The sequence below is a fragment of the Nelumbo nucifera genome, chromosome 4 (assembly GCF_055504915.1).
Source record: "Nelumbo nucifera cultivar China Antique chromosome 4, China Antique-T2T, whole genome shotgun sequence".
Taxonomy (NCBI): Eukaryota; Viridiplantae; Streptophyta; class Magnoliopsida; order Proteales; family Nelumbonaceae; genus Nelumbo; species Nelumbo nucifera.
The window spans coordinates 66,352,988-66,425,076 of record NC_142652.1 but is presented as its reverse complement, the minus strand read 5'-3'; the positions used below and the strand labels follow the sequence as shown (position 1 = coordinate 66,425,076).

Genomic DNA, 72,089 nt, shown 5'->3' with positions numbered 1-72,089 from the left:
ACGCCTAACGTTAGAGCTCACATTTTCTCCATTTCTTAATTCTCTATTCATGCGGCAGATTTCAGCTAGGAATGTTAGGTGTGTAGACTTTGATGCTAAAATAGATTCATTTGTTCAAGAATTCTATTTTTTTTTTTTGAAATTTATGTGGAAATCAGGAAAAGTTTATTTTTCTGTGTATCATTTACCACCCATCTCCTAGGTGAGTAAATGTCTTTCCCACCTAAGGGAAAATTGTTAATACTTGAATGGGACAAAAATGCCCCTTTTAATAATAAAATTTTATGACTAAAATGATCATTGCCTTATTTACATTGGAAATAAAAGAACATGGGTAAATGCACTTACCCGGGTAAGTCTTTCCTGGGAAACACTTACCCGTGTAAGTAACTTTCCGAAAAGCAAATGGGGCCTTAATACTTTTAGGGGGTTTGTTTTTTTGGATTTTGAGAGGGGGGAAAGTTGTTCAATGGGATTTTGGTTTTCATTGACCAAGAATTCCATGTTCTTTTTTTAAATTTATGTGGAGATCAGGAAAAATTTGTTTTCTTGAGTATCACTTACCCTCCTAGGTGGGTAAATAACTTTCCCACTTAGAGGAAAAGTTGTTAACATTTGAATGGGACAAAAATGCCCCTTTTAATAATAGATTTTTATGGTTAAAATGGTCATTGCCTTATTTACGTAGAAAATAAAAAAAATATGGGTAAATGCACTTGCTTGGATAAATTTGTGCCAGGAAAAACTTACCAAAATAATTGCACTTACCAACATCAAATGGGCCAATTAATGATGGCCTGAAAAAAAAAAGAAAAAATTGAGGGGAAAAACATTTCTTAGTTGGTAAATTATATTGATACCTCCCTTTTCTAAAAGGTTGAAGTCGGAAATTAAGAGACTCAAATTTCTTATATGTGTTGTTATTTGTGGATTGTGAAAAACAACATAAACATACATAATACCATCAAATGGAAGATCCAAAATTCTTCAGAAAATGGTAAAGCTGCAATTGTAGGTACGTGGGGTTGCATTGCTTCTGTTTGGGCATCAAACCAGATAGAAGGATAAAAGATGAAACACATTTTTTTTTACGGGAAAAACTTCTAACCAATTAATCAGTATAAAGCAAAGTTCGTTGATAGACACCCATATAATGCAAACTGAATAGAAAGTTTCAGCCAAAATCAAAGCATAAAAGTTTCTAGTCCTAAAGACCCCTACAACATAAACATGCGAATATCCTCTCTATCAAAAAAATTTAGGGGGTGTTCTTTTTTTGGATTTTGAGAGGTGGGAAAGTTGGTCAATGGGATTTTGGTTCCCACTGACCAAGAATACCATATTCATTTTTCAGATTAATGTGGGGAGCAGGGAAAGTTTATTTTCCTGGGTAGTAGGTGGGTAAATAACTTTTCCACCTGGGAGGAAAGTAGCTAGCACTTGAATGGGACAAAAATGTCCCTTTTAATAATGGATTTTTATTACTAAAATGGTCATTACTTTTTTTACCTGAGAAATAAAAGAACATAGGTAAAATGCACTTACCTAGGCAAGTGTTTCTTAAGAAAAACTTATCCAAATAATTATATTTATCCAGATAAATAACTTACCAAAAAACGAATTGGGCCTTAAAAGAATGTATCAAAATCTCCAACCAAACTGTCATTGCATGCAAATCAATAACTCACTCCACTAAGCATTTAGAAAACAAGGTTATCATTCAGAGAAAAAGAAGCCAATTGATCAATTGGGCTGTTGGAAAGGTTATCATGCAAATCAACCAAACTGTCATTGCTGTTGCAAAGCAACATTCCTCAGAACTTCCATGGCTTCAGTCACCTTTGCTTACAAGTCTTAAGGTGACTCAATTAGGTGAAGTGGCCATGTGGCAACAAATCTGCTAAAGCCTCATTAATTGCTCTAGAGAAACAAAACAACAAGTGATGAAGTGAAGAAGGAAGGAAAGATTTTGCTTTTTATAAAGAGCTAGCTTTAGCCTTAGCATTGCCTTGAGGGAATAAAATGAAGTTTATATATTTATACAAACTTATAAACACTAGTAAACATGTACTTATATTTGCAAGTGATAATATCTCTAAGATAAAACTATTTAGAATTTATGAACATTTTCTGAATAGTTATAAGTGGGTCATGAGTAGTGGACGGAACGCAGGTACGTGCACAAAGGCACAAACTTTATTAAAGCAATTCATGTCATCAATATCTTTTTTCTTTTTTTATTCTTTTCAAGTTGGAAATATCTCTACTTTCCCAATAATAATTCAACATACATACAACCATATCAAAGCACCGTATATTAGGTATGCACGTAATTACTTTGATCTCTCTCGTTTTCTCTGTATCCTCATTCCATTCAATTTTATCTCTTATTTAAGCTTTTGGCACGATACATATCTCCGTCTTCAACAGAACCCAATTCCCTCCACAGCACCCACCACCTAGTAAACAGCTTTTTGATCAACGAAATGAAGTTAAAATGCGCTTTCCTTTTGTTTTCTTCTGTCCAAGATGCAAGAACAACCGTCCTTTTTTTCTAATCTCAGTAGTAAGTAGTACATTTATTGTTTATACTTCATATATGCAGTGCAATGGTCAAATTACAAACTCCGGCGAAAGAAACATCACAAAGCAATATCATATCAAACGGACGGAGAGAGAGAGAAGTAGCCGGGCTAAATAAAAAAACAAGAATTTGAAGGAGATGATGATCGATGAGAACGCTATCGAGCCAAGCAGTTGAAGGCTTCACTAGTACGTAATTAAGCTTGCTGGGAACTATGAAACCTGGTAATGAAATCGGAGGCTCTCTGGTCAATGTTAGGTTCCCATATCCAACCCAAAGTTCCAACATCATCGTAATGTCTTACCCTTCGCACGTACACTGCTTCGTCCTCTGATGATATTTCTCCTATATTTTTCCCATTGCATGGATAACAAACACCCACCCTTCTTCTCAGCTGCCATTATATTAACCCTAACAAATTCCCAATCTTCTCTCTCTCTCTCTCAGACCCTTTAAAGCTCAATTAAAGCCTTTAAAGCTCAATAAGGAAATAGATAGACACACACACAGAGAAAGCGCAAATGTCGCATTGGCATGAAGCCTCCCGACTCTCTACTGATGAATTTATAGCTAGGACTGGTCAGGAAGGAAGCAAAACCATTGGGCGGATCAAATAGTGGAGGATCTTTTGCCTTTGACAGGTTGTAATCTGTGTAGATTAAAGTAAGAACTAAGAAGCCCCAGTATCGCTATAATCCTCTACTTTTCAACCTCACCCCAACATTTTCTTTCTTCCTTCTCTGCTCTTCACCGTCGCTTCCAGTTTTCACGACCAACTTTTTATTAAATAGTAAAAAGTTAAGCAAAGTGGTGCGTACCCACTTCCCTACCCTACCGACACTACTTCTGAAATTGACTCCAACCAGCTTCCATTTTTATTTTATTTAATTTACCTGTTTTTTTTTTTCTTTTTGTCTTTCCGCCCATTATCAATATCAATACAATATCTAACATTGTGGTGAAGGTGCCAACTGAGTCAGCTGCTACGCTCTCTGCCTAAGTGCCTGTTGTAGCGGAGAGTCAGAGGCTCAGGATCCGATCCTGCCTTCACCTGAGTAAGGGTGTCAGTGGATCGATTTTAGATCGGAACCCATCCAAAACAAAATCAAAATTAATTTGGATGGATTGGATGAACCAATAAGACATATTGAATTAAATCAGTTCTGATTTAATAGTTCAAAGTATTTATTGGATTGAATTGAACTTGATCCATCCATAATAGATTTATATTGGATTGGATTGGATTGAGCCAATTAATATCTAACCTATTGATAAATTATAAAAATATAAGTGTCTGAACCATATTTAAATTAGAATGAATTTAAATTAAAACAGATTAAACAGTCCAAATATTGAATTAGACCGATCTAATGATCCAAATTATCATTGGATTGGACTGGAATATAATCTATTTATAATAGACTCACATTCGACAAAATTGAATTAGACGGAATCCAATCCAATTCACATCTCTAACCTGAATTCGTCTTGGGAATTTGGGATGGGGTTATATGCATATGGGAAATTGGGGATTGACTACCCAATTACCCATAACGGCCCACAATTAAAAAATGAGTTAACCTATCAGGTACATGGGTCACCTGAAACAGTAAGTTAATTTAAAACTATGTCTGGTAAAATTCTTAAATTATCCTTACTAGTAAGTTAATTTACTAATTATGCCCTTATGTTTAATTATTGTCTTGCATTATCTTTATTGTTTCTAACAATTGACTAGTTTTATATCTATCGTTAGCATTTATTAATGTTCCATTAAAATTAGTATATATGTAACACATGCATAATATTTTTTTAAACCCAATATTTTTTATTTGTGAATTCAAAATTCATTCAAGTAGAATAGTTGAATATGCTAAATACTGGTATATCATTCTGTTCCATCTATTCTTTCTAGTTTATTCAACCTGTATTTGTAATCACAGCTATGCTTAAGCTGTGTGCAGCATATGTTTATGCTTGATCCATAATGCTTATTTCAACATTAGATTCTGTTATGAAGATTTGGACTGAATAGCTGTTGTGTTGGGTTTTCCCTCATTTCTTAGATAGAAGAAATCAGAATTGTGTTGTTTAATGGCATAGAATTATGCAGATTAGGACGAGGGAGAGTGAATGGTGGGGGATAAATCAAATATGAAAATGTAAGGAATTAAAAGGAATAAAAAATATAATAAAGAAATGTAGCAAGAAATGCAAATGCGTTAACATGTGTTCAGGAATAACTAAATGGATTTAGGGATACATATATATGCTTTTTGACAGACAAAAAAAGGGAAATAAGCTTTTGAAACAGAAACAACACTAAAAAAGTGATGAAATGAAAAAAATATATAAAAATAAAAATATAAAAGATTCAAAAATAAGTTAATTAGAAAATAAAAACAAAAATATAAATAAATAAAAAATAAGAGAAATAGAAAAAAGAAGTAAGGTTCCATAAGAAAATAAGTTAATTAGGGAAATATTTTGTGTTTTATCTTTTTTATTTGCTTCATTATTCTCATAGTCAATTGAATAATTATTATTTGTATTTGTGCTTGCTAATATCTAATGTGGGCCCCACTTATTGGACCCGGGAGAGGGGTGCCTAGCCCCTTCCCTCTCCCATTCGAGTCATACCCGGACTGGTTAATCGAACAAAGGTGTTTTTAAAAGTCATTCTCGGCGGTCCCATCACCTTTATTTCCTCAACTGATGGGTGGTGACTCCAACTCAGCCCAAGTGAGCCGTTTTCTGACGCTCAAACTGGTAACTCCACTGGGGAGTTCTTGGACCATAGGTGGGGCCCATTTGGCTTGATTGCCTTTTCTTGTATATATGCATGCTTCTCTATCTCATTTTGTTAGAACAATAATTGCTTATTTTTCGATGATTATTAGATAGTTCTTTATTGCTTTATTATTGTTAATTCTCTATCTACTTATGCACATTCTCAACATATTTTCTGCATTAGATCTAGCATCCTATCATCCTATAGGAGAGGGTTAGAAGCCTAAGCCATGGGATCTAAGTACCTATTGATCGAGCTGAAGGTTCTCGACCAGCCACCAACTTGAGAAGCCCATTTGTCCAATGGGAGGAGGTTTAAAGGCTGGCAACTTTGTTGGATCTATTTGAGTTTAGGCGTCAACCTTCCCCTCATGTATCACACTACACGTGTTAGCCTAGTCAGTTAGGATGTTAGCCACCCAACTTGGTTTGTTTTACTATCCCCTTGTGGGGCCCACATAAAATAAATTACATAAAGTCAAAAAATATAAAAAAACAAAAATAGACAAAACTTTAAGAATCCAATAAAAACTAAAATAAAAAAAAGGACAATAGGATAAAATGTATATAAATTCAAAGAAAAAATATAAAATCAAAAATTTTAAAAATCATAAAAAAGAAAAAAAAATTGAGATAAAAGGGTAGGAAGAGTTAGTTAAGCATAAATAAAGATAAATAAAATTAAAAATTTAAAAATCCAAAAAAATGGATAATAGAAAAATAAAAAAAATAGAAAAAGAGAAAAAAGAAGAAAAAATGTAAAAAAATGTAAAAAAAATATAAGATAATCAAAATTTCCAAAAAAATAAAAATAAAAGAAAAAGTCAGAGACAGTAATAAATCCAAAAAATAAAGAGAGAGAAAAAATTAAAGGGGAAGTCTTTAAAGAGGAAAAAGAAAAACAAAACAAGAGAAAAAATATATACTAACAAGGAAGTAAAGAAAAAACGTAAGTAAAAAAATAAATAATAATAAAATAGAAAATATTTGAAAAATCCAAAAAACAAAACAAAAATTTTCTTGTAATATAACAACGTAAAATTAAAAATTAAAAAAAAATAAAATATCAGAAAAATCAAAATAAAAAAAATAACATAAGAAATTAAAAATCAACAAAAATAGAGAAAAAGAAAAATGAAGGAAGAAAAAGAAATGAGAAAAAAATTGCAATATTTCTTTTGGATAAAATTAAGGAAAATAAAACCAAAGCACAAAAAATGAAAAAATAGATAAATGAAGTACAAATTCATAATAAATAAAAAAAATCTAAAAATCTTAAAGGAATAAAAAAGAGTAAAGAAATTAAAACACAAAAATCAAAGGAGAACTAAAAAAGAAAAATATAAAAGAGAAAAAAGGAAAACTATTTAAATGGAAAAATTAACTAATTTTCTTTTGGGTAATTAATAAAAAATCAAAAATAGAAAAATCAAATAAAATCAATCATGAATTAAAATCCAAAAATGATGATAAAGAAATAACGATAAAAATAAAAATTAATAAAAATAAGAAAAAATTAAAAATATATATAGGATAAAAAATGAATGATAAAAAAAAAAAAGAAAAAGCAAGGTGCAGGACCCACATATTGTGATAGCATAGAAAAATTAAAATCCCAAAAATAATAATAATAAATAAAATCAAAAAAAAATTCAAGGATATAAAAAATAAATAACCAAATAAAAATTAATATATATATAAGTAAATGGAATAATTATAATAAAAACATGAAGATTCAAAAAACAAAGAAAATAGTTATAAAATAAAAATCAAACAAAATAAGTAATCAATCAAAGGGGAGAGAAAGATAGGAAAAGGAGAAAAAAGAATGAATAAGAGAGTACAAAAGATTCTCCATAATATAATAAAGAACAATGACTTTTAAACATTTTGGAATTGATACTAATTGGAAATCTCATAAAAAACTTAAAAATTTAATAAAAAATAAAAATATAACAAATGAAAAAATAGTAAAAATAATAAAAAATCAAATACAAATGGAGATAAGGACAAGAAAATGAAAAGTAACAAAAAGAAAGGAAAAGTAAAAAAGAGAAAGAACAAAAAGAAAATGTAAATAAAAAGAATAAAAGTGAGAAAATAACAAAGAAAGGTAATATAAATGGGTTAAACAAAAGAATAAATAAATAATACAAATTTCCTTTGGTATGCTTTGATTGTAGTTGTAAGTTTCGTAGCGAGTGAAATCTTTTTAGGTTCTTGAATAAAACATGTGTGTTGGTTGTCAATGATTAAATATATTCTTTCTTAAAGTGAGAATTGAAAAAGCATAATTTGAGATTTGTTTCAAATTTATGATAACCCAAATAAGCTGCTTAATACAAGTGTTTCAATCTAAATCAAGTTTTTTCTTCAGTTTGTGGTGTATTTTGAAAATATTCCTTGATTTCTTTGTTTTTCATGATAGATATCCACTTTCTTTGCATCATACTACATTTTGCATTTCCTTCAGCCTAATGCAACTAGAGCATAATAAACCAACATCCATCACACTCAGCTCCTTAACTTCCATATTTCCATTAATACCCTCGGACTCATTGATTAGATAGCCAACTCATAACGGCCTACCCTCTTCATAGATGGCCAGTCCATTCCCAGTTCCATGCATATTTCTTTATCTGCCGAGGTTTTTACCCCATCTGGTTTCAAACTAGGGGCAGACTGGTTTTACTATTGCTTTCTTGATGTTGTGTCGACATTAGGTGGTTTTAACATAAATGTTGCATTATGCATCATCCCATCTAAGATGCCTTAAAGCAAACCTCCCATTTACATAGCTTTTAGTTGATTTCTCATTCCCTTCAGTTGTCCAGGTAATGTAATAAAAACCAAAAGAGCAAATAAAGCAAATGCGACATTAATTCATCACTAAAAGGAGAAAAAACAAATAAAAAAAGGATGTTGCCAACCACTTTTCTAAATTAGAGGAGTTTCTTTAGGACAACGGCTACCAGTTCCAAAAGGGTTAGATAGTAGACTCAGAGAACCACATGTCATCAAGATCAAAAGGCTCCAGGGAGCCATATGTTGGGATAGGAATCAACATCAGTCCTTAATAAACTCAACATTGCCACTAAGTGTAATGCCCATTTGGGAAGATATAGCTAGGTTAAAGCAAAATCTAGAGAAATTAAAGCATTTTTAGTCCTCTCCTATGCCAAATTTCAACAAGTTGTGCATATACCCAGGGTTGGAGCTGCCAAAAGGAGTTAAAATTCCATAGTTTGAGAAGTACAATGGAAAATGTTATCTGTGGGTGCATTTGAGCACATACTATGGAGAGATGCTTCCACTTTGAGTAGATGAGAAGATTCTCGTTTAGCTTTTCCATTGGAGTTTTAAGGGTGAAGTACTAGCATGGTTTGCATCACTTGAAGTAGATAAGAAGAAAACTTGGAATCAAATGGCCACAACTTTTCTAGAACAGTTTGACTACAACATAGACTTGGCTTTGAAAAGAGAGACAGTAAAAGGCATACAAAAAGTGTCCGAGGAAAGTTTTGCTGAATACGCATACCGATAGAAATCCATTGTTGCTCAATTGAAGATTATCATCCCTTTGGAAGAAATGACCGAGTTGTTTTTGAGGACCTTAGAGACACCATTCTCTACATTCATGAAGTATTAGGATTTCAAGAGCATAGTCACTGTTGGAAAGAGAATTGAACATGACTTTCGATCTGGAATTCGCAGTCCGAGTGCAACCATCTCATGAAGTGAATGAAGTACAAGTTGTTGTTGATAATTATCTTGGAGTTGAGTCTTCAAGTCAGAAGCATCTTGCTTCTTCGCAATCAAATAAAAGGGTTAAGAGAAAGCTTACTCCTCTCTCAATTCCACTTTCTCAGTTACTTCCTCGGCTAGTACAAGAAGAACGTTTGGTTACACTTCAGCCAAAACTAGTTCCAAATCCACTCCCTCAACGGTTCAGATTGAATACATTCTATGATTATCATCAGATGGCTAGACATCCTACTAATCAATGTATACCTCTCCAGCTTGCAATACAAAATCTTACTAATAGTGGAATCGACATACTACAGGTTTTTATCATGTGGTTTTGTGATCATTTTTTATCTTGCTTATAATCGAAATTGCAAATAAGCTGAACTACGCTCGGCCTGCTCCCTCATGAGGGGTACGTAGGTAGCATGGGTAGTGGCGCTTGGGTTCAACCAGGATAATAAAACAAAAATAAGATCTCTTAATCAAGTAAAATGGAAATTAATCATCTTTTCATTTATCTAACTTTTCAATTCTATACTTCTTCATACCTACTAAACAACCCTAGGTTGCCCCCTGATAGGTCCTACCCTACCTCAACCATGTCATTCATAGCATGTTTTCTTTCATTCACTTTACTAATGCACACAAACACAGACTCAAGTTTTCCCTTTGTGATGCTTCATGCATATGTTATCCATTGTTTGAGGACTAATGCTACTTTAAGATGAAAAAAAAGGAGAAATCTAGAACAAGATGAGATTAACTTGAAGATTTTGGACATGTTGCCAATTCTCTATAATCAAAATAGAAGTGACCATTTATTAGATTACTCAATTGTGCTTAAAAAATCCTTTGTTACGAAATCATCTTTTCATCCTTTATTTACCGTTTTGCATAATAAGTTTAACTTCTTTGGTTTGGTGTTTTTCTCAAAAAAATGTCTGCTCCTATTGACAACTAGATCAATAACCTGCCAAGAGTTTGATGAGCTTAAAGAGATGGTGGTTGCCTTGGGCTCCAAGCTGGATTAGTTGATATCTCAAATCAGAGCAAACCCATTTCTCATATCCCCATCTAGCATGCCTTTGTCCTTGCCAGCCTTCATAGCATCCATGCCCACTTTCACAACCTTTAGGCCACTACCTCAACCAGCAACCTTATCTTCCAAACCAGCCATTCAAGGATGTTCACCTAGTGGATCTACATTTTCCAAGAAACCATTAGTCATATCGATCTCACCTTCAACAACTTCACCTCATGCATCTTCATTACCTAAGTTGTCACCACAAGCTCCACTAGTTGCTCCAGCCCAAACAAACCAACATGACCAACCACCCAGAAGAAGGAAAGAAGGGCACTCACCCAATTACTATGCTCTCATGCTCAATTGTTACCTTTTCTTATTTCAAAGGGATATCTCCAACTAATGAAATAAAACCACTTTCAACAACTCATCATTGTTGGCCACTGAAATTTGTTATTCAAGATCTCATCGATGGGGGTGTATTTGATCAAACCAGGGAAATCCTAGACATGGCACCACCAATGCCTAAGAAACCGATTCATTAGAAAATCTTATTAGTTTTGTTGCATTAGAAACTTCTTTTCAGTTATTCCTTTCTATTTCGCTTTCACTCTTTGGTAGTTTGGAAATGATCTTGATTATTGTACAACTCATATTTCAAATTAATGAAAGTTTTTACTTAGTTGTTTCATTTTATTGTTCTACTTTTTTGCTTTGAATAAAACAATGAGATTTAATAAGGGGGCTTTCTAATCTAGGAAAGAGATGAAGTTGCCACTTCCCTCAAGAAGAGTGTACGAGCATAGTTTTCTTCAATCATATGCTCAAAATAATCCTCAAGGACATAACTTTATGAAAAAATGATTGTTAATTGAAGGTCCATCACTGAAAATGTCTAAGGAGGGAGGGCAATCCTATTAGACCAAAATAGTAAAATCCATTCCCAAGCACGTCCATAGATAAACCCACCATTGATAGCTCAAATTGGGGCAATTATAAGGTTGAAGACATTGTGATGGGATATGTGCTCCTTTGTGTCGTTCCTTGAGCCATTATTGAATGAGCATTATATTAACTTACTGCATTGCTAATTATTTAGGGAAAGGACTGGAGGCCACTATTGGTCATTTTTATTACCTCAAATCTCTTACCATTGTTAGCACCACTAGTTAGGCCATTGAGCTAATTTATTGGACTTTCTTCTTTATTAAACCAATCAAATTCCTAGGATGCTTCTTTCCAAAGGGTTAAAAAAAAAGTTTAGAAAAGAGAAAAAAGAGAGAAAATGGAAAAAGGAAAGAGAAAAAAGAAAAGAAGAGGGGAGATGGAATAGAATCAATCTCATTCGGGTAGCCTCAAAGTTTCCAAGTGTTAAAGTTGTTAAATGACATAAATACCCTTAAGTCACTTAAAAGTGAGTTGTGCTTAACATGTATTTATTCCCAATGTATTATGCATTTAATGGAGAAATTATAAGAGGCCCTCTTTTATTCGATTGCTCTATCCCTTTTTGTTAAACCATATTTATTATTCATTTCACTAGTTATCCCTTTGAGCCTTTGTAGGAATCATTCCTTAAAAAATAAACCCTCCTAAGAGGTGAATGTCAAATGTTCAATTCTACATGTGAATCTCAATCAATTGAGAAGAAACAAAAGGAAAGAAATGAATTTGAAAATTTAGGGCATGTGCACAAATTAGGATAATAAAAAAATAGCACAAAGGAAAGGGGGTTACAAAGATAAACTAGGGTATCCAACTATTGTGAAAAGGAGAAGAAAAGAGAATGTGAGAGCAACTGGGGAAATTTGATAATCAAATCAATAAGATATTGTCCAGTAGTGACATCCATTCTCAATTTTTTATTTTAACCGTATCTATTTACATTTCATTTTATAATAAAGTCCTCCTTGATCACTCGGGTGCATAATCCATAATATTGAAAGACATGAAGAGAAATTTGTTTCATTTATGATTACGAGAGTGTTTGATTAAGGAAAAATAAGAATACAAAATTTTGAATAAATCCCTAAATAAGGATTCAAGCATCTGATACCCATTATAGTTCAAGTTTCTTAAGCCTTTTTATCCCTTGTTTCAGAACCTTTGTCCTAGGCCATGTTTTGTCCTAATTGGAAGTCCTCCTCGATCCTTGAAAAATTGATAAAATTGGCACTAGATAGACTTGAATGGGTTGAAGAAGAAACAAAATGAAGAAGAAAAGAAAGAAAGAAAAAAGAGGGAAAGAAGAAATCAAGCCTGATTCTTTAAAGCTAGGGGCAAAATGGTAAAAAAAGAGAACATTCTTATTAAAGGTGCAATGCATCAGGGAATTGGATGTCAAAACAATGAAGTGACGAATTATTGGGAGCATGACAGAATTACCTCTTAATCAAGTTTGTGCAAATCTAGCTTCATCCCTCATTTGAGCTTGCCATCAACACCCATTTCGTTAAATCATTAGTTTTTCAATGCTAAATTAAGCAGTCATCCTCTTTAGGAGTGATCCTTCTTAATTGATCCAGACTAGGGCAACCCCCCTTTTGATGGGTGTTTCTCGATTTGAACCTTTGATCGGAAAATCATTGCATATCCAATGTTTATGTCCTTGATATTTGAAATATGCTGATTTCTTACTCAAGTCTAAGAAAGTCCCCAATTCAACTATCTTTGAGTATCCATTGCTTTGAATCATTTGAATGTGTCATTTTGCATATCATCTCTATTGTATTTAATTTTTAATCATACCTCATTTTGTTTACAAAAAAAATGCATTGTGTTTTTTTTTTTAATTAATTGATTAGTTAAAAATTCCATTTGAAAGTGACATTCATCATATGAAGAATTGTGTTTTTCATTTAATCATATTATGTTTTTTTTTTTTTTTAAATCACCTAGCTTCAAGATAGTTATATCATTTTCCTACCTTATGGCATAGAAATCATTGTTTAATCATAATAATCGTATTCTATTTTAAAGTCCGTTATGGCATTAAAGTCCTTCATGGCACTGAAGTCCATCACTGTAAAATATCAATGTTTTGTGGATAATTGCATTATGGCATAACATTTGCTTTACAACATAACACATTATAGATATAGAAATCACTACTATTTCAGCTGAAGATTTTTACTTCCTCATCTAATTTCAGTTAAAAGTCACTCATATGAATTTAATATGTTTCAAAGTCCCTCATGACATTAAAGTCTCTTGTGGTAGTAAAGTCCGTTATGGCATTAAAGTCCTTCATGACAGTAAACTCCCTTGCAGCAAAATATCAATATTGTTTTAAAAGATTCATCTATATCTTACTTTAATTAGTGCTTCAATTAAAAGAGAACCATCAAAAGTTATTGATCTCTTGTATGAATTATATTTGTCTCAAAGTCCGTTACGGCATTAAAGTCCCTTGTGGTAATAAAAGGCCCTTTATGACATCAAAGTCCTTTGTAGCATTAAAGTCCCTTGCAACCAAGATATTAACGTTTCATTGTTCATTTCCTAGCATATTGTGAATTGTTATTTGCATCACAGCATAACACACATTAGACATGAAAATTATTTGTTTATATCATTAACTTCTCATTTGAATTGTATATATTTTAAAGTTCATTGCGACATAAAAGTCCCTTGTGGTAGCAAAGTCCATTATGGCGTCAAAGTCCTTCATGGCACCAAAGTCCCTTGTGGCAGAATATCAATGTTTTGTGGATAATCACATTGCAACTGTGAGTATTGGGAAATACCTCACTTGGGCTAAAATGGAGTTGCCACCCATCAGATAAGCGAAATGGAGGTGATGAGACCCCGAGGATTTACATTGGAAAACATTTTGATTTATTAGTGACTCTAAAGCTCGAAGAATTAGCTGAACCAGTCTAGGTAAGACCCAAGTGGGAAAGGGAAGGGGTTAGGCACCCCTCTCCTGGGTCCAAAAGGTGGGGCCCACATGATGATCCTATAAAGAATAACTACAAAAAAGAAAACATTTAATCCATCAAAAACAAACAAATATCAAACAAAGAAAGAAAACATAAAAGAAATTCCTCTTATTTTTGTTTCTTTATTTTATATTTGCTTATTATTATTATTATTTATTTTATTTCACTCCTTTTTGTTTCTTTTATTATTATATTTTATTTTTATCTTTTTTCTTATTTTTATTGTTATATTTACATTTTGTATTTATATTTACTATATATATATATTTATTATTCATGTTATATTTATTATTTCATTTTTACCTATTTTTATGAAACCTTATTTATACAGTTATGCACTAATTATGGAACCCTATTTATACAGCTAGCAACTAATCTACCTATAATTCCAGATTTTTTATGATATATTTTTATTATTGTTTTTAGGGTAAAATACAAAAATCTCCCTTCAAGTTTCTAACAATCATAAAAACTTCCCTTATAGTTTCATATTACCAAAAACCTCCCCTGAACTTTTAAAAAAATTAACAAAAACCTCCCTTATGTTACTAACTTAGACAAAAAACGTTTATCGATCTATAATTTTTTTCCAAATACCCATTTTACCCTTTTGTAAAATAGCTCGTGTTCAAGGTATTCAAATGCAAAATTTTGCCATGTCAGTCACAATGAGTTGTGCGTGAATTTCGCCACTTTAGTATCAAACTCCGTTTAGATTTTAGAAGCAGCTTTCTTCTCTAGTTCCTGAAAATCTCTTGCTTTTACGAAAACATGGAAAGCATTTCCCTATCCTTGTTGGCTTCGTTACGAAAACCTCCCTGTAGTTAATGAAATTTATATGAAGTTTTCATTTAAGATATGGGCTCTAATCAATTTGAAAGTTTACTATTCATCTTCTTTGTTGAGAGAGCGGCAGCGAGTAGACTTTCCAACACCAAGTAACAGTGGCAACCCCCTCCAATTCTCTCTTATCTTCTCTCTCCCTCTCCCTCTCTTCCTCTACTTTTTTTTCTCTTTCTTCTTCTTCGTCCCACTCCCCACCACTGTCACCACCCTTGTTTTGTCGCACTCTCCACCATTCCCTTTTTTTTAGCCCCAAAATTTACTCCCGGTGGAGGGCTGGCCACCGAAATTTTATTGATATGCAGAAAACCTTGGAGGGGGGATGTGATGCCTTACCCCTCGCTCTATACAAAGGAATCTTGGATCATATAAACATAAAGTGTCCAAGCAACCTAGAATCAATGAATTCTCAAAAATGAAAGACCTAGACCATCTGTTGTAATCAAGTTCTGTACGTGTGAAGGAAGAGTATCTATGCAATCATAAATAGTTTTCTGAGACGCTAAGCAACCAAGCTTTGCAAGAGCATCCGCCGGTTGGTTAGCCTCTCTGTAAATATGAACACACGAGAAATCCAATCTATTTCTAAGCTCCTGTACCTGAGACAACCAAAACCAAAGCTTCAAAGGGGTTGTACAAGTACCATTGAGTATATCAATCAAAAGTTTGGAATCTGATTCCACCATAATCTTATCTAAGTTAAGGGCAACCGCCAGGTGTAAGCCATCCAGCAAATCCATAGCCTCTGCAACTAAATTGGAGTCCAAACCATAAGTGTTAGAGAAAGCACTAATAAAATCATTTCTTCCATCTCTAATGATACCACATGGGCCAGGATTTCCTCTGAAAGCACCATCAACATTCAATTTAATGTAACCCCCGGAACCGCCAATAAATGCACCACCTTGATGTATCTACTCTTAATTGGGTGAATCCGCAACCCCAAACCCTGTAAAGAGAGTTGTTGATTAAAACTTACCTTGTGGGTGAGATTTAGAGGAGAGGAGAACTCATGAATCCATCGCACTATCACCCAAATCACCATATTAGAGCATCTAAATTTATTTTCCATTTTGTGCCTGTTTCTTTCTTCCATATTTCATAGACTATAAAACAAGCAATCAACCCTACTGTAACAGCCCATTGATTCTTTTCCGAGGCTGCTAAAAACTAAACAGAGAGAAGCTCCTTAATACTCTCATTACCCCTTGAAAGGGAGCCTAAACAATCTGCTAAAGAAAAGCCAAACTTTTCGTGCAAGACATCTATGCACCAACAAATGGTTGATATTTTCCTCTGAGTGATCATGATAGCAAACACATTTGGAGACAAAAGGGACTCCCAATTCCTTTATATCAGAATCCACCCCTACCTTCCCAATCATAAGTTTCCAAACAAAGAAGCTTATCTTGGTGGGTACTAAAGCATTCCAAACTACCTTGTACCAGTCCATCGTAGGTTGAGTAGTTCTATAGAAGGACCAAGCTGATTTTACAGAGAAATCCCCTTTTGCCTCAAGAAGCCAAACTATCTTGTCTTGGTTGTTAGAGAGCTTCTCACCTAACCCTTGAATACTGTTGACAGCCTCCTCCTCAAGAAAACCCCTAACCCGATCCAGGTGCCAAATTCTTGCCTCATCAACAAATCACACACTCTCAACTACAAATTTAGACCATCTAGCTGAATGGCTTTCTCAATTAAAGGATCATCCATGGTCCAATTATCAAACCAGAAGCTGATTTCTCCCCTTCCCACTAGCCACCTCGAGAGAAGGGCTAAGTAACCTCTTAGTTCCATGTTAACTTTCCAAGTACGAGAACTGTAGCAAGGAGGGATGGCTGTATAGAAATGATCATGCTTCAGCACCTTGGCTTTGAAGAATTCAGCCCACAAAGAGTTTTGAAAAAGCACTTGCCACAGATCTTTCAACCTGAGGGCTTTTTGGACATCTGATAAACTTTTAATTTGTAGCCCACCTTCAGAAAAAGGTCTCACAATTTTTCTCCTAGTGATCCAATGACGATGGATATGAATTAGACCAAAGGAATCCTTTCATCAACTGCTCTAGGTGCTTGATAACCATTTTGGGAGTTGCAACTACCGACATCAAGTATATAGGAATACTACTCAAGACATGTCTAATTAGGACTAGCTTACCTCCATCGGATATCACTTTCCCTTTCTAGCCCAAAATTTTTGTTGCCACTTTCTACACAACCCCATTAAAGGCTTCTGCTTTCACACAGCCCTTACCAATTGAGATACCAAGGTAGGTGAAGGGAAGAGGCTTACGCAGGTAACCCATGGTTGAAGTTATAATTTGGATTCTACTGTGAGAGGTTTTTGTTGAAGTGAAAAAGTAGCTCTTTGCCTTGTTCACCAGTTGACCCGAACATTGCTCGTACCTTCGGATTATTAACATGACTTTCTCTAACACTTGCTTGGACCCTCTTGTGAAGATGATGGTGTCATCAGCATAGAGACTGTAGGTGATAGGAGGGTATCCCCTGTGGGTCACATAAACACCTATAGGATACTTTTCACCCAGCTTGGACAAGTTTCTACTGAGTACCTCTTCTGTAATGATAAACAAATAAGGCAAGAGTGGATCCCCTTACTGTAAACCTCTGGTGGACTAAAAATACTTGTGACTCCTCCATTCCAAAGAACTGAGAACCAACAATTCACAACCACTTTTCTAATTAGCTCAATCCAGGCTTCACTGAAACCAAACTGTCTTAGGACATTGAAGAGAAAGTCCCAATTCACCTGATCGTAAGCTTTAGCCATATCCAGTTTAAGCACTACATTTCCCCCCACTACCTTCCTTTCAATAACTGTAACCAATTCCTGCACCAAAGCTACATTATCCATGATGTTTCACCCCTAAATGAAAGCACCCTGCTATTGTGAAACTAACTTAGGTAAAATGTCGACCAATCTCTTAGTAAAAATTTTAGCAATAATTTTGTAGCAAAAATTACCTAAGTTGATGGGACAGAAATCTGTGAAACTTTCAGGAACCTTGCATTTTAGAATCAAAGTAATAAAGGAGGAAGTGCAACTCACCGAAAGCTGGCCACCATTAAAGAAGAATTGGACAAACCCTACCACATCCGCTCCAACAATATCCCAACATAAGACAAAAAAAAATGTCCTATGAATCCATCTGGCCCTAGTGCACTGTCTCTGTCCATAGCATGAAGCACCTCTTAAATTTTTGTCTCAGAAGGAACAACCAAAAGAAAGTCATTGTCTTCCTGATTTGCCGCACATGGAATGACTTCTAGCAAATCCTCATCACCAATAGCCCCTTCCTTTGAAAGAACACTACAAAAATGGTTTACTGCGCCTTGTTTCATTTCCTCTGGATTAGCAATCCAGTCATCTGTAGAATTTTTTATTTTGCAGATTTTGCTTCACATTCGGTTCAGCTTAATAGAGAGATGAAAAAATTTTGAGTTTCTATCCCCCTCTTTCAACCATTTAATTCTAGATTTCTGCCTCCAAAAAATTTCCTCCTGTTTGTGAACTTCATGAAGTTTCTTCCTCTCCTCTCTTAACTCCATGAAGCTAGTAGCAAAATTCATCTATAAATGATTCGTTTCAGCACGTTGAACCCTATCTTCTGCCTCCTTGATAGTTTGATGAACATTCCCAAAAACCTCCCAATTCCATTGCTTGAGTTTACTCCTTAATTTATGTAGTTTGAGAAATAACCTCACCAATGGATTGGCGTGAACCTCCTCAATCCAGCAATCCCTAACAAACGCGTGAAAAGAGTGATGAGAGAGCCACATCTGCTGAAACCTAAAAGGCTTGGGACCTGCCTATCTTTCCTCCTCAACAGAAAAAACTAGAGGGCAGTGGTCTGAACAGGTGCGATTAAGATGAATCACATGCTTCAAAGGGAAGGATTGAGCCCAGCTGTAATTAACTAGAACTCGATCTAAACAAGCCCAAACACAGTCCAAGCCTTCTCTGTTATTGCACTAGGTGAATCTGCTTCTAGAGAAACCTAAATCTACCAGGCCTGCGACATTTATCAGATCAACAAAATCCTCCATTGCGAAGACATCAAGATTTCTTCCCCCCACTTTTTCCTCTCTACAAGTGATCACATTAAAATCTCCAGCTAGCAACCAGGGCTCAGAAATACTAGAGGCTAAGTTCTGAAATTAAAATCTCCAGCTAGCAACCAGGGTTCAGAAATACTAGAGGCTAAGTTCTGAATTCTGTCACAAAGAGACATTCTTTCTATCCGATCACATTTGGCATAAACAACAGAAAGAAAAAATATCTCATTGGCAGCGATGGTGACTTTCATAGTTAGGATTTGGTCACAATCCTCAATCAACTGTATAGAAAAAAAGATATTCCAAAATAGAACAATTTTACTATTGATATTAACCATAAAACCAGTCATGTTGAGTCTCCTGGAAATCTGAGAGAGTCTATCATCCCCAATCATGTGTTCAGATATTGCTACTACACCTAACTTATGCAGTTTGCAAAGTTTTTTCAAACAAGTGATAGAGGGATCATTTGCAATCCCTCTAATATTTCTGAATAGACCATTCATTGAGAAATTCTAGAGGTAGTCATACCTTGGCTAGTTTGCGATTTGGTAACTGGTCTGTTCTCACTCTGTACATATTTTTTACGAGGCCTTTTCTTACAAACCACCTGTGTCCAGTTCGCTTCCACCTCTAACCCAGCTTTGTCATCAGGTAATGCAAAGGATGAACCTTGAGCTCTTTTAGTAATTTTATCGAGCAACTCGGCATCAAAATTGATGACGTGTTGTACCCCCTACGAGAAAGCCTCTCATCCAATTCCAGCTTGGATTTTTGCAGATCCTCAAGACTCCAGATCCATTCAGGTTTCCTAGACGAATAGGAGATTGTCTCCAGATTGATTAGCCAAACAGGCTTCAAACTAATGTCGTCTTTGGAAACAAAGGATTTTTGCACCCCCTCTGTAGGTAATATCATCTGTTTTGGGAATTTAGTTTGTTGAGTCTGGATCTCTTTTGCATTTGGATTTTCTATCACTTCAATTTTTTGGACAGTTGTTAGGGTTCTTTGAACTTCCTGGTAAACCTGCTTCACAATTTTTTTTCCTAAGTGCTTGTTCAGGTTCTATAGGCTTTGGAGCTGAAGTGGATTTAGACTTGGCGACTTCTCCCTCAGATTTCGAATTTCTCTTCAGTTTCAGTTTGTATTCCCCCTCACCATGACCATGTTTGAAGCAGAAGGTGCAGTATTTGGGGAGGTTCTCATATACTATTTTCTGCCAGAAACCCTCCTTGCCAAGCCCAACCCAAACACGACTAGGGTTTTCTTTCAACAGATCAACCTCCACGCAAACCCTAGCCACGGTTGTTCTGGTTAAATAAGCAGTTGCCGGATCTACTTTTAGCACTCTTCCTGCTACATGCGTAATTGATCACAGGTGTCTGTCATTGTACAGGTTAATCGACAACATTGGCAGAGAAATCCAAAGAGGAACCATTGAAGGTTCCCATCCTAACTCCAACCCAGGCATCCATTTCAGAAATCTTAGAAGAAAATCCTTGATAAAAACAACCACTCGCAGCCAAACCCCAAGGTAAGGTATTCCTCCTCACTTTCAAATTTGGGAAGCACATGCCTTAGATCTAATGCAGTTATAACAATAGATTTTTGGAGTCTAAACGTACCTACCAAAAATTCCCTGATCTCCGCAAAGGAAGGGTGACCATATGAGCAATTTCCAACCAGTGCGAATTGGAGAGGGGAGAGAGATTTCTCAATATCTTCTTCTGAGAAAAGCACTGCCGGTTCTCCCCACCTGATCGAAGGTACCTTCAAAGGAATATCAACTGCTGGTGGATCAAGAACAGTAGGAAAAGGATTCATGGAGGTAGCAACCACCGAAACAAAGGAAGGAGCACCTCGAGAATCCCTAGGCGGCTCCCTCATTTCATTCCCCACCATTCCCTTTTTATTTTGTATAATTTTACTAATTAATAGGACACAAGAATGGAATCAAGTTAATGTTATTTTCCCAAGAAACATAATATTATTCTCTGTGCTTGTAGCAAATAAACCCCTTCAAATATAATTTTGCACATCTTAACGATATTTTCTCCAACGCCTCTCTACTTGGACTTGCATTATGTTGAACTCCATAATCGGATTGGTGGAGGAAAAACAAAGATAATTATAATCAAGTATAAAAGTTGTTGCAACTCCATTAATGGATTCTTCAAAGATACTCTATTGTAAAAAGCCCCTTCAACGCCATGGTTCCACAAGAACCCTCTTCCTTGTCATAGGTTTTTCGAAGATTTATTTATTTGGATGTTTATTTTCCAAGTCAGTCAACTGGTTCCACAAGAACACTCAGACTTTTGCAACTTCAAATCTCCTCTCCATGCCATGCCAGGCATCTCTTCCTCTTCTCTCTCCAACTTTAATAGCTAAAATCACAAAACCCCAAGACCAAAACCAAGAAGATTAAATCCTATTTCCTGTTTTGTTTCAGGTTCAAAGGTCGAGTCTTTGACCCCAACTGACATGAAACAAACAAAAACAAACAATGGTGATGGCGGTCAGAGAAGAAAGTGCTGGCTCTCCTGGTCAAGTTGGTCATTAGCTTCAACTTTCTTCTGACATTATTATTGTTTGATCTCTCCATTATCTAATCTAACCATCTTACCCTGAATCTGAAAAAGGCAAGCAGCCAGGATGAGAGCAGTGTCGATTCTCTTTAATGGCAGCCTCGCATTGGTGGTGAATTAGTTGCTTAACTCCCCCGAGACCAGCATAGAGAAGCTTATTTTCCTTTCGTTCGCCCGCTTGTCCAAACTATCAACAACTAAAGGAGGTGCATCAAGCATCCCCACCGACATCCTCGACATCCAGGTTACAGTGGAGGACGGCTTTATGATGGTGATATGAAGCACCAACAAGAGAAGGGGGAAGAGGGCGGAGATGAGGGAGGGTGCAAATACAGGTATGGTTGGAGCCCAGAGATGAGGGAGGGCACTTCACTAAAGACCACGTTATGTTTTTTGTGAGGAGCATCGACGTGAAAGATTTTGGTGGCGCTGGGTTTCTTCATTCGGAACACATGAAATGGTAAAAAGGATAAAATGGGTATTAAAAAAATAATGTATCAACCAACCATTTTCCGTTTAACATATTAACGGAAGGGAGGTTTGTGTTTAGTTTTTAAAAAATTCAGGGAAGGTTTTTATTAAAGTAAATCTTGAGGGGAGTTTTTTATGATTGTCAGAAACTTGAAGGGAGGTTTTTATATTTTACCTTGTTTTTATTTCATTCACTTTTTAGGTCTGTACTATTTTCTTCAACTGACCTTCCCCTGTCCACTATGCTTCAATTCTGTTATCTCCTCACATCCATCATTCCCTCCCTTTCTTTTCCCCCTTTTTTATTTATTTTAAATCAACATTTATTGAATTGCAACCTTTTACTAAATCCTCTACCAAAGACTCCAAATCACTGGTTAGTAATCCCCTCTGAATTAGACGTTAGGCATAACAAGCAACTAAAACAATATCTCTGCCTACAAGTTCAATAAACTGAGCAATTATTCAGTTGAATAAGCATTAACACAGTATAGTATTGGAGTGACGAAAACATACAACTAAAAGGAAAAAGATAGTCAATCTGAATGAGTAGAGATATTAGCAATAACAACTAGAGGATTGATTTAATAATGAAACCAGCTACAAAAATAAAGAGGAGAAAAGAGATCACTATAGAAGAAAATAACAAAGTAGAGAAAATACAAAAAAATAAAAAATAACAAATAAAAGATAAATATGGTTAGGTAAACATTGAGAGCTTACAGGAATTGGTTCGGCTGAACCAACACCATCGGCTCCCTTCATCTTGCTCAGACCCCAAACTCTAATAGAAAAACGAGGAATAAAATCAGAAATCAAGGAAAAAAAAAAACAGAGAGTTGTGACAGAGATTACCTGTTGAGATTTCAGCCTATGAACAAGTGGTGAACAGAGGGGTTTTGGGAAGTCGTGGGTCTAATGGTTAAGTCTAATATAATGGTGGGTGTAAGTGGAGGTCGATCAAAGCCATATCATAGGTATTAGGCAGATTTAATGATGGATCTGAGGGATTTCGGATGAAATTCGAGTTTTTTGGGCTTTTAGGTGTTTTGGAAAGGTCAGAAGGGTTTAATAGAGAATTTGGGGTGAATTAGGGTTCAGGTGGTGAATCGAGTAAAAATCAGGTGCTGACAACAGCTTAATACACATTACACATGAAAATCATTTGTTTCAATCATTAAATTCTCATTTAAATTATGTTAGTATTAAAGTCCCTCCTGGTAGCAAAGTCTGTTACAACATTAAAGTCCTTCATGACACCAAAGTCCCTTACGGTAGAATATTAATGTTTTGTGGATAATTGAATCACAACCTAGGGCACATTAAACATGGAAATCATTTGTTTCAATAATCAACTTCTCATTTGAATTATGTTAGTATCAAAGTCCCTCGTAGCAAAGTCTGTTATGACATTAAAGTCCTTCATGGCAATAGAGTTTCTTATGGCAAAATATCAATGCTTTATGCATAATTACATCATGACCAAATGCATATGAGACATGGAAATCATCTGTTTCAATTATTAATTTCTCATTTGAATCGTATCTATTTTCAAGCCCCTTATGGCAAAAAAGTCTCATGCAGCACCAAAAGTCCCTTGTAGCATCAAAGTCCTTCATGGCATTAAATTCCTTCTCAACTAAGATATTACCATTTCATTACTCATTTTGTAATATATTGTGGACTGTTATTTGCATCGTTGCTTAACACACATTAGACATGAAAATCATCTATTTCAATCATTAACTTTTCATTTGAATTATGTTAGTATCAAAGTCCCTTGTGGCATTAAAGTCCATTACGACATTAAAGTCTTTCATGGAACCAAACTCCCTCATGACAGAATATAAATGTTTAGTGGATAATTGCATCATGGCATTGCATGACCTTTGTTGATTTACATTGCGACCTAACAAACATCAGGCATAAAAATATCGACATTTCAATTGAAAGTCATTAACCTCTTATTTAAATTATGTTAATATCAAAGTCCCTCTTAGTAGCAAAGTCCATTATGCTATTAAAGCCCTTATGGCACTAAAGTCTTTCATGTCATCAAATTCCCTCGTGGCATCAAACTCCTTTAGGCATCAAAGTCTGTCGTGGCAAAAAAATCGATATCAATTTTTAGCCTTTAAACATAAGAATATCATCATTGCAATTATAAATCATTAACTTCTCATTTGAATTGTATATATTTTAAAGTCTATTACAGCATCAAAGTCCCTTGTGGTAATAAAATCCCTTACGACATTAAAAGTCCCTTGTGGCATCAAAGTCATTCATAGCAATAAAGCTCCACGTGGCCAAGATATTAGCATTTCATTGCTCATTCTTTTAGCATACTGTGGATTGTTATTTGTATAGCAGCATAATGCACATTAGACATAGAAATCATTTGTTTCAATTAGAAAACATTAATTGCTCATTTGAATTATATTTGCTTCAAAGTTCATTCCAGCACTAAAGTTCCTTGTGGCAACAAGGTCCATTGTGGCATTAAAGTCCCTTGTAGCAACAAAGTCCCTTACAACATTATCTTGTGGCGAAGAAATTAATATTGTAACATACTTCTCGTTGATTTTCTGACATACAATAGATTTTTGATTGCACTATAGCATAATGCACATTTTATCATCATCAGCATTTTTATTTTCTAATTGCAATATATATCAGGATTAAAAAATCATGAAAATGAAAATGAAAAATAAAAATGACGATAATGAAAACTTAGTAACAGGTCCTTCACCACCTTCTAAGTGTGTGGCAGCATGCCCATAATCATGACAACCTTCGACCATCCATTATTATGTTTCATTTGCAAATTCCCCCATCACTACCAAGGAGCACAAAGGAAAATAATAGCTTAGGACATCATATTAATCATGCATTATTATCTTAATGAAAACTGTCATGTACTTGAAAGCACAACACTTTGCACATCACTAGATTTATCGAGTGTTTCACCAGAGTTTTCGAGCGTAGACTGCTCTTGCATGAAAGGATGCCTCTTGCCTAACAAAAGAGTAGTGACACTATATTAACCATAGGACCTCTGTCAAGTTTTCAAAATGTTTTGTGAAGGCTTTTAAAGAAAAGGTTTTCTAAAGAATATATGTTTGTGTTTGTGATTGTGATTTGTAATGAGCTTATATATCCTATTTTAAGTTACTTTTCATGTGTTTTGCTTGGATTTTAATGCTAGGAGGGTCACTTTTCCAAAAGTAATTGGTTCTCACATGGTAAGTTGCTTTCTTTGTTTTCTACGTGTTTGTTTTTCTTTATGCCAAATGTGCCTTGGTTCCGAAAGGTTTCTGATATATAAGAGGGGTCACTTTGCCAAAAGTAATTAGTTCTCACATGAAAAGTTATTTTCAATGCTGTTTTTTACGTGTTTATTTTTCTTTATGACAAATGCGCCTTAATTCTATAAGGCTTTACCTAGAAGGGGTCACTTTGCCAAAAGTAATTGGTTTTCACATAAGTTGCTTTTATCACTATTTTTTATTTGTTTTCTTTCTTTTACGATAGTTGTAAGATGATTTCGAAGGTTCTTGATACCTAGGAGGAGTCACTTTACCAAAAATAAAATGGCCTATACATGATGAAACGATACATAGGAACTTTTTTCCTTCACATCAATCCTCTTTCCTTTTCCTTCCTCACATTGCCCCTCTTCCAATCCTTCTCTTCGCAAAAACCTTTGTATACTTCTTTTGGACTTTGTTGTTATGTAGTCTCCTACCTCACAATAAAGAAGGGCATCTGTCAACACTCGATTTTTGCTTGGTCCACTACTTAAGCCTCCAATTTACCCCAAACACCCGATCAAACCATTCCGATCTCTCCAAGACACCCCAAAACCCAAATATCCCGAATTCTAGCCCAAAAAACCCTTAAATCCATCGTTAAATATACCCAATAGCAATCTAATGGCCATGATCAATCCTTGTCTACACTTTGACTCTTAGATTAGACACTACCATTACACCCTATACATCCTAAAATACATACCCAGCAAGTCTCAACTCAAAATTCCTCTATTTACCATCTCATCAAACAAAGATTCCATTTTGACCCCTCTCTTTAATTGAAAACACCCACAACCAAGATTTCCATGATCCAAACACATCTGAGCCAATCATACAATATGTTTGAGCACCAAACACACCAAAACAAGTTTCAGCCTAAGATCCTAGGAATGGCAGCGAAGCGGGTTTGGGGTGGGGCACCCCTTCCCCGTCTCCACCTCGAAGTCACGATACCTTGCCCCGTACCTGCCTCATCCCCGATGGCGGGGCGGGGCATCCATTCCTTATTGGGGATGGGGAATCCCCAAATTTTCTCCGCTACAAGGCAATTACTTAAAAAATATCTATTTTATGGACAATTTATACATAGGATATAGGAATTTGGAGGTATTTTAGAATTGAATTATAATACTTTAGGGATAATTCAAAAATAAAATTATGGGATCCTAGGATTTTAAAAATTTAGGGAAAACTTAGAGATATTTTAAATATCAATATTAAACCTAGATATATTTTACTAATTTACCTTCGGGTTCGGGGAATTATATATAAAACCCGCTCCCTCTCCATACCTGGTTCGGGAAAAAATTATTTTCCCCATCCTTGCTCCGTCCTTGTTTAGGGTTGGGGAAAACCCACCCCATTCGGGGCAGGGCTGGGCGGGCCCCCAGTTTTACGGGGGAAATTGCCATCCCTATAAGATCTGCATGTTCCCCCCTCCATCAAACCAAGATTCCAGTCTGGATCCCCTTATTGACCCAAATTCCTATGATCATGACCCCCTTGAACCAATCAAAAATCACCATCAAATCCCAAACATTCCTAAATATCCACCAATAAAATTTCAGCATAGAATACCCTTGTTTACCCCTTGATTATACACATATTCCATTTTGAGGCTCCAAATTGACCAAATCAAGTCCTTTCTAGATCTACCCAATTTGGGACCAATTGGCTCAATCTAACACCACCGTTCAACTCAGAATGCCCAAAAATCCTACTTTGCCAAATTTCAATCGAAAATACCCCCGTTTTATCATTCATCCAAAAAGATTCTGTTTTGACTAATCTCATTGGCTTGCACATGTAAAACCCTCTCTTTGCCCATAACAGATCTTAACCCCGTGATCATAGAACGAAAACCCCCACCTAGAACCCCGGTTTTACCCAAATTTCCTAAAATTATAAATATACACTTCAAAACCCCCAAAAGTACAAAAATTCCATTAAACCTATTATAAATCCAATCCAATGTTTTCATTCGCCCGATTTCCCTGTTATACTATTCGTCCTCTTCTTCAAACCAAACATAGGCAACGACAGCGGTGAAGAATCCGACCTCCTCTTTGATTTTCAATCTCTTCCTCTCTTTCCTCTCTCTTTTTCTCTTTCCCTTTATCTATTTTTCTTCCTTTTCTTCCCCTTATTCCTCTACCCTCTTTACCCTATTCTTGGTCAATTGAGATCACCGCCGCCGTTGTGGCTTCCAGCAGCGATGGTGGATCTCCTTTCTTCTTTCCCACTCTTCTCTCTCTCTCTCTTTCTCTCTCCCTCTCTCTATCTATTTATCTATCTCTCATTTCTTCTTCTTCTGATTTGGGGATACACTAATTCTCTCCCTCTTTTGATCCAAAACCCGATGGCAATCTCCCATTCCCCAATCTCTTATCTTTATCCTCCAATCTTTTCCCCCTTCATTCCATCTCTCATTTTCCCTTTCGCCTTTTTTCCTACCCATCCCTCTCATCCCTTTCTCTCTTAGTGATCCGAACTGTGACGTTCCATTACTGTTATCTTCTTGATGAGAACAGAGGAGTTGTAGTGGCGGCACCCTTCCTTCATTTTCATCCATTTCCAACACACCCCTCATCGTTCATCATTTCGCCCCCCATGTTCTCAATTTTCACTAGTGAAGAAGAAACCACAGTAGCAACCATCATTTGGATCCGTTCCCTTCTTGGTCTCCAGTGTAAATCCCCACCCAGACAATCATTTCTTCTTACCAAGCTTCCGGTCTCTAGCGTAAACCACAGTAACAACCGACAAACCCTCGGATCTCTTGTAGCAACGTTAATCCTAGGATAAATCCATCCAAGTGCCATTAATCTCTTCATCTGAGAGCAGAGTGGGTATAGACCCCTCTGACGCATTCGTTGTTTGAAGGTTAGTAATTTATGATGGAATTCAATTGAAGTTCCTCTATGTATCCGTCATTCGTTCTCAGGCCACATCCTCCATCAGGTAACACACATTTTATTTTTCTCTGTCGACGACTAATTTTCACTTATTTTCTTTCATTGTGCTCGACCTTTTTTCTCCGTACCCGTGGCTGGGAAGGGAGACATCAGGTTGATTCAACCCCAGTAACTCTCGGTACCAACCCGGATTGGCTTCTTCGATTGCTCTCTGTTTTTCTTTTTTATTTTTTTAGATATGCAGATTTCATTTGAACCCCTTTTGTTTGTTCTGGCTTCCTGATTCCTAATCCTTTCTTATTCTCTTGGTTCTAGTATGTTTCTATTTTTTATTTGTGAACTTCAAAATTCTTTCAATTAGAATAGTTGAATATGCTAAATACTAATAAATCATTTTGTTCCATCTATTCTTTGTAGTTTATTCAACCTGTATCTATAATCACTGCTATGCTTAAGGTGTGTGCAACATATGTTTATGTTTGATCGATAATGCTTAGTGCAACATTAGATTCTGTTATGATGATTTGGACTGAATAGCTGTTGTCTTCGGTTTTCCTCCATTTCTTATATAGAAGAAATTTGAATTATGTTGTTTAATGGAAAAGAATTATGCAGATTAGGACGAGGGAGAGTGAATGGTAGGGGTAAATCAAATCTGAAAATGTAAGGAATAAAAAGGAGTAAAAAATATAATAAAGAAAGGTGGCAAGAGATGCGAGAGTGTTAACATGTGTTTAGGAATAAGTAAATAGGTTTAGGGATAAAATAGATGCTTTTTTATAGACAAAAAAGGGAAATAAGCTTTTGAAACGGAAACAATACTAAAAAATGATGAAATGAAAAATATATAAAAAATAAAAATATAAAATATTAAAAAATAAGTTAATTAGAAAATAAAAGCAAAAATATAAATAAATAAAAATGTAATTAGGGGAAACCTTTTGTGTTTTTTTTTTTCTTTTATATATGCTTCATTATTCTCATAGTCAATTCAATAATTGTTATTTGTGTTTGTGCTTGCTGATATCTCATGTGGGCTCCACTTATTGGACCTAGGAGAGGGGTGCCTAACTCCTTCACTCTCCCATCTAAGTCTTACTTGGACTGGTTAGCTGGTGCCTCGGTCTTTGGGGTCACTATCGAACAAAGGTTTTTGAAAGTCATTCTCGGAGGTCCCATCAGCTCTATTTCCTCAACTAATGGGTGAAGACTCCAACTCAACCCAAGTGAGTTGTTTTCTGATGCTCACAGTACTCTTGAATAAAACTACTGTACAATAGTGCAATAGTTAGGGGAGATTATGGGTCGGGCCGGGTCGGTTCCGAGTTGGGCTTTGCACTTATGATAAGGGTTATAGCTTAGGCCCGGGCCCAGCCCAACCCAGGGTTCTGGGCCTGAAACATAAGCCCTAACCCAGATTTACATGGGCCCGGGCTGGGCCTGGCCTGATTTTGGGCCAATGTCTTTCATATATAAAACATTACATATCTATAATATTTTATATTAAATGACATAACATGCATATAAACTGATTTTATACATTTTATAATATAAAATATTACATATAATATAAATTGTACATATCATGTTATAATATTTATATATAAAATATATAATCTATTATAAAATAACATGTATACATATGTATACATTATATGCAAAATATGTAAGTTTAAATACATGCGGACCGGGCTGGGCTTGAAGTATTAAGCCCAAGCCCAGCCATAACATTTGCGGGCCTGATGTGGGCCCGACCCTAGGCTGGGCCTAAACACAAAACTCAGGCCTAAGCCTGGAATTTCCAAGCCGGGCTGAAATGATCACCCCTAGCAATAGTGGCAATTCAGTGACCTCTTGGTGGAGCTTCTCCTGATCGGGCATCAACTTGGAGCTATAGCCAATTGTGTTGATGGAACCGAGGGGGTTTTTATTGTTTCAAGCATTTCAGTGACCTGATTTGGGTTATAGTGACAATGATAGGCATGGAACCGAGAAGGTTGTGCATATGAGGAAAGATGGACAAGATTTAACAAAATGGTAAAACTAACTTTTCATCCTTTCTGTTAGAATTTAACGCTGACAAAAATAGTAAGGGTGATGCAAGACAATAGTTAAACAGTAAAGGTATAGTTAGTCAGTTAGCTAAACCATAAGGGTAGTTTAAGAAATTTACCAATTTTTTAATCAACTCAATTATGCAACAATACATTTTTACTTTAAATTAATATAGTTATATTCAACAAAAAATAAAAGTAAATTGATGTACGTTAGAAAACACAATCTGTATGGATATTGGGTATTGAAAGGTACGTAGTTGGTAGTGAGGATCAATTTTGTGTTTATATAAGCTAAATGTTGCAACAAAAATATAAAAGTAGTTACCTTACATGGCATATGAGACCTGTTTGGGTTATGGTTGAGCTGGTCCCAAGTGCCACGTGTCACCCCGCGGCTGCCTTATCACTTTGCCCATATTGGCACCATGTAAGATGGATAAGCACAACCGACATAGGAGAACCCCGTACAGATAAGGAGGACAGCTTTGCCAGGGACTAGGATTTATCCCAAAGACCTCGGCGGACAACCTTATCCCAACAACCCTAGAAGCCTCATCTGAATAGGACATAGATCATCGGCTATAAATATGCAACCCTGCTCAAGGTAAGGGACTTTTTTGACTCTCCAGCACCCATATTGCTATTCTACTTCCGCTTGGACCAGCACGTTTCTCTCGACTGCTCGACCCGACCACCTACCGTTCTTGACTAACTTAAGCATCGGAGTGCCTACCCGAGGAACAACTCCTCAAGCCACTGATTATTTTCTTGTTTCAGTTCTTGGTGTGCGGCTTCATCCTTCCACCTCGGCTTCGCCAATTGGCAAGATCATCTGATTGCGATCTTGGTTCGGGACACCTCGGATTGGACAACATTAAATTGGCGCCATCTATAGGAATCACAAAAAAAGTCATTCCCGTTTTTCCTTCCGCGCAATCAAGAAACATGCCAAGAAACACATCCGACTGCTCTACAAGTTGATCCCCATCTTGGGGATCCCACTTTCACCGTAGCCCTCCACCTCCTCATAAGTCCCAATAGCAGCCTCTACTGCAGATCACGGTTTACCCTGCCCTGTTCCAAGTAGTGTAGCTAAAGGTCAACCAAATGCTCACGATAATGTAGACGCTGGGACAAACAACACAACCACCTCAAACTGTCCTCCCTCCTATCTAGATGCTTAACACGGCTGATCCTTGCCTTGAGGACCCCAAAAAGAGCCACCTAGATAGTTATAGGGTGCAGTCTGCCAAGTAAGGTAGCAGTCATCAAGAAAATCGGATTCCTCAGCCTGATCCCGTGCATGCGACGACTGCAGAAAGACACACCACGAAGAAGACCACTCTGCCCGAATTCCAGGGAAAGAAAGGCTTAACCAACGAACAGAACAACAACCAGTCTCTATTGCCGAGTCCAACTTAGTTAGAGACCACCCGATGATGCCCAAGAAAGAATGAACCATGTACACGGTCCCAGGCGATAGGGATGCAGAGATTGGGGAGCTCAGACAACACCTGATCGAATTGGAATGCAGCCAAGCTAATTGAAGCGTGACTCCTCCCACAGTCTGGCCCGTGGAACCTAACAATCAATCACCAAAGAACCAGGCTTCACCCAAGACATCATTGACGTGCTCCCCCCAACCAGTTGGCGACCCCTACAGTTTGAGAAGTACGACAGAGCCACATACCCCAACAATCATATTGAAGGTTTCAAGGCCCTAATGTGTTAGACAGTGTATGCCCTTAGCTCCAATCAGAATGATGTACCTTATGACATCTATTGTAAATGAATAAAGTACATATTTGATTCATGTTATTGTGGTGTGTTTCTGTGTAATACCCTTAAACTGGACACATATGAGACTCGTGTTAGTTTAGAATGTTCACAGCCGTTGGATAAGTCTGGGGAGATTTATCCTGTCAAGGCTGACACTGATGTGCCGCCAAGTTGGTTGGGGTAGCCTGTCTCAGCTGCTAGGGTGAGACCCGAGGTACAAGCAGTGTAGGTTTACTTGAAACCCTAAAACGGACAAGATTTCTAGTATTGCCTTGGACCTTGGAGATTGATGGGCAAAACTAGAAAATTACAACTAACCCCTAGACTCGATTATGATACTGCACTAGGTGTCGGATTGGGCTGTATTTGATATACCAATCAGTGAGATCCTTAGAGGGGGTCAAAACCTGTGTATGTTGGGACAGTTTGAGAATTCATCTGAGTGGGTGATCATAGTGATAGGATCAGCCCCTTTGTCGGACAAAGGTAATGATCGGGGATGCACTCTCTCTGATGGAAACCAAGACTGCCAGCAGCCGATTTCAATCGTTGAAATTTGTTTTGCAAAATATTTATATACGGATATACATATATATATATATATATTATGGTTTCAAAATGTTTGCAAAATGTTTTAATTCCCGGGATCCATGTGAGTAGAGAGTGCAACACTGTTCCTTGTAGCCGAGGGAGAAGTCCTCTCTTGTCAGGCAGTGTTTGATCATTATGGGCTGAGAGGTTAAGTGTAAGATCATTGAGGGTAATACCTGATGGGCTAATCTTGCATCTGCCCACAGTCCATGGGTTTTTATAAGGTGGCTTGGCCCAAGGACCACTTAGTGTAAATGTTGGGCCCCTTAATAGCCCATGGTGATGGGCTCAGGGGTTCACTGCCCATAACAATGAATTTGGCCAGGCCTTGTAACAGAGGCTAGGCTGAACCCATGTGGCTGATGTGTAGATCAATGTTTGGGTCCCACGCCATACAAAGAAACCCAACTGGGCAGCAGTTTGGAAGGTTAATGAGCACATAGACTTATTGGGCCTAAAGCCCATTTTGAACTGGTCTAATTTGATTAGTTAAAGAAGGGGCGGATCTGGGATTTGGATCAGCAGATAGGATAGTGAGTTATCCATATCCACTTAGAGAGTCTATATCAAAATAGAGATTTGGATCTGGAAAGTTTTAATGAGATTAGGAGGGCTAATCTAATCTGTAGATAAGATAAGGGCTTATTCTTATCTCTTAAAGAGAACTCCTGATCCCAATACAGATTTGGATTAGGAAACTCCTAATGAGATTAGGAGCTCTCTCTAAGGCTATAAAAGGAGGGGGCGAACCATTCTACATAACAACATCAGATCAGATTTCAGATCATAGAAAGAGAGAAGACAAACACAGTGAAACTGCACCATCTTCTGCTCTTGCGCCCTCCTCTTGCTGCCGCCTTTGCCAATTCGATCTCCACCATAGGAGCGATCAAGAACGGTTCTTGATATTAGTCTTTGGAGAAAGGCTGATCTGAAGTCGTGCTCACAACCTCCATCGAATTCTTGCTGAAGGATTCGATTCTTGGGAAGAACACTGCTGATTCTGCTCCACCCTACACTGTGTCATCTTCAGTGGGAGCAGTCTTTGGAGATTTCTTTGGGTGTGAATACCTTCATTGGGAGTTACTGCTACTCTGTATCAGGTATATCCCTCTTCGACCTTTTGGTTTCAGATCTGGTTCGGTTCTTGGTTCAAGTTTGATCCTTGAAAATGTAGATTTTATAAAATAGGGAATGTGATTCCCAAATGGGGAGAGAGAAATTTTTGAAATTTTGCCCAATCTACTTGCAGGTTCAAATCTTGAACCAAAATAGACTAGATCTGAACCTCCACAAATTGGCAGAAGGCGTTCTACCCGATTTGCGCAAATTGTGTTTTTTTTGGGAAATCGGTTGCCAGATCAAGGGCGAATGATCTTAATTTAATTTTTTATAAATCTAAATTTTATTTAGAATTGTTCTTTATATTTTTCTTGATTTATGGGTTGTTCGTACAAAGGAGATCGAATTCTTTATTTGCGTAGGATATCTGCGATTTGCAGATTTTTTCATTCTGGTCTGTAATTAATTCTTTTTTTTTAATTTTTAGACTGAATGTATAGGAATTCGATCTGATGTAATATTAATAGAAAAATTAGGGTTTTCTACTTATTTTATTTCATGATCGAAGATGGCTGCACAAGAGGAGAATTCATAGATAAGGAAATCGCTATCTGCGATTTGTAGTTTATGAAATTGCAAACTGTGATATAACATCTGTTTTGTAGGTTGGTAGATGTGCGAACAACCCTGTTACTGATTTATGATTGTCTTTGATCTGTAATTAATTTCAGATCAATTTCTTGAATTAATTCTTGAATTGAAAATCAAACCCTAGACCCATTCGAACCAGATTGGACCAAACTGGTTGGACCAAATCTGTGGTTTGATGGGGGATGTTCTTAGCCCTAATTTCCCACTTTTGGGTCGAGGGGTTGATGTTTAATTGTGAGAATTAATTCGGCCCACACCTATAAGGCCCAGTTTTAAGGAGTTAAAACTACTAAAGCCCACTAACTACAGAAAAGCTATATGGGTCGAACTGCTTAATGCTATTCATCCCATATACCTAGATAATATTAATTAGTAATATTATAGATTAAATTGGGCTTTAATAATGGACTTTATAGATATTAATTGATTGGATCAATTCTATCATTGCATGTGATGTATGGATGTGTGATGTGCAACGTACATGGGCCATAAGTACTTGGCCCATGCAGATACGATAGTGGCTCTTACGCACACCATAGCTGAATGCACATCATTGCCATGGTGTCCCTAAAGATCATTGGATGATCTCCCTTGTGGTGGGCCCCATACCTCCTTGAATAGGATCTGTATGGAACCCTAGCCGTTTAGGGCCTACCGAAATCTGGCTTTATGAAAGTCAGTGGGAGCCACTTTGGTTTTACCTAAATTAAACTAGGGCATAATAACTTTGTTCCCTCTTGAAATATGAGTGCATGTGATAGGGAAATTCATATGATGAACTCTTTAAATGCCTTCCATCATTAGCATGAAGATGGGTCCTTCAGTAATGAGGAAACACACCATAAAATTGGGCTATCCATTTGCCGCTAGATCTGTTGGGAGGGGCTTATTCTAAAATCAAAGACTCTCTCATGGTACCTTGGCGTTCACGAATATGATGGGTAAGCACTCACTGGACAGAAAGGTTTAACCTAAAATGGCAATGAACCTTGTCTGACAGAGGCCGAAAGGAAAGCCCATAAGATGAGTGGATATGATCCTTCACAGAAAGGTGGTGGGATTATGCAGCTAAAACAGTTGGCTCCATGCACCTTATGTGATTTCCCACATTTTCAGAGACATAAGTCGCTGTCTCCGTCACTGAGATGGGAGGAAAATCTCAAAGATGAATAAATGAGAATGGAATAGATTAAAAGCCATATCTATGTAACTAACATGAATCAAATTAGGTTGTAGACTAATGTTTGCTTTTTAACAGAAATGACAAACAAACAATTTGCAAAGCTGTTGGATGACAACAAACTTAAGGGCCCAAACTATGCTGACTGATACCGTAACCTTATGCTGGTCCTAACTTCTGAGAAGTTGGATAAGGTGGCTAAAAACCCTGCCCTAGAGCGTCTGGGTGATAGGGCTTTTGAGGCCCGTAGAAGGGAATACCTTGAGTGGGAAGAGAAAAATTCCCTGGCCCGTTGCTATATCATTGCCTCTCTGGACAATCCGATACAAAGGCAGTTTGATGAGGTCGAACTTGCCAAGACATATAGGATAATTTAAAGACAATGTATGAAGAGAAGAATCATTCTATTCGGCAGAAGGTCTTGAAGCAGTTCATGACCGCATAGATGTCCAAGGGCCAGCAGGTTCATGACCATTGTTTTCGGATGATGGGCTACATCAATGAACTTAAGGCTCTTGGATCCGGGCTGGACCAAGTCACTAAGGTAGACGCCATCCTAAATTCTTTGCCTCCTTCCTTCAATCCATTCATCATGAATTACAACATGAACAAGCTGAATGTCAGCATTTAGGAACTCAGCAATATGTTGTAGAGGGCCGAAGAACTGATTAAGAAGGATGAGCCTCTTGCTATGCTTGTTGAAGCTAGCAAGTCGGGCAAGAAAAAGAGGAAGGAAAAGAAGAAGCCCTAGAAGAAAGCCACCAAGTCCAAGAAGCAGAAGAAGGACAGAGCATCAGATGCTTGTCACTTCTGCAAACAGACCGACCACTGGAAGAGGAACTGTCCTCAGCACCTGGAATCCAAGAAAGGCAATTTCGAATCCTGTGTCATAGAAACCAATTTGTTGGTTACTTCTGCTTCCTGGTGTATTGACTCTAGGACATCGACTTATGCGTGTAACTCACTGCAGGGGTTCGGATAAGCAGAAGACTGAGTGATGGAGAAGTAACTCTTTACTTGGGGACTTCTACAAGTATTACAACTGCGGCCATAGGAACCGTAGAGTTAATTTTCAGAGAAGGAACAATTGTACTGAAAGATCAAGGCAATCCTCGACGAAGTGTGCTTTCAGGGTCGGCTTTGGAAAATTCCTAGGGCTAATGGTCACACAACGAGGAATCGAAACCAACCCTGAGAAGATCAAGGCAATCCTCGACATGCAAATCGCCTCAAACCTACAAAGAAGTGCAACGCCTTACCGGACGAGTAGCCGCCCTCACCAAGTTCATGTCAAAGTCCGCGGACCGATACTTGCCCATCTTCAAGGCCTTGAAAAAGATGAAAGATTTCCAGTGGATAGAGGAATGTGAATAGTCCTTTCAAGAACTGAAGAGGTACTTGAGTTCACCGCCCCTACTCACAAAGTCGAGCCCCGGAGATGTGCTACTACTCTACCTCTCGGCTGAAGACGAGGTGGTCAGCTTGGTACTGGTAAAGGAGGAAGACCAGGCGCAAAGGTAATAACTCTACATTTTGATGCCTTAAGGGCATCAATTCAGGGGTAGGCTTTAGAAAAGTCAAAGTGTGCCCTTTTCCCAATCAATTTCAATATTGTGACCTCTAAGGGTCTATGTGCAAATTCTGTGCAAAACTGGGAAGTTTTCAGGGCTAAAATGCAGCTTTTGGGAAGCTAGTGTGAAGTCCAGCTGAGAGAGGGGGTGCTTTTGTGAAAAACCGAGAGCAGGAGGGCGCCTCCTATCTACTAAACCTAGTTTGGCACCCCTTCTACTGTATTAGCATGCTCCCCATGCCTTAGCAAACCCTAGGGTGCCTTTTAACCCATTCTTTTCACTCTTAGAAAACCCTAGCTGCCCCTAGGTGTTTAATCTTCACCCTCCACCTCTTTTAATCTCAACCACTCATTCTACGGCACTCTTTTTGTAGCTTTTAAACCCTACGACGCCACGTAATTGCTAATCCTCACCATTCAACCCCTAACCACTAGATCTTAGCCCTCAATTCCATCTTCTATCTCAGCCATCCACTCTAGGGCATCACTTACCTCTTTTAATCTCCACCTTTCAGTCCTAGGCGCCTCAATCTCCACCATCTATTTTTGGGTGCCCAAATCTCAACCCTATATAATATTGGCTGCCCTCTCCTTCTATTCTCAGCCTTAGGATCACCCCAAAACCATCCTAACCCTCCATTAGAAACCCTAGGGTGCCCATATCTTTGCTAAAACCCAACTGTCACCCCCCTTTCTCTCTCTAATCCCAGTTGTGTCCATCCTTCTCTATAAAAAGGACCCAAGGGCTCCTGAGAAAGGGTTGGATTCTGCCCCCAAGTAAGACAAAAGGCTGATCTTCAGAAGTTCAAGGGTAGAGGAAGAGGAGAACGCCTAGTATAGAGGAGGGGTTCCTGCTTGCAGTTCGCCAACACCACTACTGCCACCTCTGGATTTGGATCCCAACCATTAGTCTTAGATTTAATTTCGGTTCTTTCAATTCCAGTTTCGCTATTTCCTTTTTGCAATTTATTTTTATTTTGTTTGATCTTCGTATTCTTTTCTGCAGATCTGGAATTTGGCCAGGTAAGACGGAAAGCCTAGCTCGAGAAGTTTGAAGGTTGAAGGAGAGATACGGAGACTGCTACCTCTGATCGGATTACAGAAATTTTAATTAGTTTCCTTTATTTAATTATTGTTGTATTTATTTATTTTTCTGCACTTCTAATTTCTACAATGTTTGAATTCTATCTTTTTCAATTTAATTAATTAATTTTTATATTTCTACACATCCATCTTGTGTTCTCTTGTCCGGATTTGAGTACGTATTAATTTTTCCTTGCTTCCATGAAGATACGACCCGTTCTCATCATTTTACTGCGTTTGTAATTGTTTTGAGAATTGGAAAATTTTATAAATATTAAACTAGTGTTCCGAAGTGGTTAACAACACGCTTTCGGACACACCAAATTTTTGGCACTGTTCTTGGGGGAGCAGCAGAGAAACATTTTTATTTGCTTTATCCGAATCTATTTCATTATTTTTTTTTTATTTTTGTTTTATTACTTTATCCTTTATCTCATTTTAATTCTCACTTCTCTTTGATTTTACAGGACGAAATAGCGAAAGGTGGGGTATCAGAGCATTGCGGGACTGCGATAGAGAAGAGAAGAGATGATTAATTAGATTACATTTAAGGTGCAGTCATCCCATTTTATTTTTTGATTTTTTTGATTTTTATTTTCGAACTCTTTTTATTGGTAGAATAGTGATTTTTGAATTTTTAATTAATACTTTTTTAGATTTGATGTTTTTTTAGTATTAATTTTCTTTCGTTTTGTGTCTAGATCTATTTTTCTTTTTTTATTTTAATTTCTTGTTCGAATTTCTGTCTTATTAGTTTTGTGTTTTTCTTTTATTTTAGATTAAAAAATAGAAAAAAGAATTTCGTTTATTTTATTTTATTTATTGCTGCATATTTTTTTTGTTTATTTTATTTTCAATTTAATTTTTAGAATAGCAATTTTCTTGTTAGAATTTATTGTGGTAGTTGTTAATCTTTTTAGCATAATTATTTCTTTTATTTTCTGGTTGTTATAATTATTTGTTGCCTTATTTAATTTCCTTTTTATTAGTGCTTTAATTGAATAATTAATTGTTAAAGAGGAAATTATTTAAATTTTCAAATTTGAGTTTAAATTTTGAATTTGAATTTAAATTTAAATTTTAATTCGAATCTGAATTTGAATTTGAATTAAAAAAATAATAAATAATAATAAATAAAGATATAAATAAATAAATCAATCAAAAAAAAAATTTGCATTCCAACATTTAGGGTGTGATATTCTAGAGCATGCATCATATACGTTTATTTAATTGCTGAAATTATCATTGTTAGTTGTTAATGTGTTTGGTTTTCTTTTTATTATTTTAATTGTTCCTTTTGCCTAATTAGTTTGCTTTATTATTTTATGTTTAATTGCTGAATTGCATATTAGAAATGATTGTTCATGCATTGTAATTAGTGGCATTTTCTTTGTTTATTTTGTTTCTTTTTTGTTAATCCAATTAAGGGCAATCCAACTTAAATAAGATTAGGTGGGGATTTCATCGCCCTTCCTTGTCCCAAAAATCACCACCCTTCACGTGTGATTCACTCTAACCCTAATTTAAAATTTGGATAGTAAGATCCTTTAGGGAAGCCTCACATTTGGTTCAAAGGTGTGCTGAATTTTAGGAAAGCTTGTGATTACCTTCCATAACCGGTGGATGGTGTCTAAGGAAAGGAGTTAAATGGCTACACTTAAGCGAGTTTTGTGGTTACTTAATTAGGTCCTTGCGAGAGCAAGAGGAGCCTCCCACATCCCTACCTCTTACCTGGCTAACCAAAGGAAGTGGTGTAATTCCAAGTGAACCTAAAAGGATTCACATTGGTTGAACCACTAGTTTAGGAAACCCTAGGTCAGCCCTGGGTCGTGTGGTTGATTTGTTTGCATTTTTTTTTTGAAAGTTTAAAAATTCAAATTTGAATTTAAATTTCAAAATCTGAATTTGAACTTAAATTTTAAAAATTAAATTTTTGAATTTAAAAAGAAAGAGAAAATTAAAATAATAAAAAAGGAGAGAAAGTTTCAAAATTTGAGTTTAAATTTTAGAATTTAAATTTCAAAATCCAAATTTGAAATTAAACTCAAAATTTAAAATTCAAATTTAAACAAGAAGAAAAGGGACTTCTGAGTTGTAGGTTGGGAAGGAGATCTCTAAGGAGAGAAATTGTAGAACCCATACCTGAAATAGAGAGATACCTCCATCACCAACACCGCAACCAAATGGCCGGAGTCACTGATGCCCAGCCCAAAAAGTTAAAGGAATACTTTACTCGAACCCAATACAACCCTTCATCCTACATTCAACTACCAGATACTCAAGCCTTACAGTATGAGATTAAGTCAAGCATAATCCAGATGCTCCCATCTTTTTGTGGGAACCCGAGTGAGGATCCATACAAGCACATAGACGAGTTTCTAGAAATCTATTCTATTGTAAAGACCCAGAATTTCAATAATGATGCCCTTAGATTGACTCTTTTCCCCTTCTCCTTGAAAGATAAAGCCAAGCACTGGTTAGGGACTATAGGGAGACTCATTAGAACTTGGGCAGAAATGCAACAAGAATTCCTTAAAAAGTTCTATCCTATAAGTCGAACCAATACCAGGAGAAGAGCCATTACTGGATTCACCCAAACACCAGGTGAACAAATTCATGAGGCTTGGGAGAGGATGGAGGAGTTAATGAGAAAATGCCCACACCATGGCCTGTTCCAGTGGAAAATTGTCTAGAACTTCTAAGAAGGTCTGACAGATCAATACAAGCTAATGGTAGATGAATCTTGTGGGGGGGGGGGGGCATTTATGAGCAAGAGTGAGGATGAAGCATATGCTCTTTTCGAGACCCTGTGTGAGAATTCCATTAACAATGCATCATTGTATTCCTACGAAAGGTCGGTGGAACCCTCAAAGAGGGTAGGGTTCAATGAGGTCAGGAATAATATAGAGCCCGGGGCAAAAATGGACTTGAGTGCCATTTCTAGAAAGTTGGATAGGGTAAATCTTCTAGTCCAGAAGCTTGACTAGTTTTTCACCTTTAACCAGCAATCAGGCCCATCTACATCCTATCCCAAAGTGTGTTCCATTTGTGCCAATCCAGCCCACCAAGTTGATGACTGTCCTACGGCGGCTCAGTTTCCACTCTTTATCCAAGAACAAGTTCAGGCAGCCCAGAGTTTCTCGAGGCCCAACAATGATCCATATTCCAATACTTACAACCTTGGGTGGAGAAATCACCCTAACTTTTCTTGGAGGACACATCAACCCAATCTATAGTCCCAGCAATATCAGTATCTGTCCAACTCCATGGCCCAACAGTTTCAAAGGCCATCAGTACAAAGTTAGTTCCAACAAGTGTATCCAAGGAATCAATCGGCCCAACTGTATCAGGGTTACCCATAACCTCCACAATCCCGTTTAGTAGATGATCAATTTATGCAACTTTAGCAACTAATCCTAAATTAGCAGTAGTCCATTGTTAGGTAAGAAAGCCAAATAGAACAGCTAGCCGAAGCTAATGCAAGGAGAGAAGTGGGGCAATTACCGAGTCAACTAGCTGCAAACCCTAGGAATCAGCCACCGGGTTGTCCTCAACAAATTCAACCACCTCCTAAGAATCCCCAATTCGAAAATGCTAAATCTGTTACAACTTTAAGGAGTGGGAGAATTTTGGAAGACCCGTATGAGAAGAAGAAAAGTGAAGAAGAAGGAAAGGAGCCGGAAAACCCTAAGTTGGGGGGGGGGGGGGGGAAGAAGAAGAGCCCAAAGTGAACCAACCTGTGGTCCCCTTTCCAACGCACTCACAGTCGGGCCGTTGCTGAAAAAGAAAGAGATTTGCAACGAGGAGATCAGGGAACTCTTTAAACAAGTACACATTAACATTCCTCTCCTCGATGCAATCCAACATGTCTTGGCTTATACCAAGTTTCTGAAAGAGCTATGCACCCAAAAGAGGGAGCCATGATTAGCCCCACAAAAAGTGATGCTCTCGGCAGATGTGAGTGTGGTCCTCCTAAACCAACTTCCCCGGAAGATTAAAGACCCGGGTGCTCCTCTCATCAGTTGTATCATCTCTGGAATCACCTTTGATCGGGCCCTATTGGATCTTGGGGCCATTGTAAATATGCTTCCGTCCATCATTTACGAAAGGTTCAGGATCGGCGAGTTGAAACCTATCCCGGTAATTCTATAACTCGTTGATTGGTCGATCAAGACTCCTCGAGGTGTTATCGAGGATGTCATTGTCAGTATAGAGAATTGTTATTTCCTTGTAGACTTTGTTGTCCTAGACATGACCCCAACCGAAGAACTGAACCATAACCCGATAATCTTAGGACGACCGCTTCTAGCAACGGCCAATGCAAATATCAACTGCAAGTCGGGGGGAAATGGACATCTCATTTGGGGAGCAGAAGGTCCAATTGAATGTTTTCAGTGCCTCTAAGTATCCAAACCTATGGGAAGATGAATGCAATGTGGACATAGTGGACAATCTTGTGAATGACTTATCTACCCCTTGGTTAGCCCAGTTTGAGCCTTGTTATGATGAAGAAAGTGAGTCCGAGAGTCTGGATGGAAGAAGTGCATAAATGCGTCTGGTTGAAGACGTTAAACTTAGTGGTAGTTGAGAGGCAAACCAATGTAGATTTTTGTTTTTAGGATTTGAATTTCCTTCTCTTGATTTGAGACTAGGTGGTAGACCTTGAACCCCTTAGGAAAACCCTATTGATTGTTCCCTTTGGCCCAAGTCCATTTTGCATCATTCTAGTTATGCCATTGGGGACAATATCATTTAAGTTGGGGGGTAAGGAAAGAGAAAGAAAAAAATTGAAAAAAAAAATGACAAGTTAAGCCTTTAAATATGTAGAATTAAAATTTCACTAAAAATTTTAAAAATTATTTCCATTAAAAGAGATTTCCAAACAGAAAAAGTTGAGAAAACTGATAAAAGAATATTGAATTTTGTAGAAATTGGTACCAAGTGATAGGAGTCAGAATTGGTCTTATTTGAATATTGTCAAAACCGTTTAGAAATTGGAAAATACTCTCAAATTTGCCCTTGTCAAGATAAGAAGAGAAAGATGGAGAAATTAGACAAAAATTCTTCAAATTGTTAAAAACAGTGGACTACCTTGAACAATGTTGCCAAAAAAAAAAGAAAAAAATAGAATAAAAGGTCAATAGACACCCTAGACTTAGTAACCGGGTCTCTTCACCTAAGTCAAGTGTCGATATTTGCGTCAAACGGAAAAGGGAATGCCAAAGATGAAAGAATGACAGGATCCATCATATGGACGCCAAAAAGGTTGTGGAATGGGTGGGTGAATTTAAAAAGTTTCCTACCTTTCTTCCAACTGGGAATCGCATTCCCTGATTTTAGAATCAAAATTCAATGATCCTACTTGAACCAAACCAGACCAGATCTGAACCAAAGATCCGAGGAAGGGTTATACCTGATATGGAGAATCAAAATCTTCCAACGTCGGTGTTCACGCCCAAAGAAAGATCCAAGATCTGCTCCCATTGAAAATGACACAGCGATGGTGGGGCAGAACCAACAGTGTACGTCTCATGTACCGAACTCTTCACAAGAACTCGTTGGAGGCTTAGAGCACTGGACCAAATCAGCCTTTCAGCAAAGACTAATATCAAGAACAGATTTCTTGATTCTCCCTTCAATGGAGTTCGAACTATGCAGCAAGGTGGCGGCGGCTGGAGGAGATCGCTAAGGCTGAAAGTGGCATGAATGCAGTTTTCAGCTTAGGGAAGATGAGATCCTATCTCAGATTGCATAGAGAGTTAACTGCAAAAACCCTAGGTCGAATTCTTGTAATTCTTTATTAGGGTTTTCTCCTTTGTTAGTGATTAAGAAACCTCCTAATCCAATTAGGAATTATCCCAATCCAAATTTGTATTTGGATAGGGGATAATCTTAATCCTATATGCAGATTAGATCAGCTCATCCCTGATCTCATCAGGAGTTTAGTTTTAATCCTATCTGCAGATTCGCCCCTTTAAGTGGGTGATCAGATCAGTCCAGTTTCAAATGGGCTTTTAAGCCCAATAAGTAATTAGTGCTCAATAAGTTTTTAAACTGCTGCCCAGTTGGGCTTCTTTGTATGGCGTGGGACCCAAGCATTGATCTCTACATCAGCCACATGGGTTCGGCCCAGCCTTTGTTACAAGGCTTAGCCGAATTCACTAGAAAGCCCAGTGAACCCCTTGAGCCCATCACATGGACCCTTTGGGCCCAACACTTACACTAAGTGGTCCTTGGGCCAAGCCCTCTTATAAAAACCCAGGGACTGTGGGCAAATGCAAAGATTAGCCCACCAGGTATTATCCTAAATGGCCTTACACTTAACCTCTCAGCCCATAATGATCAAGCACTGCCCGACAAGAGAGGACCTCTCCCTCGGCTGCAAGGAACAGTGCTGCACTCTCTACTCACATGGATCCCGGGATTTAAAACCATTTGCAAACATTTTGAAACCATACATAAGTATATATCATATACATAAATTTTGCAAAACAAAATTCCAACAATTGAAATCAACTGCCGGTAGTTTGGTTTCCATCAGAGAGAGTGCATCCCCGATCATTACCTTTGTCCGACAAAGGGGCTGATTCCGTCACTATGATCACCCACTCAGATGGGTTCATGAACCGTCCCAACATACCCAGGTTTTGACCCCCTCTGAGGATCTCACTGATTGGCATATCAAAGACAGCCCAATCCACCACCTAGTGCAGTATCATAATCGAGTCTAGGGGTCATGTGTAACTTTCCAGTTTTGCCCATCAGTCTCCAAGGTCCATGGCAACACTAGAAATCTGGTCCGGTTCAAGGGTTCAAGTAATCCTACACTGCGTGTTCCTTGGGTCTCACCCTAACAGCTAAGACAAGCCACCGCAACAGTTGGTAGCACACTAGTGTCAACCTCGGTAGCATAAATCTCCCCAGACTTATCCAACGGATGTGAACATTTAAAATTAACACAAGTCTCATTAAGTGTCTAGTTTTAGGGTCTTACACAGAAGCATACCACACAACATGAATCAAACATGTACTTTATTTATTTACATTAAATATCAAAAGTACATCAAAACTGATTGAAGCTAAGGGCATACAAAAATTGTCTAACAAAAGACACTTACCTAACACTTAGTAACCGAGTCTCTTCACCTAAGGCAAGTGTTGAGATTCGCGTATAACGGTGGAAGGTAACAATAAAAATAAGTTTGCATATCAAGTTCAGGGGTAGAAATCCACTATAAAAAATGATAAGAAGCAAATGGAAGGGTAAATAAGATTTTTAATTCAAGTTTCTGCGATATTCAAAGTATGACAGTTTTACCCCTTAAGCCCAATACCGATCTATACAAAGTTTGAGAATGCTAGAATAAGGATACTTAGCTAATTTTGTTAGGGATGATCTTGCAATGGGAATGATCTCTATGCTCAGTGTAATTTTAAGGCTGCATTGCTAAGGGACTAGCAATGGTTAAGTTGGGGGGTGTGATAACTTTGCATTTTGATGCCTTAAGGGAATCAATTCAGGGGTATTTTCGGCCTTAGAAAAGTCAAAGTGTGCCCTATTCCCAGTCAATTTCAATATTGTGACCTCTGAGGGTCTCTGTGCAAATTCTATGCAAAACAGGGAAGTTTTCATGGCTGAAATGCAACTTTTGTGAAGCTGGTGTGAAGTCTAGCTGAGAGAAGAGTGTTTTTGTGAAAAATTGAGAGCAGGAGGGCGCCTCCTATCTGCCAAACCCAGTTTGGCGCCCCTCCTACTGTATTAGCATGCTCCTCACGCCTTAGAAAATCCTAGGGCGCCTTTTAACCCATTCTTTTCACTCTTACCAACCTTAATCACCCCTAAGTGTTTAATTTCACCCTCCACCTCTTTTAATCTCAACTGCTCATTCTAGGGCACTCTTTTTGTAGCTTTTAAACCCTAGGGCACCACCTAACTGCTAATCCTCATCATTCAGCCCCTAACCACTAGATCTTAGCCCTTCATTCCATCTTCTATCTCAGCCATCCACTTTAGGGCACCACCCACCTCTTTTAATCTCCACCTTTTAGCCCAAGGCATCTCAATCTCTACCATCTATTTCTGGGCACCCAAATCTCAGCCCTACATAGTATTGGGCGCCCTCTCCTATTTTCAACCTCAGGATCACCCCAAAATCATCCTAACCCTCCATTAGAAACCCTAGGGCGCCCATATCTTTACTAAAACCTAGCTGCCGCCCCCTTCTTTCACTCTAATCCTAGTTGTGTCCACCCTTCTCTATAAAAAGGACCCAAGGGCTCCTGAGAAAGGGTTGGATTCTGCCCCCAGGTAAGATAGAAGGTTGATCTTGAGAAGTTCAAGGGTGGAGGAAGAGGAGGATGCCTAAGCAAGAAGAAAGGTTCTTGCTTGCAATTCACCAACACCACTACTGCCACCTCTGGATTTGGATCCCAATCATTAGCCTTAGATTTAATTTCAGTTCTTTCAATTCCAGTTTCGTTATTTCCATTTTGCAATTTATTTTCATTCAGTTTAATCTTTGTTTTCTTTTCTGCAGATCTGGAATTCGGCCTGGTAAGACGAAAGGCCTAGCTCGAGAAGTTCGAGGGTTGAAGGAGAGATCTGGAGACTGCTACCTCTGATCAGATTACAAACATTTTAATTAGTTTCTTTTATTTATTTATTGTTGTATTTATTTATTTTTCTGCACTTTTAATTTCTGCAATGTTCGAATTCTATCTTTTTCAGTTTAATTAATTAATTTTTATATTTCTACACTTCCATCTTGTGTTCTCTTGTCTGGATTTGAGTACACATTAACTTTTCCCTCGCTTCCTTGTAGATATGGCCCATTCTCATCATTTTACTGCGTTTGTAATTGTTTAAGAATTGTAAAATTTTATAAATATTAAACTGGTGTTCCGAAGTGGTTAATGACATTCTTCTGGAGACACCAAAAGGCCGATCTAGTACACTAGAAAGGTCCTCAATAGCGTTGAAACCTAGTACTCGAATCTAGAGAAGGTCGCCCTGGCCCTAGTCACTTCGACAAGAAAGCTCAGACCCTATTTCCAAGCCCACGGTGTTTGGGTGCTTACCGACCAACCTCTCGATACAAAGGCTGGAAGCAACAGGCCACCTAGTTAAATGGAGCGTATAATTGAGTGAGCTCAACATCGACTACGCACTGTACCTGCAATCAAAGCCTAGGCCTTGGCCGATTTCATGGTTGAGTGCACCTTTTCGGCACAAGGTCCAGTCACACCACTGCCGGTTTGGACTCTACACGTGGATGGCTTATCCAACCCACAATATTGTATTGGAGCACGCCTTCAGGTTCGGATTCAAGTCATCCAATAATGGAACTGAGAATAAACCTCTGATCGTCGGACTTCGACTCGCCCTAGACCTCGGTGCTTGGCGAGTAGAACCCTTCAGTAATTCCCAACTGGTGGTCAACTAGATTCACGGCCAATTCAAGGCAAGGACACCAACCATGGCAAGCTACTTGCAATGGGTGAAAGAGCTCATCGAACGGCTCGAACACTTCACCATTTAGTAGATCCCTCGAGTCGAGAACACATGAGCTGATGCACTCTCGAAACTTGCTAGCTCACCATAGTCAGACCTCGACCCAATAGTCTGGATGGATATACTAGCTCAGCCCAGCATCTCGCCCACAACCTTCCTCATCCTCCTTATTTAGCAATGCTCGTCCTGGATGGACCCCCATAGCACAATACCTTCGGGATGGCACACTATCAGAAGACCGAGCCGAAGCCAAGAGGGTCACATACAGGTCAGTCCAATACTACCTCACCTAGGGATAGCTCTATCGTCGGTCACACACTCTCCCCTATCTAAGGTGTCTCTCACCTTTCGAGGCCGACTATGTCCTTAAGGAGATACACGATGGTATTTGCGGAGATCACCCTAGTGCACGAACCCTGGATCATAAGGCACTTCGGCAAGGCTACTTCTGGCCGACCATGAAGCAGGATGTAGCTCAAATCGTCAGAAAGTGTTACCACTATCAAAGACACTTTAACCTTCATCATCAGCCGACGGTTTCTCTAAAGCCGATCACAAGTCCGTAGCCCTTCGCTCAGCAAGGAATGGAGGACCATTACCTACCATGGTTGGGCAAAAGGTCGCAATGGACTACTTCACCAAGTGGGTGGAGGCCGAAGCCTTAGCATGTATTACCACGCAGAATGCCTGGAACTTCTTCTGGCATAGCATCGTTTGTCGGTTCGGCATTCCTCGAGTCCTCATCACCGAGAATGGTGCTCAGTTCACCGATCGTAAGTTCGAAGCCTTCTACGTCGACCTGAAGATAGATCACCGAACCACAACCATTCACAGACCACAGAGCAATGGACAAACCAAAGTGACCAACCGAACCCTACTACATGGCCTGAAGACCAGACTTGACATGGTCAAAGGAAGGTGGGTCAAGGAACTATCGAGCATTCTCTAGGCGTACAGTACCACACTGCGGGCAGCCACTGGAGATACACTATTTAGCCAAGCATACGGGGCCGAAGCCATGATCCCTGTAGAGATAGGCTCCCCAACTCTCCGAACTAAGTTCTACTATGGCGAGCAGATCAACGAGGACCTTCCCGCAGAGCTTGACCTCATGGAAGAAGTACGTGACCGACCATACCTCAGGATGGCAGCGCAATAGTACAGAATGGCCAAGTACTATGACTCCAAAGTCCAAAGAAGATAGTTCAAGACAGGCAACCTCATCCTTCGCAAAGTCATAGTACTCGTGCCAAGAGAAGGGAAGCTCGAACCAAACTACGAAGGACCCTATAGAGTGATCGAAGTCCTCGGACTTGGTACCTACAGGCTAAAAGACCTCGGTGGGAAGCCCGTACTGAGGAGTTGGAAAACCAGGAATTTGAGGACGTACTATCAGTGATTCACGTCAATAAAGACCTAATTTTTTACAATCAGCTGTTCAACAAACACTACACAGCACATACTGCATAGCGCACAATGCACAACACAGACTGCACAATGTACATCATACAACGCACACTACACAACATACACTCCACAGTACATGTCGCACAACATGCACTGCCTAACCGAACTCTAATGGATGAGGCACCCACGCACCACTCTTAGTTGTCACCACAAGATGCGATCACACTTTGGCAACACATAGCTAACCAAGTTGAGCATCTGATTTGGCCTACCCACAACGGTGAGAGCTCGAAACGATTGTCTTCTCTATGTCCCTAGAGGAGGCTTAGACACCCCAGGTTTATCAGTAAGGCCGACGTTGGAAAATGGTGGTTCTACAAAAGCACCGTTTCCCACTGTTGGCCTGAGCCGTCGGGCCGATGGGCGACCGAAAGGTGTTAGGATGCTCCGTGGGTGAGTGGCAGTAGGAGGGAGTGGGTTTGGTGGCCATCGAACCCCTATGCACCCATCAGAGTAGCCTCCGGGTGATTCTGTCATTTCTGAGACGTGGTCCCAGAGAAGGGTACGGGTGTAAACAGGCGACAGAACCACCTCCACGAGATGGGAGAGGTCTCCTGGACATCTCGAGAGGAGGCAAAGACACCCCGAGTTTATGGGGAAGGCTGATGGTGGGAATCAGTACTTTTGTAGAACCACTATTTCCCACCGTCGGCATGGGCATCTAGCCGATGGTCTACCAGAAGGTGTCGGGATACTCAGTGGGTGAGTGGTAATAGGAGGGAGTGGGTTTGGTGGCCACCGAACCCCTCCACACCCGCGGGAACAACCTCTAGGTGATTCTTCCATTTCCGAGAAGCACGTAGACATATAGATAAACCTAAGGAAATTGAATTGACACATGTAAAGTCCAGGCACGTATCAGAAGTACACGACTATTGTCATTAAAATTTCCACATACATGTTATAGTAGGCATAAAGGATAGTGAAGGTTCCTAACATCCCTAGTGCGGGTGGTTCCTTGGTGTTGCAATAGTGTTTTGGTTGGGTGGGGGTGGAGTGTTGTAGGGACGATACAACTACTAATCAAAATATATGGCAATAGATATGATTAGTTACTTTGTGGTACAAAATGCAGTGATGGTTGCTTGTGGTATTTTGGGTATCTGACATCCACCACGCGGACGTGGTGGGCTTCTATGATGTGGTGGATTCATATAGCAGTCGTTGTTTGTATGCTAGCTCTCGGTGATGGACGGAGTTCGTTGGTAAATGATACCTCGTGACCATGTACGTTGAAGGCCACAGTTGCTTGATAGAGGTCATTCCCGACACTCACAATCCACTCTACATCCTGTGCGTTCAATTCACAGAGGGTCAAGTTAAGCAACTCCCTTTATCGGTGAAGCCCCTCATATTTGTGAACGCCAAGGTACCGTGAGAGAGTTCCCATTTTCTGGTGAAGCCCCTCCCATATCGGTCTATGACGCCCCTATCATCTTATGAAACACTCAGACAAGCCCAAATCGGCTAGTTTGATTTAGGTCAAACCAAAGTGACTCCCACTGACTTTCACAAAGCTAGATTTTAGTGGGCCCAAATCGGCTAGGGTTTCGCACATTTTCTCTTCAGGAGGTGTGGGCCCACCACTGAGGGAGGTCATCCAATGATCAATAGGGACACCATGGCAATGATGTGCATTCAGACATAGTGTGCATAAGATCCACTATCGAATCAGCATGGGCCAAGCACTTATGGCCCATGAACGTAGCAAATCACACATCCATACATCACATGTAGGGAATAATTGATCCAATCAATTAATAACTGTAAACCCCATTTAAAGCCCTTAATATTATCTAGGTATATGGGCTGAAATTAGGGTTGATCAATTTGATCCATATAGCTTTATTTGTCAAGTGGGCTTTTACTAGTTTTAACAATTTAAAACTGGGCCTTTACAGGTTGGGCCGAATTAAACATTCAATTAATTATCAATCCTTAGGCCCATTAGTGGGAGAATTAGGGCTGACATTCAGCGTTGATCGAACCCTAGATTTGGTCCAACCAGTTTGGACCAATCTGGTTCGAATGGGTCTAGGGTTTGATCTTTAATTAAAGATTTAATTCAAGAAATTATTCTGAAATTAAATGTTGATAAAAGAAAAACAAGAATCAGTCAGATAGGGCTGTTCGCACAAACCATCCTGTAAAACAGAGGTTAGATCACAGTTTGCAGTTTCATAAACTGCAAATCGCAGATAGCGATTTTCCCATCTGCGAAATCTCCTTCCTTGCGCTGCCATCTTCGATCCAAAATAAAATAAATAGAAAACCTAATTTCTATTAATATTACATCAGATCGAATGCCTATACATTCAGTCTAAAAAATCATTTTACAGACCAAATGTAATAAAATAATCAAGAAACTACAAAAACGCAGGTCCCCTGCGCCAATCAAGATTTCAATCTCCATGTGTATGAACAGCCCATAAATCAAGAAGATTATAAAGAAAAATTCTAAATAATAATCAGATTTATAAAATTTAATTCCAGATCAATCGCCCATCAACTAGAAACAAATTTTCTAGAAAAACCTTATATCTGTGCAAATCGGATAGAACCCCTTCTGCCCATTTGCTCAGGTTCAGATTTGATCCAATTCGGTTCAAGATTTGAACCTGGCTCTGATACCACGAAGGGATGAGATATCCATCGTATGGACACCCGAATCTTACAGAATAGAATGGGCGAATTTCAAAAATTTCTCTCCATCCTACTAGGAATCGTATTCACTATTTTAGAAAAATAATATTTTTCAATGATCAATCTTGAACCATGAACCAAACCAGATCTGAACAAAAGCAGTAGGAAAGGGATATACCTGATATGGAGAAATAATATCTCCCAATGGAGGTGTTCATGCCCAAGGAAGGAACCAAAAACTGCTCCCATTGAAGATGGCGCAGTGCAGGATGGAGCAGAATCAACAGCGTTCTTCAAAAGAACCAGATCTTTCGCAAGTATCAGCTGGATGGCATGTGAGCACTTCTTCTAATCAGCCCTTTCACAAAGGACTAATATCAAGATTCAATCTTGATTGCTCTTACTGACAAGAGGAGATCGAACTGGCAGATATGGCGGCGGCAGGAAGGAGGCGGCAAGAGAGATTTAGCACAGTGATGCTGAATTCTCTCTTCTGTGATTTCAGCTCTGAAGATGATGTGAATATGAATATCCTCTAAAGGCTGCCGCCCCCTCCTCCTTTTATAAGCTTAAAGGGATCAGATCCTAATCCCATTAGGAGTTACTGATCCAAATCATATTTGGATCAGAATTCCCTTTAAGTGATAAGGGTAAACCCTTATCATATCTGCAGATTAGATCAGCTCCCTCCTAATCCTATTAGGAGGTTTCCAGATCTAAATCACATTTAAATCTAGACTCTCTAAGTGGATAGGGTTAAGGCCCAATCCTATCTGCTAATCTAATCTAAGAATCTGCCTCTCATTTAACTGATCAAATCAGCCCAGCTCGAAATGGGCTTTAGGCCCAATAAGGTTATGTGTTTACTTAGCCTTTCAAACTGCTGCCCAATTGGGCTTCCTTGTATGGTGTGGGACCCAAACATTGATCTACACATCATCCACATGGGTTCAGCCCAGCCTTTGTTACAAGGCCTGGCCAAATACACTGTTATAGACAATGCACCCCCTGAAACCCATCACATGGGCTCTATTGGGCCCAATACTTACCCTAAGTGGTCCTTGGGCCAAGCCACCTTATAACACCCAACGACTGTGGGCAGATGCAAGATTAGCCCATCAGGTATTACCCTCAATGTTCTTACACTTAACCTCTCAACTCATAATGATTAAACACTGCCCAATAAGAGAGGACCTCTCCCTCGGCTGCAAGGAACAATGTTGCACTCTCTACTCATATGGATCACGGGAATTAAAACCTTTTTGCAAACGTTTAGAAACCATAATACATATTTGTATATCAGTATATATTTTGCAAAACAAAATTTCAACGATTGAAATCGGCTGTTGGCAGTCTTGGTTTCCATCAGAGAGAGTGCATCCCCGATCATTACCTTTGTCCGACAAAGGGGCTGATCCTGTCACTATGATCACCCACTCAGATGAATTCTCAGATTATCCCAACATACCCAGGTTTTGACCCCCGCTAAAGATCTCATTAATTGGCATATCAAAGACAGCCCAATCCGACACCTAGTGTAGTATCATAATCGAGTCTAGGGGTCAGGTGTAACTTTCTAGTTTTGCCCATCAATCTCCAAGGTCCAGGGCAATACTGGAGATCCGGTCCGGTTCAAAGATTTAATTAATCCTACACTGCTTGTGCCTTGGGTCTCACCCTGGCGGTTGAGATAGGCCACCCCAACACTTGGCAGCACACCAGTGTCAGCCTTGGCAGGATAAATCTCCCCAGACTTATCCAACGGCTGTGAACATTCTAAACTAACGCAAGTCTCATAAGTGTCCAGTTTAAGGGTATTACATAGAAACACATCACAGGAACATGAATCAAATATGTACTTTATTCATTTACAATAAATTCATAGTGTACATCATTCTGATTGGAGCTAAGGGCATACAACTGTCTAACAAACTGGAGGTCTGGAAACTCGGGTAGATCTTCTAGGTTGGTTATTTTCTGGAGCTGGTGGGACATCTCTCACTACCCCTTGGCTCTCCTCATCAAGAATAACTTCCTGATGATGATTATCCAAGATGTAATCTTCTTCTAAGAAGTGGGCATTTCGACTACAAAACACCTTTTGCTCTTTTGGATCATAGAATAAGTAACCCACAGAGCCTCTGGGGTAGACTATAAATAGGCAATGACTGGTCTTGGATTCCAATTTGTCAGCACTAGTTCTTTTAACATGTGCCGGATAACCCCAAATTTTCAAGTGTCTCACACTTTGTTTCTTACCGGTCCAAAGCTCATAGGGAGTCTTCGGAACGGATTTGGTTGGAACCCGGTTCAACACGTATATCGCAGTCTCTAATGCATAACCCCAAAAGGATGTGGGTAGTTCCGAGTGTACGAGAAGTGATCGGACCATATCCAATAAATGTTGGTTCCTCCTTTCTGACACACCGTTTAACTATGGTGTAGCAGGAGGAGTTAGTTGTGATACTATCCCATTTTCTTTTATGTAGTCCCTGAATTCATCGGAGAAATATTCGCCTCCTCGATATGATCGAAGGGCCTTAATGTGTCTCCTCAACTATTTCTCGACCTCTTGCCTGAACTCTTTGAACTTTTCAAAGGATTCAGACTTGTGTCTCATTAGGTACACGTAACCGTACCATGAGTAATCATTAGTAAAGGTTATAAAATAAATGTGTTGGTTACGTGTCCTAACATTCAGGGGACCACATACATCAGTATGTATAAGGTCAAGTGTGCCTGTAGATCTTACAGGCTTACCAGTAAATGGTCATTTTGTTATCTTACCCTAAAGGCAAGGTTCATAGGTTGGAAGATTTTCTACAGTTAGAAAATCCAAAGGACCATCCTTTACCAACCTTGTGATACGATCTAGATTAATGTGGCCAAATTGGTAATGCTGTAGGCACATGGGATTAACTGTATTACGAGTCCTCTTCTAAGGGATTATCTCCGACGTAGTTTCAGTAATGTTTGTTTCTAGAGAATGATGGAGAACATAGAAACCGTTCTCAAGTTCTCCGTAGGTGAGGAATTTGTTATTTCGTTTAATAGTAATCACATTACTGAATAAGATAGAATAACCATCCATGCACAATTTTGAGGCAAAAATCACATTACTGAATAAGATAGAATAACCATCCATGCACAATTTCATTCTCTGAAAACTAGTTCTACAGTTCCTATGACTGTACCTGCAACTGTTGCAGAAGTCCCCAAGTAGAGCGTCATTTCTCCGTCACTCAGTCTTCTGCTTATCTTGAACCCCTGCAGTGAGTTACACACATGAGTTGAAGTCCTAGAGTCAATACACCAGGAAGCAGAAGTGACCAACAAATTGGTCTCTATTATAAAAGATTTGAAATTACCTTGCTTCTTAGTCTCCAGAAATTGAGGACAGCTCCTCTTCCAGTGGCCGGGCTGTTTGCAAAAGTGATAGGCATTCAATGCCTTATCTTTCTTCTGCTTTTTAGTTTTATTACCCTTCTTCTGAGTCTTTCTTTTAGCCTTCCGCTTTTTCTTGCTCGATTTGCCACCTTCAACAAGCATGGCTATCGCCTTATCCTTCTTAATCAGTTCTTCAGCCCTCTGCAACATATTGATGAGTTCCTGAAGGCTAATGTTTAGCTTATTCATGTTGTAATTCATGATAAACTGATTAATGGATAAAGGTAAGGAATTGAGAACAACATCAATTTTAGTGTCATGATCTAGCCTTGACCCGAGAGCCTCCAGTTCATTGATGTAACCCATCATCTTTAGACAATGGTCATGAACTTGTTGGTTCTCGGTCATCTGTGCGGTCATAAACAATTTTAAGACCTTTTGTCAAGTAGAACGGTTCTTCTCTTCATACATAGTCTTCAGACTATCCAATATATCATTGGGCACTTTGATCTTATTGAATTATCGTTGTATTAGATTGTCTAAAGAGGCTATAATATAACACCGGGCAAGAGATTTTTTCTCTTCCCATTCTTAATACTCTCTTCTTTGGGCCTCAAAAGCCCTGTCACCCAGACGACCCAAAGTAGGGTTTTTAGCAATTTTGTCCAATTTCTCGGACATCAGAACCAACATAAGGTTTCGGAACCAGTCAGCATAATTAAGGCCTTTGAGTTTGTTATTATCCAACAATTTGGTAAATTTTCCTTTTGCCATTTCTAGTAAAGGCAAGGCAGATTTGTAAGTCCACAACCTAATTGATTCATGTCATCACATAGAAAGGGCTTTTAACCTATGTTCCATTTCCATTTTGGGCATCTCTAAGATTCCCACCAATCTTAGTAACAGAGACAGTTGTGTCTCTGGAAATGTGGGAAACCACATAGGGTGCTTGGAGCCAACTGTTTCATATGCAAAACCCCACCACCTTCTATGAAGGATTTCATCCACTCATCTTATGAGCTTTCCCTTTGGCCTCTGTCAGACAAGGTTCATAGCCATTTTAGGTTAAACCTTTTTGTCCAGTAAGTGATCACCCATCATATTCGTGAACGCCAAGGTACCATGAGAAAGTCTTCCATTTTAGGATAGGTCCCTCCCACATCGGTCTATGATGCCCCTATCACCTCATGAAGCAATCCAGCCAACTGCATTAGCAGACGAATAGCCCAATTTTATGGTGCATCCCCACCCACCAATACAGTCAACCTTCATACTGATGATGGAAGGCCTTTAGAGAGTTCATCATACGAAATTCTCTATCACATGCACTTATGTTTAATGGAGGGATCGAAAAACTCCCTAGATTTGATTTAGGTCAAACCAAAGTGGCTCCCACTAGCTTTCATAAAGCCAGATTTAGATGGGTCCTACACGGCTAGGGTTCCACACGGGTAGAACGCCTTCTGCCCATTTGTGCAGATCCACATCTGGTTTAATTCGGTTCAAGATTTGAACATGGCTCTGATACCATTGAAGGGATGAGAAATCCATCATATGGATGGCCGAACACTGCAGGAAGGTTGGGTGAAATTTCAAAAAATTTCTCTCTCCCGTCTAGGAATCGCATTCCCTATTTTAGAAAACTACATTTGCAAGAATCAATCTTGAACCAAACCGGATCAGATCTGAAACCAAAAGGGAAGAGAGGGATAAACCTAATACGGAGTAATAGTAACTCCCAATGAAGGTATTCACGCCCTAAGAGAAAACCAAAAACTGCTTCCACTGAAGATGACACAGTGTGAGGTGAAGCAGGATCAGCAGGAAGACTCTTCAGCAAGAACTGAATTCTTCAGCAAGAATGGAGTAGAGGGCTGGTGAGCACAACTTCAGATTGCTTCTTCTACCAAGAAGCAATATCAAGAACAATTCTTCATCACTCCCACAAGTGGAGATCGGACTGGGTAGGGGTGGCAAGAGCAGAGAAGAACTCTACAGACTGCTACAATGTCTGTTGTTGTCTGGTGTCTTTGCATGTCCACCTTGCTCTCTTATTTATAGCCTTAAAGATACAACCTCCTGATCTGATTAGGAGTTTTCTTGATCTAAATCTTTATTTGGATCTGGACTCTTTAAGTGATAAAGTTAACCCCTTATCTTATCTATAGTTTAAGATAAGCTTAATCCTAATCAAATTAGGAGTTTCCTGATCCAAATCTTTATTTGGATTTGGACTTTTTAAGTGGATAAGGCTTATCCTCTTATCCTTATCTACTAATCCAAACCTTGATTTGCCCCTATTTAATTAATCTAATTAACCTAGTTCGAATTGGGCTTTAGGCCCATTAAGTTTATGTGCTCACTTAACCTCTTAATCTGCTGCCCAATTGGCTCTCCTTGTATGGCATGAGACCCAAACATTGATCTACACATCAGCCACATGGGTTGAGCCCAACCTTTGTTACAAGGCATGGCTGAATTCACTATAAGAGACAGTGAACCCCTGAGTCCATCACCATGGGCTCTTAATGGGTGCAACATTTACACTAAATGTTCCATGGGTCCACCACTTTATGAAAACCAAGAACTATGGGAAGATGCAAGATTAGCCCATTAGTTATTACCCTTAATGGTCTTACACTTAACCTCTCAGCCCATAATGATCAAACATTGCCCGATAAAAGAGGATCTCTCCCTCGATTGCAAGGAACAGTGCTGCATTCCCTACTCACATGGATCCCGGGAATTAAAACCTTTTGCAAACATTTTGAAACCTTAATATGTATATATATATATATCTTTATATAAATATATTTTGCAAAAAACAAATTTCAACGGTTGAAATCAACTGCCAGCAGTTTTAGGTTTCCATCAGAGAGAGTGCATCCCCGATCATTCACTTTGTCCGACAAAGGGGCCGATTCTGTCACTATGATCACCCACTTACATGAATTCTCGGACTATCCCAACATACCTAGGTTTTGACCCCCTCTAAGGATCTCACTGATTGGCATATCAAAGATAGCCCAATCCTACACCTGGTGCAGTACCATAATCGAGTCTAGGGGTCAGGTGTAACATTCCAGTTTTGCCCATCTGTCTCTAAGGTCCAGGGCCATACATGAATTTCGGTCCGGTTCAGGGCTTCAAGAAAATCCACACTACATGTACCTCAGGTCTCACCCTGGCAGTTGAGACAAGCCACCCCAACCAAATTGGCGGTACATCAGTGTCAGCCTTGGCAGGATAAATCTCTCTAGATCTATCCAACGGCTATGAAGATTGTAAACTAACACGAGTCTCATAAGTGTCCAGTTTAAGGGTATTACACAAAAACACACCACAATGACATGAATCAATTATGTACTTTATTCATTTACAATAAATGTCAAAAGGTACATCAATCTGATTGGAGCTAAGGGCATAACTGTCTAACACAAACCCACTCCCTCCTACTACCACTCACCCATGGAACATCCGGACACCTTTTGCTCGCCCATTGGCCCGATGGCCCGGGTCGACGGTGGGAAGCAGTGCTTTTGCAGAACCACCATTTCCCATCGTCAGCCCGGGTCGTCAGGTTGATGGGCGATTGGAAGGTGTCCGAATGCTCTGTGGGTGAGTGGTAGTAGGAGGGAGTGGGTTTAGTATCCATTGAACCCCTCTGCACCTGCCAGAGCAGCCTCTAGGTGATTCTGCCATTTCCGAGAAGCGGTCCTAAAGTTTGTCCCAATAGGAGATGGAGATGCCCCGTTTCCCACCGTCGATCGAGCCGGTGGATGATCGTAAGGTGTTGGGATGATCGGTGGGTCACGTGCAACTTCTCTTCGATCCTTCTCCTGACCGGTGTTGTGTAGTCTCGGGATTCACAATGTCACCTCGAAAGGAGTTCCATCAATTTCAACTGAAATGTGTTCAGCATGGTCATTATAGGCTGATCACGAATATTTGACACCCATCCATTGAACGTCTCTGCAATATTGGATGACATTTGGTCATACCACAAAATGACTGTTTACCACCGTTTTCCACTAACGATCTGGGTTGATGGTGGGACAACATTGCTATGGAGATAAGGTTTCACCAGATAATATAAAAAAGAAATTTTGCATGACTTTAAGCCATTCATTTGTAAATTTACATAGTTAAAGTTGTTCAATCGTTGGATCTGTACAATAATTTACATTGTTAATATATGATCACACTAGTAAGATGAGAGAAAGCAAAAATAAAAAGGTTTTCTATTATCCTCATAACATGTGCAATTCATGGGATATGGTTCCGGATGAGTTGAGCCTCTACCTTCCACCTACTAACATTGATAATTCCTTACAACAAAGGTATTATATGTTAGTTACTAACAGGAGACATTTAGGTATGTGCTAACAAATGGAATTCAAGTGTACTCATTAGATTAAAGTCAAAATTTTAGCCCCGGGCGATGCAATCCATGTACTTCGTCACAAACACTACACAATTGTTACCATTGCACAAAACATATATCACTTTTTGACTCAATAACCATCATACAAGTACCCCTACTCCTAAGCATTGAACATATAACATGTATCCAACTTGTTGGGGGCTAACTCCATGAATTCAAACAGCCAACCGGTGATCCTGGGAAAAAATGGTGCCAATTTTTCTCTTAAACTTTCTTGCTGCCAGATAATGTGAAATCCAACATACACATGAGCAATCCGACTCTAGTTAGAGAGACAACACGAGTAATGGAAAATGCAAATAAAAAATCCCACATTAACACATTAAATAATTCAATTACAGCTAGATGCTTACCACATTCAGAGCAATGAAGCAGGTATTGGAGGAGCAATTCCCACTATAATCTGCCAAATATCTAGTAGAGTTCTTGATCTTCGGCGTGCCCAGGATGATCGGAATTGGATGGGGGGTGCACTAATGGCCGGTAAATTGCAAAACCTTCTACCGATGAACAAAGGGGCCTCTGAGAATCCTTCCAATGTTCAAAGACAGGGGAAGAAGGAGACAGAAGAAGAAGCAAATGGGTCGAAATGGGACATCGACCTTCCTTCGGCTGGTGATGAAACTCGACCTCTTCCGGACAGCAAACGCAGGAAGCTCTGACAAATTGAAATGGGGAAGACAGAGGTTTCCGCTCGAGCTAACACATGCAGAGATGAAGCTCTGGTGATGAAACGGTGAACAAAGGTAGAGATGAAGCTCCGGTGATGAAACGACGAACACAGGTAGAGATAAGCTCCAATGATGAAACAACTCTAAGAAATTTCGAAATGGGAAAGATGGCTCAATGTTTCGTAGAGGGGCATAACAACGAACACAGGTAGAGATGAATCTCCGGTGATGAAACGACCAACATTGGTGGAGAAACGACTATGAGAAATTTTGAAATGGGGAACACAGCTAGAGATGAAGACAGAGGAAGCTTCGACGATGAAACAACTCTGAGAAATTTCAAAATCGGAAAGCTCTAGTGATAAAATGGTTCTAAGAAATTTTGAAATGGGGAAGCTCTGGCGATGAAAGGTGAAGCTCCGGTGATGAAACGACTTTGAGAATTTTTGAAATGGGGAAGCTCTGGTGGTGAAAGATGAAGAACTCTAGTGATTAAACAGCTCTGAAAATTTTCGAAATGAGGAAGACGCTATAAATTTGAAATGGGGAAGACGATTAGTGTTTCATAGAGGGGTATAACGGGTATAATACTTAAACTTTTGCTAACATGGAGGGGAGGGGTGGAGCCGAAACAAATTTCAAATTTGTTGGCTGGGATTGGCATGGGTTTCAATTTCCTTACGTCCCCAATCGAAATTTTGATTTCTAAGGGGGAACGGGCTGAAGAAACCCCTATAAATAAATTAAGTATTATATATAAATGATATAAAATGTTTAAATATTTTATGTATTATATATAAGAATTAAATAATCAATCGAATTGAAATATTTAATGAATTGAAAAAACTTGTATCTGAATTCAATCAATTATGATATTTGAATTATTCGAATTCAATTCAATTATGTCAAATATTAAACTCAAAATCGAATTTTTAATGCCATTGATGATACTCTTACCCCAAGTTATATTAATGCATAAACGTTACTAACCGTGTTTAGACCATTAAATATGAAATTATAAACAATGATGTGAACACGGACCTCTCGATAATGCCTTCGTTTGGAACTAGTCATATGAAAACACCGGTAACATGTAGTAGTCTGTTCCTAAATACTCGGTAATGCTTTCTTATGGAATTGGTATTATGAGAACCAACCATTAGGGCTGTTCACGGGTCGGGTTAGGTCGGTTTACTAGGGTTTTCCCAACTGACCCGACCTGGTCGGGTTACCTAAGGTGGAAATCGAAACTGACCCACTGATAGGCAAAACAGACCTGGTCGGTTTGAGTCGGGTTGGGTTGGTTTTGATTTTGCTCTGTACAAAAAGGACAGAGAAGCCTAGAACTATAAGGAAATTTATTTGAGAAGATAGGAGAGTTGGGAGAGCCAAGTTCAAAAATCAAATGATGTCTTGAGTTGAGGACTTGAGGGGGGCAGACCAATTTAGAGAATAGAAGAGAAGACAAAAGTTATCAATAAAATAGAAAGTCAAATTGTTTTATAGAAAGAAGGCTGAAATATTTATATTTCAAGAAACTTTTTAAATTCTAATCTAGGTAAAAAATGACACCTAATTCTAATTGTAATTGCCTAATGGATTGCCTATTTGGTGTAAAAGACTATACAAGCTAGGATAGATACAATTTAGGTAAAAGAGGACACCTAATTCTAATAGAAGACAAAAGTTATCAATAAAAGTTATCAATAAAATAGAAAGTCAAACTGTTTTATAGAAAGAAGACTGAAATATTTATATTTCAAAAAATTTTCTAAATTCTAATCTAAGTAAAAAATGACACCTAATTCTATTTGTAATTGCCTAATGGATTGCCTATTAGATATAAAAGACTATAGAAACTAGGATAAATACAATTTAGTTAAGTAGGAATTAGAAGACTAGTTAAGTAGGAACTACCGAACTAGAAGAATAATTGGTTCGGTTCGATTTCGGTTTTCACACAAGAAAACCGAAACCGACCCAATATATCGATTTATGAATTTACCCAACCCAAAACCGACCGGTGCTGTTGAAAACCCAACCGACTCGGGTTGGGTCGGTCCGGATTGGTCGGGTTGGGCCTTCTTATGAACAGCCCTACCAACCATATTTTAGTGAGGCCATTTAGATGGTTATGAGAACATCTAAGATCGTATGGAGCTGGTTATCATCCTAGATCGGTAATGCCATTTAGCAATTGATTTGTTTAAGAAAAAATAACCAATTTTGCATGTTCAAAATCTCAACAGTTACATTAGTTCAAGTGAAGATCACGCTTTTGAATAAGTATAAGCGAAAAACTCAACTACTGAATTCCTGGGAGCCGATTTAATGAAACGCATAAAATACGGTAGACGAGTATGGGTTTTATAGGTATTTTTGTAAAAAAGAAAAAAAAAATTGAACGAGTATAACATATGTTTCATTTTAACACTTGGCTTCAGTGTGCTGGTTTTATGGGCTCATAGTCGTTTTCCTTGTTTTTCAAGTTGGCATTTAATAGTCAAAACAAAATGTAAAGGAGGTCTAATAAAGTTGAACTTTAATTGAACAGTTCACATATGAATTCGGTTGGGCCCAATGTTTATCGAATTATATTCGGCTTGAACACTCGCGATCTTGGCTTGAATTAATTTTTTATAAAACATAAAAATATATTAGCTTTTCGAGCTTTCAAGCCAAATTCAAAACAGAGTTAGAGTTCAAATAGAATTCGAACTCAAATATAATATAATATATATATAGAGAGTGAGAAAGATTAGAATCGGTTCGGCTCGATTCAATTGCACCCCAGGAATACCTCTCTCCAGTTTCCCCAATCCCCAGATACGTATCTCGAGTGAAGGTAGAATTGGATCCAGGTCTGAATTTATCAACCAAACTAGTCAGCATTGAGGGGCCATTGAACTAGGGATGAACTCTCTTACCAGCAGGTTATCAAAACCACTTTTTAACCCTACGAGGATTTACCGTAATAAAAATTGCCCGTCCACCTACCAGGCTTCAATATTTAATTAATCCACCAACAACGCAACAATACAAAAAAGATTGGTTGGCGAATTAGCCTTTAGCCTTTAGGCACAAATACCCCATCTCGTCGAACTCGGATCAGAATTAGATGGCTGAGAGTGAGAGACAGAGAATGATCAGTTCTTCGGAGATATCCTCAAAGACAGCGTCTCTGGATCCAGCGCTTCATGCTTTTGGATTTCAGATGGATGAAATATCGCCCAAGAGGTTGACTGGCCGTCTACAGGTGACCGAGAAGTGTTGTCAGGTGATGATACGATACGAGGCCTAGTTTTACATCTCTACGTCTCTGTTTTCTCAGGGCTACTCTCTCTTCGCCCCTTTCTTTTCTTTCTTTTTTCACCGATGAATTGAATTGATGAAAACTCTACGTATGCCATCTTGTCTACGTACGACTCTGATGGATGATTGAATTATTATTCCAACAGAGATTCAAGGTGTTGCACGGCGGGATTTCAGCACTGATCGCGGAGTCTCTGGCGAGCATGGGAGCACACATGGCATCGGGATTCAAGAGGATCGCCGGAATTCAGCTGAGCATCAATCATATAAGGAGTGCTAACCTCGGCGACCTTGTCATGGCGGAGGCCAGGCCCATCAACGCCGGAAACACTATCCAGGTAAGATCAAGAACACACATCCCTCACCTTTTCATGTTGATTGAGTGAGATAGCTAGAGAGATGTTCTATGTCGACGGCATATTCTTGAGAAGGAGAATTCATGATTTCATATTGAAATTTTTAGTCAACAGGTGGGGGGGAGGGGGACTAGTGAGGGGAAAATAAGAAATTCTTTACAACCAAGAGTTTTGGCGTGGATGCTTCTCCTAGAGAGCTCCTCATTTACACCAACCTCTCATAGTCAAAACACTTTGCAGCCATGAACTCCCTGTCAATGACAACTGTAGGAAATGTGTAGGAAATGTTCTCCACGTGCGAGAACCGTCTTCACACCACATTCACGAGTTCACATCAGCGCGCGCCCCATAAAACTTCCCAACCATGTATTCGGAATATCTCAAAGTAATTAGTACAGGAGATATTTACAATTATTTGCAGCTGTGCATTGAGAATATTTCTTATGACCGGATAACTAGCTCCAAAAGATTATGAATACGACGGTGTGAGGGTGGCTTTGTGACGACAGAACCAGGTTCCTTTGGAGCATTTTAAAGGACTTGGCACGTCAGTGGTTTAAAATAGTATTTGCCAACTCAGGGACGCGTTTAGTGGATACGTATGGTGCGTAACAAATTAATAACCCAGTACTTCATTTATATTTTTAAGCATATTATTTGGGACCCGTGACCGAGTCCGTGAATTTTCGTGCGGCCTTTCCGTTGTTTATTGGCACGCATACCGATTTTTGGCTCGTGAAAAATCTGACTGTCAAAAGTTAGAGCACTGAAATGACACAAAAGCCATTTTGGGCTGATTTCAAGAAAAAGCCACTTTTGCATCTTTCGTATTTTATTTTTACGTAGAAAAATTCAGAAAGATGCATAGAAAGACATGCATCTATCAAATGTGTTTCAGATCTTCGTGCAAAAATTCAATGCATCTTTTAATTGTCAGAACTATCATAAGATTTTTTCAAAAAGACGTACCAAAAGAGTTCTTTGTCAAGCAAAGCGCCAAAGGAGCTTTGACATATTTAATTAAGTTCGGTCAATCCAAGTCTAACCTATGCATTACTTTTAGGTCGGATGGGCTTTGTTATTTTATTAATTATTTTTAAATTTTTATTTTAAAGTGAAATGAATCTAAAACTACCTTTATTTGTATTAATTTTATTTTCATATTTAAATGATATATATATATATATATATATAGATAGATAGATATATGCCAACTTCTTTCCAATACATGAGATTGCATGATACTCCAAATCCATTAAGGCCTCGTTTGATTCTTGTATTCTATTAGAGGGAAAGTCCGTCAATGGAATTCACAATCCCATTGACCGACTCTCCCATGTTCTTTTTGAGGATTTGGGTGAGATCCACAATAAAGATGTTTTTCCCAAGTATCACTTATCCGAGAAAGTGTTACCCTTCTCTAACTTGGGAAATTTGAGTTTCCCAAGTAGAGGGTAAATTTTCAAAATATCCAATAAAACAAATATAATCCAAAAAACATGAACTTGAGCCCAAGGGTAAAAATGACAAAAGATGGAAAAAATTAACCACTTACACAAGGAAGGTGAGTGAGACCAAAGAATATGGGAAAGTTAAAAAGCTTCATTTCTAGATAAGTTTAACAAAAAGGAATATGGGTAAATGTACCTAGGGGTGAGCAAGTGTCGGTTTGGTTCGGTTCCATGGCAGAACTTGGAACCTACCTTGTAGGGGTCGTTTCTAAGTTTTTGGAACTAGAACCTACCCTGTGAAGGTCGATTAGGGTTGGTTCTAGCCTTGGTTCTGGGGCCGGTTTCAGGGTCTGCCCGTGGAACATGTTCTTTCTTTTATTCACCCTCTTTAGAAAAAAGCTTGTTCTTTAAAAACTTGATTGTTAATAAATATAATATATAGTTTATAAATTATATTATCTTTATTGATTAAATTGAGTAACTTAGTATGTAGATCATCATTGTATGGTTTAAAACTTATAATTTAAATTTAGATGTTGTAAATATTACCTTTTACATTACTTATTGTACACATTATAGTATTAAAATGAAAACAATGATCAAATAATTTAAGTAATTCAATGGTCAAGTGATACCATGGCTTTTTTAACCATTAATGCTTGGGTTCAAATCTTTACATTCACAAAAGTGTTTTGGAGTTTATTTCAAGGCAAATTCAGTTCCAAGGCAAGTTCCACCAAGGCCAATCAATGTCAATTCATCGGATCGGTTTGGGTAGGGTAAACCCCTAGACCCAAGAACTTGCCTGGGTGGGGATTGGTTCCAAAAACTTGGAACCAAACCCTACCCTATAACACATTGGATAGGGTCGGTTGAAGTCACACAAAGAGAGTTTTTATAGCTTTTAGTCCCCAAACCCCTTTTGGCCGTCATGGTACACCATTCTCGTTATATTCACAACCATTGTACCCTCATTTCGTGACATCCATCCCTATACTTATTATTCATGGTTTGGAGACTTCTTGCTTGGGGGCTTTTTTATTCTCCAATGGCGGTTTAGTTTTTAATAATTTCCACCGTTGACCTTCTCTTGCCATATTTTTTTTTAATAATTTAATGACATTCATCCAACCACTGTACACTCATTGATGATCTTCAATTGTGGTTTAATTTTTAAATATTTTATTTTATTAAATTTTTATATGTAGATATTCAAATTTTACAATGTAAATAATATTTTTAAAATATTTAAAATATTACATTTAGGGATGAGGTGGACTGGTAGGGGTATCAATCGACCGGTTTTGTTTTGGATCCAATCCGATCCAAATCTTATCAAATCGGATTTGGATGGTCCATTATAATTATTGGATTGGGCCAATCCAAAATAAATTGGTCCATATTCTTTTTGGTTTGTATTTGACCCAAACCAAATTTCCAATAGTCCGATCATGAGGCCAAACCCTTGTCCAATTTAAAACCAATCAAAACTGAAAATAGCATAAAATCACTTTTACGAAAATACTTTTATGAGAACACTTTTATGAAAACATTTTTATAAAAGCACTTTTATAAAAGTACTTTTAAGAAAAATATTTTTACGAAAATACTTTTATAAAAATACTTCTACAAAATCATTTTTACAAAAGTACTTTTGTGAAACCACTTTTACAGAAGTACTTTTATGAAAGAAATGGGTGCTCACGGTTCGGTTACTGTGGGGTATTTTTTTGGACCAAACTGGTAGTACCGGTTTTAAAAAACCGGTAACCGAAACCAATTGATTAACTGTTAGTTCGGTTTGTCGGCTTTTCAATTTTTTAGTTTTAAAAATACATATTATAAAAATATATAAATATATAATAAAAAATTATAAATGTATAAAATATTATGTTTTAAATAATAAATAATAAATAATATATTATAAATATAAATATATATATTTATATATTATACATATTTATTAATTTATAATATATAAAATATAAAATATATACAATATACATAAATATATATATATATATATATATATAATATATATAGAAATATATGTATATCGGTTGGTTCGGTTAACCGTCGATTTTTTATATTGGTTAACCGAAACTAAACCGACCGGTTCGGTTAACCAACTTTTTGGTTCGACTTCAGTCGGTTTTTTCGGTCAATTTGATTTTTCGGTCTTTTTGCTCATCCCTAATGAAAGAACTTTTACTGAAGTACTTTTACAAAAGCACTTTTATAAAAGTACTTTTACACGAAAGCACTTTTATGAAATCACTTTTACAAAAGAGCTTTTATGGAAGTACTTTTATGAAAGCACTTTTATGAAATCACTTTTACAAAAGAACTTTTATGGAAGTACTTTTATGAAAGCACTTTTACAAAAGTACTTTTATAAAAGCACTTATATGAAAGCACTTTTAGAAAATCACTTTTATGAAAGAACTTTTATGAAAGCACTTTTACAAAAGTACTTTTATGAAAGTACTTTTACAAAAACACTTCTACGAAAGTACTTTTATAAAAGTACTTTCAAGTACTTTTTGAAAAGTGCTTTTACAAAAGTACTTTCATAAAAGTACTTTTACAAAAGCACTTTTATAAAAACACTTCTACGAAAGTACTTTTATAAAATCACTTCTACGAAAGTACTTTTATAGAAGTACTTTTACGAAAACACTTATGAAAGTACTTTTATAAAAGTATTTTTCGAAAAGTGCTTTTATAAAAGTACTTTTACAAAAGTGCTTTTTCAATGCGAAAAGTGCTTTTATATAATTTTTTATATTTCATTTGGTTTGTATATTTATACGTGGACTCACATTTGACTGGATTGGATTGGACCAAATCCATCCAATTGACATCTCCACGGACATGGACTTCACTCCCCATCCCCATCCCTGTCCCTATCCCTTATATCTGAATTAATCATCATCCTCGTCTCTGCCAAAATAGTCTCCATGCAGAACCCATTTGGGATGGGTAGGTAAGGTACCTAGTGGAGATGAGGAAATTGCCATCCCTGTCTTAGCTCACCTAATAGTCCCGGTCCAACCCAAAAAAAATTGACATAATATATATAAAATTATTAAATTAATTAATCATTATTGTAAATGTATAAATTGAATGGGTCAATGAGCCAATTATTCGACTGCTCGGATCAATGGGTTGTTGATTGATTCAATGGTTTTTGGCTAGGGACTGGGTCAATGAGTCAACAGGTTGATGGTTCCATTCCAGCCCTTACGAAGCAGGGCCCCTCCGCTAGTTACTGATTATGCCCATAGACATGTTGAACACCACCAAGACCCATTAGGCAAATTCGATACCATGGACAATGTATTATCAACCAAGCCTAGCTAACACCAAGCCCATGAAGCCCTAGAATTTTGTGTTAGTTTGCTTATCTGTACTCTTCACTCTCCACACATGTTTGAATATTGTCCTCAGTGATTGTGATACAAAAGCAATCAAGATATAGACATGGATAAAACATCAGGTTATTTTATTGGAGTTTACATCTGCTCCCCACATGCACACCTCAGTGTATATTGGGAGCATCTCCCAAGCCTGGGGTAGCACGTCTCCACAAGTCTCTCTTATAAATAGAAATTAAATCACTTAAAAGATTACAAAAATTGAAAGGCAGACACCCCAAATTACCTCGAGCCTCACTGGCCAATCAATCCGCAACTTGATTAGCCTCTCAAAAGACATGTTTGTAGATCACCTTTCCCTATCCGACTCTTTAGGCACAGGATCACTAGCTTTGAGTCTCCTTCAATTTATCAAAGCTTTGGGTTAAGAGGAATCACTGTTACTTCAAGAAACTGCAACAAACGAGTATTCACTGTTACTTCAATTTATCAAAACATTGGTTCCTAGAAACTGCAACAAACGAGTATTCTATGTTCAAGACATCTAAGTTAGTCCCATATTTTATCCATTCACCAAGCAATCTCCTCTTAACTTCTATTTTATCAAAAGTTTAGTAAATCACTGTTACTTCATTTTTCTTTAAAAAATATATTTTAAAACAGTAACCGGTGCACCGCATGGGTCATCGTTAGTTGGAGCCTCCGTCTTAATAGAATCTCCATACCCATAAAAAAAATAATTATTTTTGGGATTTAAATATCACTCCACCCCCCAAATAAAATTCCAGGCTCCGGTTCTAAAATTGTAAATTCCATTAACCAACTTTTCCCTCTCAAAATCCTAAAAACTAACGCCCCTAAATATTTGGTTTGAAAGAAAATATAGGGGATGGACTGATTCTGCCACTTAGAGGCTGGAGAGGGTTTGGGGTATGATCTTTTAACATGAGATTGTATATTATCAGGTACTAATTTATATAATTACAAGCAATCCTATGATATTGTTGTTTGCTAATGGCATAGGGTTTTCGCAAAAGACAAAATTTGTGTATTAAAAAACTTGAATAGCAGAACCTCCAAATGATGTTATTAAAAAGTAAAAACAGACTCTTTTTTTGGTAAAAAGTAAAAAGAGACTTTTGACAATATCCCTGATACCCCCTCCGTTTATTTATTGGCTCTTTGTCCTCATCCCATGTGGTAGGCAAAATGTATCAACTACCAACTTACCAAAAGCCATTATATTTTTCACAATTAAAAAAATATAGCTATCTCCTATTTTTTGAATGGCTTTTTTGGTTAGAGGAATCAATATTTCTATATCATTTCCTCATCAGCAGGAATCAATACTCTTTAGGTATTGATTAGAGGAATCAACTTCTTCAACAACATGTGATTCTCACAATATTATTTGATTGCACGTTATTAGCATGAACATGTCCTACCATACCAAAAATGAAAGGGTGTAGTCAAGCCGGGCCTGGGCTTAGGCTATTACGCTTATCGCAGGTGCTAAGCGCAGAAGGAGCCCACCCCGGCCCATGATAACCCTTATTAAAAGTATTTTTATCATTTTTCTCTTTACTAACAAGGGCACAAGTGCAAATAACCCAGTAAAAGTAATGGGGATAAATATATACAAATAGTGTTGCATGTTGCATACCAAACATGGTTTAGAGTATTAATATGTATTTTACAATATACTAAGGTCTCGTTTGGTTTGTGGGAATAGGGGTCTGGAATCTGAATCAGAATGGGCTATTCTGATTCTAACTGTTTGGTTGGGCGGAATTAAAATCCCATTCACATTTATGGTCGAATAACATTTCCACGTTTGAGGGAATGGCCATTCTATCCCCCTTCCTTGGGAATGAAATCCCATTCCTATTGATTCTAATTTTTATGTCCAATTCTGATTTTGATTCTAACTGTGAACTAAATGGACCCTTATTATAAGAAATTAGAGATGCATGTTAGTTTCAAATACTAATAGATTCTATAAATTAATGATGGAAGGGGATGTTTTGATTGATAGTTTCAACTGTTCAAGTACTGTGCATTTACAAATATTTATATCACCAATTAAATCAAGATTTCAATAATCAAAAGATATCACATGATATACTTAATTTTCATGGTGCAGATCATGCACCTTTGTCTTAATTGCAAGTTAAATTAATTGTAGAATATCGGTGGTTTGTAATGGCATTGATAATAGCTGGTCATAATACCGAGTTCAGTATTAAATGTATCGATACTTTAAATTATAAAAAGAGAGAAAAAAAAAGAGTATTTTGTGTATTTGACATTCTGCTTTTGTCTTTTGTTTTTGAGAAGGTGTGGGAAGTGAAACTTTGGAAGCTCAATCATACAAGTCCCTCGAGTGACAGAGCCTTGATATCATCATCTAGGGTTACCTTTTTATCTAACATGCCCGTCCCAGAGAATGCAATACATGCAGCTGACCCTCTTAAGAAGTATGCAAGGTTATGACATAATTCGCATTACATGCAGGTATATAGGCATTCACATTTTAATCCCATCTTCATTCTCAATATTCTTTTAGGCAGTGTTTGGTTTGAAGGAAAAAGTAGGGAAAGGAAGGGAAAGGTAGGAAAACCTTTACAAACCTTCATTTCCCTACCTTATCCTATTATGAGTCACACAACAAATTAAATGAAGTGACCCAAATGATTAATCAATATGATCCCCACAATATACAAAATATAATCTTTTGTACTCTATATACTTCTTCCAAACTAAGCCTTAACCTCAAACTTTACTCTAGACATGGGCGATCATCTTTAAATTTTATTAACCATTATCAAAGGAAAGAAAAATATATAGTAGGGGATGTTGGATTTTAATCTCATTTGAGATTAAATTTAATGGGGTTTGATTTATCAATTACATGAAAAACGCACCTGCACACGTCTTAAAAAATAGTTCTCTTATTAACCGGTTTTTAAGTTGTCCTACATTGGAAAATTACAAGACTTGTTTTGAGTTTTAAATAATAGTTTATTTACACTCCTTAGAAATAAAGAGGAGTATGGGGGCTTGTTATTGTGCAATGCGCGCACTCGTATGTGACTGTTCAAGGAGCATTTTCTGAACTAGTACTTCCTTTGCTCCATGACTCTTCAAAAATTATTTAAGGAGCATGAATCAAGCAATTGTACATACAAGTTTCGAAAATCACTTTTG

At 38.0% G+C, this 72,089-nt stretch overlaps 1 protein-coding gene, 1 long non-coding RNA gene and 1 other non-coding gene across 8 annotated transcripts in view; 2 read left to right on the top strand and 1 right to left on the bottom strand.

The window, feature by feature from the left end:
- The first annotated feature begins 27,326 nt into the window (after positions 1–27,326).
- LOC109115910 (uncharacterized) lies at positions 27,327–47,024 on the top strand. Its single transcript, XR_016085565.1, has 3 exons — positions 27,327–28,336; positions 38,187–38,815; positions 46,801–47,024. It is a non-coding gene; the product is annotated as an uncharacterized LOC109115910 (long non-coding RNA).
- LOC148800664 (small nucleolar RNA R71) lies at positions 40,826–40,934 on the bottom strand. Its single transcript, XR_016071053.1, has one exon. It is a non-coding gene; the product is annotated as a small nucleolar RNA R71 (small nucleolar RNA).
- Positions 47,025–63,176: 16,152 nt separating the features above from the next.
- LOC104613532 (1,4-dihydroxy-2-naphthoyl-CoA thioesterase 1-like) overlaps positions 63,177–72,089 on the top strand; it is a 16,915-nt gene continuing 8,002 nt past the window's right edge. For 2 of the 6 annotated variants that reach the window (XM_010281376.2, XM_088903339.1), the window contains exons 1-3: positions 63,216–63,663; positions 63,845–64,036; positions 71,220–71,396. In XM_010281376.2, coding sequence (XP_010279678.1) covers positions 63,505–63,663; positions 63,845–64,036; positions 71,220–71,375 — 507 coding nt within the window. In that variant the 5' untranslated portion in view covers positions 63,216–63,504 and the 3' untranslated portion in view covers positions 71,376–71,396. Of the gene's footprint in view, positions 63,664–63,844; positions 64,037–71,219; positions 71,397–72,089 lie in introns of all 6 variants that reach the window. The other 4 variants (XM_010242498.3, XM_010281377.3, XM_010281375.2 and 1 more) reach the window with 4 other exon arrangements.